Source organism: Ranitomeya imitator, chromosome 9, assembly GCF_032444005.1.
Source record: "Ranitomeya imitator isolate aRanImi1 chromosome 9, aRanImi1.pri, whole genome shotgun sequence".
NCBI classification, from domain to species: Eukaryota; Metazoa; Chordata; class Amphibia; order Anura; family Dendrobatidae; genus Ranitomeya; species Ranitomeya imitator.
This window is the reverse complement of record NC_091290.1, coordinates 36,099,685-36,171,773: the sequence shown is the minus strand read 5'-3', so window position 1 is coordinate 36,171,773 and position 72,089 is coordinate 36,099,685. Positions and strand designations below refer to the sequence as shown.

Sequence of the window (72,089 nt, the reverse complement as noted above, 5' to 3'; positions counted from 1 at the left end):
GTAAATGAGAGCACTGCTGTTACAGAGCCACCACTGGGGGATAAAACATAATGGCAATAAACTGGTTAACAAATGAAACATTTACATTATTTCTTCATGGCCTAACAAACCATTTTCAATTATGTCACCATCAGATTCTTCATGAAGCCTTCCGTAAATTACAGCTGGGCTTTATGATATTATCTACTCCAAATCTGATAATGGGATTGTGGATTAGAATTATGCAATCAATGCAGGGATTTCTGTAGGAAATAACATCTATAGGGTGTTTCGTGCAGAACATACAACGTATGTGATACATTAGCTGACCTGGATGTAGCATGACATAGGATTCGCTCCCTAATTCTCCCCCTCCTTCCTATCCCCACCGTCCTCGGTTTCTGAATGCCCAGCCTAGCCCTGTGTGAGCATATTCACTCATTCAGCCACTTCTCACCATCCTCCTCCTTCCTCCAGTCTCTCCTCCCCCATTTCCCTTTGTTGCAGGGTGTGAGTGTTTGGTGAAGCTGCAGTGAAGGAGCTTTTTTTTTCTCAGCATCCTGTATCTCTCCATCACCTAAACAGAACAGGTAGGTACCAATTACAGCAACCTTTATATGATGATGGTAAACAGATGACGTATATGTAACCAGCCTTGCGGACCCCCGTACCATCAGTCTTATTTATATGGACATCCCCTGATGCCCCACCTTAATAAGACATTCACCATCAAATAGAGAAATATAGAAACTCATATGTCCATGTATATAAAACCATAAAGCAGTATCACTGACAGCATGTATTCTTATTGTATCACATTATTTAGTCATAGCGATACAATAATGTAGCAGATAAAACCCTAAATATACAAATAAACTATTTGCCTTCTCCACCGCCAAATGAGTGAGGAGTAGATATGTAGCTATATGAAGTAGATGCCCATTTTTTTATTCTTTACATTATTTAATAAATTCCTTTCATGTAAAAGCAGGCAGCGGCCTAAAACAAAGGCAGGATGTGTAGGATTCGAGCAATGTACGGAATGGAACACGGAACCGTAAGAGCTCATTTCCCCATCGGCTATGGTGTCCATATTTCCGTACCATTCTTCTTGTTACCAAAAATTGGATTGGTTCACAACAGGAGAACGAAGGAAGATCTTAGCTTTGGACAAGGTTTTCCTTCTTCCTACGCAGGGATCTGTTTTGGAATTAGATTATAAAAATACAGATGGAAATCCAGACATTAATCACGATTGTGCAAGATTTAATTTGGGTAAGCGCGTTACCCAGACGTTACCAGCCAAATATGGCTGAATCCGAGGAAGCAAGAGAAAATGCAATGAAAGCAAGAACTGATACCTTCTATGGAAAACCACAATTGGTGTATTCACAATTTGGTCCCTTGATATTTACTTATCTGTATGAAAAAAATATATAAAACTAAATCCTATTGGAGTATTCGCAATTTGGTTCCTTCGTGTTTATTTATTTAAAGAATGTAAAACAAACAAAATTTATATATCCTATTAATATTCATAGAAAAATAAATATACTTTATACATTACAAAGACGGCGGTTTTTGCTTTGCCTTTGAACTGACATTGTGGATGTAACTATGGTCTACTGCTTTTTGTTTAATGTAATCTGGTACAAAAATATATAGATCCAAATATTGACACAACTTTTATGTACTTTGTATCTGGAATATTTTTTTTTCTTTTTACTAGGGCGGCTTTGCACCCACTTAAGGCTATGTTCACACGTTGAGTTTTTGCAGATTTTTTTTTTTGCAGGCAAAACCTGCTCTTTTGTTTACAAACTAATGCCACGTTCACACTAGCAGTATTTGACATCAGTATTTGTAAGCCAAAACCAGGAGTAGAACAATAAGAGGAAGAGTATAATAGAAACATATGCACCACTTCTGTATTTATCACCCACTCTGGTTCCAAATTAGGGTCCCCACTGATTGCAAGAATGAACCATGCTTTTTTTTAATCTCAACATGGTGCTTTGTGAGAGCAGCGCTCCTCAGCCTCCAGGGAGGTAATCCAATTCTGATGACTGACAGTTTGGGCCATGGCATAGTTGAGCTACAGACACGAACTGCTGCTCCATGTTGCAAGCAGAGGCAGGTTTACCTCTACAACATCGAAAAATTTTAGGGGTATTGAAACTGGTCAGAATTAGCGTAAGGCCGGGATCACACATGCGAGAAACACGCCCGTGTCTCGCATGTGAAATCCAAGCTCTGGCGCCGGCACTTGGGAGCGGAGCGTGCGGCTCCATGTGTTTTGCTATGCGGCCACACGCTCCGCTCCACAGTGCCGGCGCCAGAGCTTGGATTTCACATGCGAGACACGGACGTGTTTCTCGCATGTGTAATCCCGGCCTTATCCTTTAAATTTAAGCTCTTTTATTTTTTTATACTCTTTGGTACTTGGTTTTTATAAAGCTTTATAGATACAGTCATGTGAAGATTACATGCAAAAAATATGCAGCTTGGTCTAAGGAAAAAAAATTCAGAGATGTGCGTGGACCCATACACTATCATTAATGTTTTGTCAGATCGCACTCGAACCTAAAATACGGTCGTGTGCAAAATCCCTGATAAGTAGGAATGGGAAGCACTGGAACCTGATCCTAGTGATTGGTGGTGGATCCTCTGTGATCAATCAATAAATGTCCATTGTAGAGAAGTCCCCTTCAAGACTTCTTCATACGTCCGTGCAAATCGGTCCAAGCATGGACAGCAGTGCAAGGAATGGCCGCCGGTCTCCCGTCTGGAGCATGACCGCTTCATATATTAATATTATTTATTATTATAGCGCCATTTATTCCATGGCGCTTTATATGTCTAGAAGGCTGTGAGCCTTGAGTTGGGATAGCCAAAGCCAGTCCGTGCATTGCAGCCCCCGCTCGGACCAGTTTGTATGGATGTCTGAAGCAGCCTTAAAGGAGGTTACACATCTTTTTTTTAACCATTTTCGGTTGCTTTTGTTGAGCTTTACATGGCCAAATGTTATTTTAAAGCTTTTTAATGCATTAATTGCATTAGATCCAAAGTAGGTTTTGTGTATTGTTGACAGGCACGCTCTAGGTATAGTGGTTTCTCTATAGGGCTAGAAAACAACATTATAAATTCACATTTATATTCCAGGCCCTATGACCCCATTATTCCAAACCCCAGAATTGCCCACTGGAATAGGAGTTAAGAGACTCATGGTATGTACATTTAGCCATAAAATTAGACTCCAACATGTCTTCTCAAAATCACTTACCCTAACTCAGGGGTCCCCAACTCCAGGCCTCGAGGGCCGCCAACAGTGCAGGTTTTCAGGATTTCTTTAGTATTGCATCGGTGGTAATGTGATCATCTGCACAGGTGATGATTCCAACCCCTGTGCAATACTAAGGAAATCCTGAAAACCTGCACTGTTGGCGGCCCTCGAGGCCTGGAGTTGGGGACCACTGCCCTAACTGATCTAAAAAAAATCTTTATCCGGACAGATCTTTACATTGTTCTCCTATCTATAGTTGCAATCTTTCATTTCTTCTTTCCAGCTGGTCACAATGCTCAGATATGACCTATCTTCGAATCGCTCCTGCTTTGAGAAGACATGCGGACTAACATAATTTCTCAAATTTGCACAATTCTGTCCTCTCTTTTTGATGAGACCTTACTGTGGTTTATCAGAGAGAGGAAAATTTGTTGTGTCATCTCCGAGGAACAGTGCAATAAATCCTTTTCAGGTACCCGTAGAATTTCACTAACTTCTAAGCACAAGAAAAAGAACTATAAAACTTTCTCCAGATGGTATAAATGTCCAGCTGATCTACACAAGATAAATCCTTTGATTTCCAGTCTATGTTGGAGTTGTGGAAATTCAGAGGGTACCATGTTGCGTATTTGGTGGGAATGTTCAGTAATTCTACAATTATGAAATACATTTTTACAGGTATTTGAACATATCTCGGGAGATGACATACCCAATACTCCTCAGATTGGACTCTTGTCCATGATTCCAGGCTCCTATAAGAACGTCTAATGAGGAATTTTGCAGACACTGTCTAACTGCTACTCGTTCCATTATTCCGAGAAGATGGCGATCTAAGACAGCCCCATGTATTCTAGACCGGGCATCAGAAATGGACTCCATCTGCAGAATGGAGAGGCTCCCAACACAATAGAATTCTGACAATTTCTGTAGAACCTGCTAAAGTTGGATTATGTATAGAGAATCTGACGATTTTTCAGAGTTTCTCTGGAACCGACTATCCAACGAGTGATATTTTTATTTTAGTATGTTGATGAATTTTATGCTTAAATTTGCCGATTGGCTCTAATTTTCAAGATCCAGAGGAGGTTGTAAATACTTTTGACACTTTTCATGCAGGCTTATAGAAAAATAGCATCTTTTATTATTTCATCATCTTTATTGCATGTTTAGTAGCTCGTCTATTACATCATTTATTTAGTGTATTGAGCCTTCAGTATTCTATCATCTTAGGACGATCAACTCGACAATGTAATCCAAATAACAGTTGCATCACCTACTTTTATAAATGCTCTCTGTGTAAGGTATACAGTTTTAGGATTTCTTGGCTTAGTTTCTTAGCAAATTGACATGTTTCTATATATTTTTTCAGATATGCCTCATTCTTGCATTAACAAATCGGATAGTTTTTGCTACATATGCGGAGAAGTCGTTTTTGTGTCACAAAGGCGAAACTTGACCACCATGATAAGGAAAGCCTATAACCTGTATTTTGGCTGCAGAATAGGGAATCAGGACAAGAGTTGGGCTCCACACATATGCTGCAATACATGTGCATCACATCTTACCCAGTGGTTGCATGGGAAGAGGCAATCTATGCCTTTTGCAATCCCAATGATCTGGAGAGAGCCAACAGATCACATTACCGATTGTTATTTCTGCATGGTGCCCCCCATTAGGAAAGGAGTCTCAAGGAAGAAGAAGTGGACTTTACAGTATCCAAACCTTCCATCTGCAATACGCCCAATACCACATACAGAAAAACTGCCGGTTCCAAAAGCACCAGAAACATTTTCAGTCGAGTCAAGTGAAGACGAAGAGAGCACTTGGTGTCATGGAGCATCTTCCTCTCATGACCCAGACTTTCTGTCCGCAACCTCAATTGAACCACATCTTATAACACGAAGTGAACTGAAGGATCTTGTTAGAGATTTGGATCTGACCAAGAGCAAGGCTGAGATCTTAGGTTGCCGACTACAGCAGTGGAATCTCCTAGCGGACGATGTTCAGATTTCTTTGTTCCGCAACCGCGATTAAAATCTTGTCCTATACTTCCTCATGGAGGGTATAATGGAAGCCCTGAAGATAAGTTATAATCTAGAGGCTTGAAGGCTTATCGATTCATCCAAAACAAGCCTAAAAGAAGTCTTACTGCAGAATGGCAACGCGCTACCTTCAATTCGAGTTGATTATGCTGTCCAAATGAAACAAACCTATGAGAACATCTAACCTTTGTTGAGGTGTGTGAACTATGACCAACATTTGTGGCCCCTCTGTGGTGACTTGAAGGTGGTTGCCTTCTGACTTGGTCTCCAGGGTGGATATACAAAGTACTGCTGCTTTCTGTTAGAGTGGGATAGTCGCGCAAGAGAATATCACTACAATAAAAGAGACTGGCTTCTCAGACATTCACTTCAGCCATGGAGTAAAAATGTCCAACATCCAGCACTTGTTGACTAACATAAGATATTGTTTCCACCATTGCATATCAAGTTGGGCCTAATGAAGAACTTTGTAAAAGGCAATGGATAAAAATGCAAAAGCATTCAAGTATCTCATTGATAAATTTCCAAGGTTGAGTGAAGCAAAGATAAAGGAAGGAGTCCCTCAGATTTGTAAGCTTCTTCAAGATGAGGAATTCCTCGGTTTGTTGCAGGGCAAGGAAAAGGCTTCATGGGTCGCATTCAGCATTCGCATTAAAGGAAACCTGTCACCCCGAAAATCGAAGGTGAGCTAAGCCCACCAGCATCAGGGGCGTATCTACAGCATTCTGTAATGCTGTAGATAAGCCCCCGATGTATCCTGAAAGATGAGAAAAAGGTTAGATTATACTCACCCAGGGGCGGTCCGATCCAGGGCCTCCCATCTTCTTACGATGACGTTCTCTTCTTGTAGTCACGCTGCGGCTCCGGCATACTTTGTCTGCCCTGTTGAGAGCAGAGCAAAGTACTGTAGTGCGCAGGCGCCGGGAAAGGTCAGAGGCCTGGCGCCTGCAGTACTTTGCTCTGCCCTCAACAAGGCAGACAAAGTACGCCTGCGCCGGAGCGTAAATACAAGAGGACGTCATCGTAAGAAGATGGGAGACCCCGGACTGGACTGCGACGCCCACCGCAGCGGGACCGCCCCTGGGTGAGTATAATCTAACCTCTTTTTCTCATCTTTTAGGATACATCGGGGGCTTATCTACAGCATTACAGAATGCTGTAGATAAGCCCCTGATGCTGATGGGCTTAGCTCACCTTCGATTTTGGGGGTGATAGGTTCCCTTTAACGGTAACTTCTGAACTATGAAGAGTTGGTGGAAAATCTCAAAACATATAAGGATCTTGACTGTAACATGCCCTTAAAGATTAATTTCTTACATTCGCATCTAGACTTTTTTCCACCAAACTGAGAAGCAGCGAGTGCCGAGCACAGTGAGAAATTTCACGAAGATATTGCGGCTATGGAGGAAAGATGTCAAGGAAAATGTAATCCATTAACGCTTGCAGGTTACTGTTGGACAATTGTAATAGATGATCCAATGTAGGAGTACAAGAGACAAGCAAAAAAAGAGTTGCCACTGAATGAGGAGCAAATGTTGTAGTGTAATTTCTGTAATCGTTTACAATTCTCAATTGTGTTAAGTAACATATGTCTGATTTTAAATGTTGATAAGTTTCCTCTAAATTAAATATTCTGCATCTTTATATTTGCAAAAATAATGTTTCAAAGTACTGAAACTTTTATGCATTAACTATACACCGACGAGCAAAAGGGTAACAATGTTTTGAACGTTTGTCTTTCAGGCTCCATATCTCACCATCCACTACTGCATCAAACGTGAGACTACCATCATTTTTATAGAAAATCGTCTTGGCTATCTCATGCATAAATGTGACTTGCAACTACGGTATTTTGCATATGATTAGTTATGCAGATTCTTTTCAAGTCACTGCATTGTTACGGTTTTGCTCCTTGTAGTGGAAAAATCATTTTCTTACTGAATACGAAAAAATACAACTTTTCTAACATTCCCTAATAGCTCAATGTATTATTAGGTCGATTCCGTTATAAAGGGTCACTGGTTCGAATCGAGGACCAGTCATGAAGATTTCCCAAGAGAAGAGAAACCGCATCATACTTCTCATCGATAGTCACCTCTTGGCCAAGAAAATTAGAATTGTCAAACTGCATCATGTGAACACCATAACAGGTAGAAGAATACGAAATGAAGTCCGTCTGTCCGTCCATTCAGAAGCCAAGTGGTGGACGTCCAGGCAAAATATCAGAGTCAACATGTCGGCTCATCCCAAGGTCTAGCAGTTCTGGTGGGACAAACACGGCAGTGGAGGTGGCTCATATGCTTCGAAATAGTGAGATCACAGACGTCCATGTAAGCAGTGTGACACACATGGAATGTTGGCTCGAAAAAAGGTGAAGAAACCTTGAGTTCAATATCGTAATAAGAATCATCGGTGTGAGTTTTCAAAAAAGTATGATAAGTGGGCAGTAGAAGATTGGACACAGGTTATTTGGAACGATGAGACGTTAGTCAACGGCCTACGCTCTGATGGGTGCAAATGCATCTGGAGGAAACAAGAGGCTAACGGATCGAGAAATTGAAGGAACTGTTAAGTTCGATGGAGGAAGCCTGATGATATGGGGTTAACAGCCAAAAGCATTGGATACTTGGCCAGGATTGATGGTGGTCTCAATGCTGAGCTATATGTGAGTATCCTACAAGACGAGTTACTTCGTACACTCGAGTACTCTAGGTATGAAAAGGGCGACAGTGTTCCAACAGGACAACGACCCAAAGCATAAGTCAATATTAGCGTAGAAATGGTTCAATGACAATGAAGTAGAGGTGCTGGAATGGACTCCACAGTCCCCAGACCTCAACCCAACCCAACCCTTGAGGGGAGAGGTGAAGAAAAAACTTTTTACATACCCAAGTGAGGCGACCAGAATGCACCAACTTTGGGGACGTGTAGAAGAAACCTGAGATCAGATTTCGGTTTAGACATGTTTGAATCTGACCGACAGCAGCCCAGAAGGGTTCAGGCAGTATTGAAAGCCAAAGGTGGATTTACAAAATCTTAAATCCAGATTTTTAGGAGCAAAACAGTAACAATGCAGTGACATAACAAAATCTGCATAAGTAATCATATGCTAAATAGATGCAAGTCAAATTTATGTCTGAGATATCCAAAATGACTGTCTATAAGATGATGGTAGAGTCATGTTCCCAACAGTAGTGGATGATGAGATACGGAGCCTGCAAGTCAAATGTTCAAAACATTGTTAACCCTTTTACTACAAATCGATCTGAGAAGGGTAATTTTGCTGGTGGATTATCTTTGCAGAGATGTATTATCACCAGGGCTGAGCACGTCTTCTGTGCTAATGGATGTCGGCATGTTAAGTGCACCTCATTCCCATTTACTTGTCCAGAAGCCATTGTGCAATCATATCCAGAAAACATGAAATGGTAAAGAGTTACTGCATCTATGTGCGGATGGTATAAGACAATATATAAGCTGAGCTAAGAAATGCAGGCATAGTGCACATGCGTATAGGTAACTTCAAGGTCTACTACATCAAGGGCCTAACACTTAAGGTACATTTCCCCACACACGTCACCACTGCAGCCAGTGATTGGCTGCATCAGTAACGTGTCTGTATCGGATGCATTTGTACTGGACCTCCTCTTTAGGGCCCTATTCACAGATTACAAATTTAGTTAGTACTTTGCATCAGTATTTGTTACCCCCAAACCAGGACTGAATTGGTAAAAGTTTTATACAATTCTTGTATCCACTGGGTTTGTTGTTTTTATTCAGCTTCAAAATACTAAATTTTAAAGAGTAATTTGGACATTATTGATCATCTAGCCATGGGATAGCTTGTCAATGTCAAATTGATGGGTGTCTGGCACCCAGCACCCCAACGGATCAGCTGCGGCGATGGCCAGATTTAGCCGCTGAACAACGCATTTCGGTCCAATGTGTAGTTGTCACTTCCGAGAGCTGCAGATCAGCTTCTATTGAAGAGAAGAGGAGCCGTTTTGTGTCTCTCAGCATTAACCACGACACATTGGACGGAGCGGTGCTGTTCAGCTACATCCAATCCTTGCATCCAGCCTGTCAAGAAACTAATCAAAGTTGGTCAGTGGGGATGCCAGTTGTTGGACCCCCCAAGCCAATCTGATACTGAAGAGCTATCCAATGATAGGTCATCAATATTATATCCCTGGACACCCCTTTATTCTGCAACGTGTGCAAGAAGCAGGACAGATTATAATATATTCAGTGTAAATTCACAGATCATCGTAAGTCGCAAATGTGGGGGATTTTTTTGCAACTCATATGAGATTTTTCTTTTTTCTAGGCACCATGAAAGGAGACACCCCTGTGAATAGCACACTGAGCATCGGACAGGCCAGGAAGCTAGTGGAGCAGCTGAAGATTGAAGCCTCCATGTGTCGCATTAAAGTATGTAAATGCCTGAAGGCACCATGGTACAATCGGACCCCCTACTAAAACATTTAGAGATAATCTATCAGTAGGTTTTTTTTTATGTAATCTGAGAGCAGCATGGTGTAGGGGCAGAGACCCGGATTCCAGTGATGTGTCACATACTGGTCTGTGTTTAGCTGTTTTCATAAAATCAGCGTTTTATTAGGAGATTATCATTATAGGACTAGGCGTCTCATGACTCCTGGTCCAACCACACACCCACTACTGATTGGCTGCTTTGTGTGTGTACACTGTGCATAGGCAGAAAGGTGGCAGTGGTGTGGGAGGGGTTATGCACAGCTCAGCTTTCAGAGCTCTGCAAGTTCTTCAGCAGAGAAAACTGCTTCACCCAATAAACTAAGTGATACATCGCTAGAATCAGTGTCTCTGTCCCTACATCATTCTGCTGTCAGATTCCCTTTAACGGCTGCAGCAACCAAGAATGGCCACTAAACTGTGCTCTGGTATCCCGGCACCATACACAGTTTATTTCAGTTTTATTCTGGCTATAACAGGACCTGCACCATCTGATTGGAGGTGATGGACTCCAAAATCAAGGTTGTCAGTGTCTAAGTCCTGGACAACCCCTTATAATGAGGTTTTCTGTAATAATCTTCCTTATGCCTAAGGGATTGTGCAAGGTAAAAATAATAAAAGTCAGCGCTATTCACCTATGGAGGATGAGTGATGCTAATTTTATCATTTTTATAAAAGTACAAGCCTATGGGAATAAGAACCTTTAAAACAGGAAACACTTTTATGACCATGTTCAGGCTTGACGGATTTTTGTTTTCAGTGCCAATTATGCATCCGAAAACCATGACTAGAGTATGCAAACGAATGTGAATGGGGTTTTACAAAACAGGTGGCAGGAAAAATAAAAAAATAAATAAAATAAAATACATTTTTAACAAATGGTGCCGATTATTAAATTCATACTATCCTTTATTTGTTGCACATTTGTACCGGAATTTTGCTCACGGTTTAATCTTTTGTAATGTAAAATGCACAATTCATCCTAAACCTATGTGATCACTACAGTCTGATCAGTGTCTATAACTCATAACTGAGGCCTCACATCCAACCGTGTGTTTCTATACAGGTCTCAAAGGCCGCATCAGACCTGATGGCTTTCTGTGACGCTCACGCGTGCGAGGATCCACTGATCACACCAGTGCCCACATCCGAAAACCCATTCCGAGAGAAGAAATTCTTCTGCGCCCTTCTCTGATCCATCCGGCTTATGAAGGAAAAAAAAAAAAACCCTAACTACACCCTCTCTGGCGATCCCGGCCAGACCACCCTTACTCCTCATCTTCTAGAGTCCTCCACCGACATCTCTTCACCATTTCAGTGGTTTTAATGTTCACCCTCTTCTTCCTCCGAATGAAGAATTACTGGATCCCAATAGGGACTTGAGAAACTTTTTATTTTTCATTTGTTGGGAGATTTGGGTTTGCACAAGCAGTATTTATCTGTAAATTATACCAACAGTAATTAATAAATATTACACACGTGGCTATATTGGTTTGTCACCTCAATATGTGTATTGTTCAAAGGCAAAAAAAAAATAGAAACGGTCAATGCAAAAGATCATTAGATGAATGGTACAGATACTGGAGTACAGAAAATGTGCCCTTTTCTCCAGCATAAACAGTCTGTAGCAGGGGCTGCATGTGGCTCCTGAGGTTCTGCTGTGCAGCTCTCGGGACCCTGAGATCACAGGGTCCAGCCATGAGCCCACCGACATCAGCACTGCTTTTCGACTGAATGTGCGTCCTCCCACACATTCTATTGAAATGTACTGCGGCGCAGAGAACGGATCGCTACACAGCGATACCGATACCAGCCACGGATGTCGGCATCCTGACGCGGCCACATATGATGTCATTGCAAAGCGCCTTGGCTATGGAAGAGGACACTGTTCGCTGAGGGCGCGAGGTCTGGTGAGATTTTGTTTTTTTATAGGTGTATGTAAATAGTAACAAAAAATGGGGGATACTGTTACAAGATGGGGACATGGATGGGGACACTGTTACAATAAGGGGACATCATTTCAGGATGGGGTACCAGAATGACTATATGGGGAGCTAATTGTAAAACTATATTACTGTATAGGGCCAAAAATAATAATCGACATTAAAAATAAAAAATGATCAAATAGTCATATAGAACAACAATGGCATAACTGAAACCGTATTCTTCTCCCGCAAAGAACGCAGCCCGTCATATTCACATTTTTTCTCTGTGCGTCCCACTTACCCGGCTGAGTTTGAGATCTGATCTATAGTAATGGATTGTTCCGTGTGCGTTGTACGTGCGGTCGGCCTGTCTAAGTGGGCTTTAATTGATTGATGATCGGCAAACAACATCCTTTTTAATCCCTCGTCCCAAAAAATTACTATGCCCCCCAAATCTGACTTGTGAAACATTTCTTTCAATTTATGGGAGATTTGGGTTTGCACAAGCAGGATTTAGCTGTATATTATACCAACAGTAATCAATAAATTATTCAACATGTGTCTTGTTCAATTGCAAAAGCTGAAAACGGTGATACACAAGAGCATTAGATGAATGGTACGGGTCAGTACTAGACTGAATATCAGCCATCTAACCGAATCCTCATGGCACAAATTCAAGAGACTGGAGGAAACTTCCAAAGGATGGATAGCAAATGCTGCAATGTTCTACTGGACTTTCAGTGAATTCTGTGGGCAAAAGAGAAAAAAAATCCTTTATTAAGACTGATAGGAGAGTAGGTAGAACATATAAAAACACGTTATATCGCCTATCCCCCCCCCCACCCCCCCAGATATCACCTATCCACTGGGTAATGATAGCTGTAATATAAGTGTGTGTCCCACCACTTGGACCCCAATTAATTGCCAAATATGGGGGACCTGTGTCTCCGGTATGATATCGGCCAGAAGTTGAATGTGGTAGGTTGCAAATGTTCTGAGCTGCTCTACTCATATCAGTGATAGGCCACGTTCACATATTCAGTTTTTTACATCAGTATTTGTAGCCAAAACCAGGAGTGGGAGATAAATACAGAACTGGTGACATGCCTCTATTATACTTTTCGTCCGATTGTTCCACTCTTGGTTTTAAGTATATAAATGAATATAGTAAATTAGCAACCCCCCACCCAAAGAAGGAACCAGTCTTCTCTTTCTGGTTGCTCTTTGTGTTGTCTGCACATGCCGCTGCACACCCTCTGCACATGCCGCTGCACACCCTCTGCACCATTTTCCCACAGAAGTACAATGTGGATTCAGATGCTAGTTTAAAAAATATAGCAGCAGTAGAGGGAATACAGGAGCCTCTGATTGCAGAAGACCTAACTTCTGACACATCCCTGTACTGCCATCCAAAGTTAGCAGAAAGGGAATCCAGGAGCCAGAGCCAGGACAGAAGCCCAAGCAGCTATCAGAAGGTGGCGATAATTTTGTGAGACCATGTTGAAAAAGCAGTTCTGACACTGACTATAAAATGACACTTAATCAAGTTTTTACCCCACTGATAATGGACTGTAAAGACCACCTATGAAGAATATGGGGAGGGGGAGGTAATTTTATGCCAAATGACTATCATATCCGTGTGAGGCCGGTTTCACACGTCAGTGGCTCCGGTACGTGAGGTAACAGTTTCCTCACGTACCGGAGACACTGACTCACGTAGACACATTGAAATCAATGTGTCTCTGCACATGTCAGCGTGTTTTCACGGACCGTGTGTCCGTGTGCAAAACACGGAGACATGTCAGTGTTCGTGGGAGCGCACGGATTACACGGACCCATTAAAGTCAATGGGTCCGTGTAAAACACGTACCGCACACGGACGCTGTCCGTGTGCCGTGCAGGAGACAGCGCTACAGTAAGCGCTGTCCCCCCACGTGGTGCTGAAGCCGCCATTCATATCTTCTCTCCAGCAGCGTTCGCTGGATAGAAGACATGAAAAATCCTTTTTATTTTTTTCGTGTTTAAAATAAAGATCCCTGTCCCCACCCCCTGTGCGCCCCCCCGCTGTTACTAAAATACTCACCCGCCTCCCTCACAGCGTCCTGTCCTCGCCGCAGCTTCTCCTGTATGCGGTCACGTGGTGCCGCCCATTACAGTCATGAATATGCGGCTCCACCTCCCATAGGTTAAGTGCTCGTGTGAGGTAGTGGCCCTTGGTTCACTTGTAAGGGGGGTCATTACGTGTATCGTGCTGCAAGAAACCGAATACAGCTGGCACCCACATCTCACATGTACTCCAGCTCAAAGGCCCAACATCAAGCCAGTAACTGTTTTATCTGCTTATACTTTTTTGTACTACTACCTGTATTTGCATATCTGATCATTATATGTATAACCACAGCGTAAGGAGATTAAATATACAATTTAACTTTGGGCTGCTCTTTTATCTTGACCCACACGTCCGTTTTCTTGATTTGACGTCACATGCTCCCGGGGCTGATTTCTGGACCGATATAATCCGTTAATTGGTAGCAGTCCTTCCGGGTTGGCAAGGCTGTTTCACTGGTGCTAGTGAAAAGGATCTCACCCCATTAGGGTTGTGAACGAGTGTTGTGCCATGCTAGCGGCTGCGTGGACCACCTTTTCTCACTCCCTGTGCCGACAGGGAGTGTCTACGTAAAACTGTGCCAAGATGACCTCACATATCCCCAAGGGGAGTGTAACATCACGTTGGTGAAAGTGGGGAGACAGCAATGCGCGATCCCTCAACGTTTTAGTGATGTCAGGTGGGGCTGTGAGTTGCAGTCCTTCCCAACGCCCAGTTGTCAATGTATTACCGTATATACTTGTGTATAAGCAGAGTTTTTCTGAACATTTTATGTGCTGAAAATGCCCCCCTCAGCTTATACACGAGTCATTGTCCCAGAAGAAGGCAGGGGAGGGGGAGCAGCAGATCACAGGAGGCAGGAGCCAGCTGCTGCGGCTAAAGCCTGTGCCCACTGCTAAAGAGAAATGAATATTCACTGCACTGGCAATGAATATTCATTTCTCTTATAGTGCGCATAGTTACAGCCACAGCTGCCGGCTTCCAGCAGCTGCCGGGCTCTCACGGGTACCCGCTTATTAAGGTAATGAATATTCACCTTTCTCCACTCCCATAGCCCTGGAGAGAAGTGAAAATTTATTACCTTAATGAGTGAGGACACGTGATCAATCGGCCGCAGGAGCTGCTGGCACCAGAACGAGATGCAGCGAGGGCGCACAGGGAATGTAAGTAGGATGTTTTTTTTTTTTATAGGAATGAGGAGCCATGCAGACAAGGACGGGGAGCCATGCAGACAAGGACGGGGAGCCATGCAGACAAGGACGGGGAGCCATGCAGACAAGGACGGGGAGCCATGCAGACAAGGACGGGGAGCCATGCAGACAAGGACGGGGAGCCATGCAGACAAGGACGGGGAGCCAAGCAGACAAGGACGGGGAGCCAAGCAGACAAGGACGGGGAGCCATGCAGACAAGGACGGGGAGCCATGCAGACAAGGACGGGGAGCCATGCAGACAAGGACGGGGATGAGGGGACAATGCATACCCGGCTTACACTCGAGTCAATATGTTTTCCCAGTTTTTCGTTCCAAAATTAGGTGCCTCAGCTTATACTTGGGTCGGCTTATACACGAGTGTATAATTAATTTACATACTGGGTTCCAAAAACAATTGGATCAATAGTAAAGAAATGGGAACACATTCAGGAAAAGAAAAAAAATTAACCTGAACTCAAGTCGAAATTAAAACAGTATTCCTATCTTTAAGATCCTATGCCAGTATGTAGTAGGTGTAATAATATATTATCGAATACCTCCAATTAGAAATGTAGTGTAGTTTTTCTGATTCACTCTGTCTCTTTCCTCATGTGCAGGCATTGCAGAACCTTAGGTATCCATGGTTACAACTGGTATAGTGACAGTGAAGCTAATTGCTAGTGGTTTAATCATGGATAGCTAAGATCCTGCAATGCTTGCACATGTGGAAAGAGAGCGAATCAGAAAAACTATACTACATTTCTAATTGGAGGTATCGTCTAATGTTATACGTACTACATATTGAGATATGGTCTTGGAGATGGGAATACTCCTTTATGTTATTCTGACAGATTTATAGACACAAAGAAGTAAATACATATAGTAGCAATCTTTCCATCATGATGGGGTTGACGGAGGCATGGGTGCAACGTGTTACGGTCAAATAATGCAGCAGAAGTGTGAACGTGCGACCACATCTCTGCTCATACTCCTCCTCACTGAGGTTGTATAGAGAGGGAGAACAGAGGCCTGGGCAGGACCAGTTTAGCGACCAGAAGGACCTCGGCGATCATAGACTTATCACCTATCCTTGGTGGAAAAAAGTTTCTAATAAGCGGATTGTTATGGTTGAATATATTCTTGAAACTGACCAATTTTCCTTTGGACGGCACAATAAGTAACGTGACATACCAACATCCTCTCCAACTCTTCTATGTCTTCTTTATCCATCAGTATCCTGCAATAAAAGACAATAAACTGGATGTGAATAAGAGCCCACGGCAACAATGGAGGGGTGGGTCGTCCAAGATTCAGAAAAACATAGCTACTTTCATTCGGAAACATCACCACCCCTGACAAATGGCTGCATCTGGTATTGCAACTAAGATCCAACGACATGAATGGGACAGAGCTGCAATAACATGCACAACCCTTAGAGAAGGAAAGAAAACCGCCATGTTTTTCTAATCCTAGAGAATTGTTTGGCCTTGTCCAAATTTATGTGGATTTTAATTCTCACTATGTATGGGGCTAAATCGCAAATTGTAGTGAAATTGTGGTGGTGATTTTCTTCAAAATCTCGAGCATCGAGGGTTTACATACAACCGACATATGAACAGACACATAAGCAATGGGCAGGGTGCACCAAAATGTATGATGCAACTTGTCTGGAAGATTAAATGCACACCAAAACAGAAAAAAGCCAGTACGTATAGAGAGTGCACACCAGGAATAATGTAAAATATATAACAACTTTATCAAAGCACCAAGAGATACAGCAAGGACATAAAAAAAAAAACATCTAAAAAAAAAAAAGTGTATAGCTGAACAATAATATATCCTACACCCCTGATTAATGGGAAGGAGGCAACATTAGGGAGCACAAATAAAAAATCAATGTGATTTATGCATGGACACAAAGGGACTAGCCCATATAATGCTTCGAACAGAAAAATGTGGCGCATGTGCATATGTAGGAAGATGTAAAATACATATTGACCAGAGGTAAGTCACCTAAGAGGGCAATACATGGTGAACCTCCTGGGGAAAATGTCCTGAGAAATGTCACAAAGAAAAACACAACAGTGTGAGGAATACTCGCTGCTAGTCCTGCAATAAACTGCAAGTAATGCTAAACCCCAGACACAAATATGCTCCAAGTAAAAGGACAGAGCCATAATAGGTTGTTGCCCCAAGAAGCAGGGGTGTGGGGAAGAATCCCACGCGTTTCGCTGTACCTCACAGCTTCTTCAGGGGAAATATGTCACTAGATACAAAAGCGAAGATGAAGTATCTACCGGCGTGTCACATCCATGATGGATGTCAGTGATGAGAGTGGGGCGGACAACAGACGTATGCACCGGAGACAGAGTGGCGAAGATATGTCACATCCGGAAATGACCGCTTTCCTCAGTGCGCATGGCAGAGCGTGAACGAGCAGGCCTAGTAGGTTTGATGGTCGAGTGAGGGCAGAAAACTTTTCCCATATACCGCAGAGTAACCCTGCGCAGTAAGGATAAATCAGCCTAGGAAAGCACTACGCTGCAATGATAGGATAAGTCATCAAGGCAAGAGCTGGCAAATTTTGCCAATATAATGAGGGTATTGATATCAAAAGGCGATAAATGGCCACCGGTTTTATATCCACACAATATGAGCAACCATAACTGTGTCCGCAGTCATGTGTCCAATACAGTGCAGGTCAAAAAGCACCACAAACTGAACCAGCCATGTTGCCCTCTTTTGTGACAGCCACTATAGGTGGGCCAGCTTTTAAGAGGGTGGATGCCTGGGTGTAGATGTTTGTCACTGTGACATCTGTAGTTCCTGAAAGGCAGCCGCCATAAGCGGTGCTCTCAGTGAAGTCCTAGCTACCCCATAACAGTGCAATAACAACAGAGAATGCTTAGACTTGTAGTGCGAATCGTTAGGCATTAGTAGATCCTTGATGTAACCAGAACAGCTCATACAGTAATCACCTTTCCAGGTTGGTGTTGACATTTTGCAGATTGGCAGATATCGCCCTTGTCACTGCGGTCAGCTTCCTCAGCGCCTCGCACAGGACCTGGGTCTCACCTCCCTGAGCTGGGGTCGCGTTCACCAGAAGACCGGAGCTCCTGCGCATAGAGACTGACTTCCGTGCCCCATCCATCCGAGCGCCAGCTGTAAGAAATGAAAGGAGCTAAATCCCATATGCTACTACAAAGCATCCCACTGTTCCCCATGTGCCCCCAGTGGATCCACACATGCATCCTACATTGCACCAGTGCACCCCCCACACCGCTACCCTGCATCCCACAAATGTGTCCTATATACCACCAGTGCACCCCCACGCTGCTACCCTGCATCCCACAAATGTGTCCTATATACCACCAGTGCACCCCCACACTGCTACCCTGCATCCCACAAATGTGTCCTATATACCACCAGTGCACCCCCACACTGCATCCCACAAATGTGTCCTATATACCACCAGTGCACCCCCACACTGCTACCCTGCATCCCACAAATGTGTCCTATATACCACCAGTGCACCCCCACACTGCTACCCTGCATCCCACAAATGTGTCCTATATACCACCAGTGCACCCCCCACACTGCATCCCACAAATGTGTCCTATATACCACCAGTGTACCCCCCACACCGCTACCCTGCATGCCACAAATGTATCCTATATACCACCAGTGCACCCCCACACTGCATCCCACAAATGTGTCCTATATACCACCAGTGCACCCCCACACTGCTACCCTGCATCCCACAAATGTGTCCTATATACCACCAGTGTACCCCCACACTGCATGCCACAAATGTGTCCTATATACCACCAGTGCACCCCCACACTGCATCCCACAAATGTGTCCTATATACCACCAGTGTACCCCCAAACTGCATGCCACAAATGTGTCCTATATACCACCAGTGCACCCCCACACTGCATGCCACAAATGTGTCCTATATACCACCAGTGCACCCCCACACTGCATCCCACAAATGTGTCCTATATACCACCAGTGTACCCCCCACACCGCTACCCTGCATGCCACAAATGTGTCCCATATACCACCAGTGTTACCCCCCACACTGCTACCCTGCATCCCACAAATGTGTCCTATATACCACCAGTGTACCCCCCACACCGCTACCCTGCATCCCACAAATGTGTCCTATATACCACCAGTGTACCCCCCACACCGCTACCCTGCATCCCACAAATGTGTCCTATATACCACCAGTGAACCCCCCACACCGCTACCCTGCATCCCACAAATGTGTCCTATATACCACCAGTGAACCCCCCACACCGCTACCCTGCATCCCACAAATGTGTCCTATATACCACCAGTGTACCCCCCACACCGCTACCCTGCATCCCACAAATGTATCCTATATACCACCAGTGTACCCCCACACCGCTACCCTGCATCCCACAAATATAGCCTATATACCAACAGTGTACCCCCCACACCGCTACCCTGCATCCCACAAATGTATCCTATATACCACCAGTGTACCCCCCACACTGCTACCCTGCATCCCACAAATGTGTCCTATATACCACCAGTGTACCCCCCACACTGCATCCCACAAATGTGTCCTATATACCACCAGTGTACCCCCCACACCGCTACCCTGCATGCCACAAATGTATCCTATATACCACCAGTGCACCCCCACACTGCATCCCACAAATGTGTCCTATATACCACCAGTGCACCCCCACACTGCATGCCACAAATGTGTCCTATATACCACCAGTGTACCCCCACACTGCATGCCACAAATGTGTCCTATATACCACCAGTGCACCCCCACACTGCATCCCACAAATGTGTCCTATATACCACCAGTGTACCCCCACACTGCATGCCACAAATGTGTCCTATATACCACCAGTGCACCCCCACACTGCATCCCACAAATGTGTCCTATATACCACCAGTGTACCCCCCACACCGCTACCCTGCATCCCACAAATGTGTCCTATATACCACCAGTGTACCCCCCACACCGCTACCCTGCATCCCACAAATGTGTCCTATATACCACCAGTGTACCCCCCACACCGCTACCCTGCATCCCACAAATGTGTCCCATATACCACCAGTGTTACCCCCCACACTGCTACCCTGCATCCCACAAATGTGTCCTATATACCACCAGTGTACCCCCCACACCGCTACCCTGCATCCCACAAATGTGTCCTATATACCACCAGTGTACCCCCCACACCGCTACCCTGCATCCCACAAATGTGTCCTATATACCACCAGTGTACCCCCCACACCGCTACCCTGCATGCCACAAATGTGTCCCATATACCACCAGTGTTACCCCCCACACTGCTACCCTGCATCCCACAAATGTGTCCTATATACCACCAGTGTACCCCCCACACCGCTACCCTGCATCCCACAAATGTGTCCTATATACCACCAGTGTACCCCCCACACCGCTACCCTGCATCCCACAAATGTGTCCTATATACCACCAGTGAACCCCCCACACCGCTACCCTGCATCCCACAAATGTGTCCTATATACCACCAGTGAACCCCCCACACCGCTACCCTGCATCCCACAAATGTGTCCTATATACCACCAGTGTACCCCCCACACCGCTACCCTGCATCCCACAAATGTATCCTATATACCACCAGTGTACCCCCACACCGCTACCCTGCATCCCACAAATATAGCCTATATACCAACAGTGTACCCCCCACACCGCTACCCTGCATCCCACAAATGTATCCTATATACCACCAGTGTACCCCCCACACTGCTACCCTGCATCCCACAAATGTGTCCTATATACCACCAGTGTACCCCCCACACTGCATCCCACAAATGTGTCCTAAATACCACCAGTGTACCCCCCACACTGCATCCCACAAATGTGTCCTATATACCACCAGTGTACCCCCCACACCGCTACCCTGCATGCCACAAATGTATCCTATATACCACCAGTGCACCCCCACACTGCATCCCACAAATGTGTCCTATATACCACCAGTGCACCCCCACACTGCATGCCACAAATGTGTCCTATATACCACCAGTGTACCCCCACACTGCATGCCACAAATGTGTCCTATATACCACCAGTGTACCCCCACACTGCATGCCACAAATGTGTCCTATATACCACCAGTGCACCCCCACACTGCATCCCACAAATGTGTCCTATATACCACCAGTGTACCCCCACACTGCATGCCACAAATGTGTCCTATATACCACCAGTGCACCCCCACACTGCATCCCACAAATGTGTCCTATATACCACCAGTGTACCCCCCACACCGCTACCCTGCATCCCACAAATGTGTCCTATATACCACCAGTGTACCCCCCACACCGCTACCCTGCATCCCACAAATGTGTCCTATATACCACCAGTGTACCCCCCACACCGCTACCCTGCATCCCACAAATGTGTCCTATATACCACCAGTGTACCCCCCACACCGCTACCCTGCATCCCACAAATGTGTCCTATATACCACCAGTGTACCCCCCACACCGCTACCCTGCATCCCACAAATGTGTCCTATATACCACCAGTGTACCCCCCACACGCTACCCTGCATCCCACAAATATATCCTATATACCACCAGTGTACCCCCACACTGCTACCCTGCATCCCACAAATATAGCCTATATACCACCAGTGTACCCCCACACTGCATGCCACAAATGTGTCCTATATACCACCAGTGTACCCCCACACTGCATGCCACAAATGTGTCCTATATACCACCAGTGCACCCCCACACTGCTACCCTGCATCCCACAACTGTGTCCTATATACCACCAGTGTACCCACACACTGCATGCCACAAATGTATCCTATATACCACCAGTGCACCCCCACACTGCATGCCACAAATGTGTCCTATATACCACCAGTGTACCCCCACACTGCTACCCTGATGCATCCCACCATTCCCCAGTACCCCCAAGCTCATTCTCTACATCAGCAGCGCACCCCCACACTGCATGCCACAAATGTATCCTATATACCACCAGTGTACCCCCACACTGCATGCCACAAATGTGTCCTATATACCACCAGTGTACCCCCACACTGCTACCCTGCATCCCACAAATGTGCCCCATATACCACCAGTGTTACCCCCACACTGCTACCCTGCATCCCACAAATGTATCCTATACCACCAGTGTACCCCCCACACTGCATGCCACAAATGTATCCTATATACCACCAGTGCACCCCCACACTGCATGCCACAAATGTATCCTATATACCACCAGTGCACCCCTACACTGCATGCCACAAATGTGTCATATATACCACCAGTGCACCCACACACTGCATGCCACAAATGTATCCTATATACCACCAGTGTACCCCCACAGTGCATGCCACAAATGTGTCCTATATACCACCAGTGCACCCCCACACTGCATGCCACAAATGTGTCATATATATCACCAGTGCACCCACACACTGCATGCCACAAATGTATCCTATATACCACCAGTGCACCCCCACAGTGCATGCCACAAATGTACCCTTTATACCACCAGTGCACTCTCACACTGCTACCCTGATGCATCCCACCATTCCCCAGTACCCCCAAGCTCATTCTCTACATCAGCAGCGCAACCCCACACTGCATGCCACAAATGTATCCTATACCACCAGTGTACCCCCCACACTGCATGCCACAAATGTATCCTATATACCACCAGTGCACCCCCACACTGCATGCCACAAATGTATCCTATATACCACCAGTGTACCCCCACACTGCATGCCACAAATGTATCCTATATACCACCAGTGTACCCCCACACTGCATGCCACAAATGTATCCTATATACCACCAGTGTACCCCCACACTGCATGCCACAAATGTGTCCTATATACCACCAGTGCACCCCCACACTGCATGCCACAAATGTGTCCCATATACCACCAGTGCACCCCCACACTGCATGCCACAAATGTGTCCCATATACCACCAGTGCACCCCCACACTGCATGCCACAAATGTGTCCCATATACCACCAGTGCACCCCCACACTGCATGCCACAAATGTGTCCCATATACCACCAGTGCACCCCCACACTGCATGCCACAAATGTGTCCTATATACCACCAGTGTACCCCCACACTGCATGCCACAAATGTGTCCTATATACCACCAGTGCACCCCCACACTGCATCCCACAAATGTGTCCTATATACCACCAGTGCACCCCCACACTGCATCCCACAAATGTGTCCTATATACCACCAGTGTACCCCCACACTGCATCCCACAAATGTGTCCCATATACCACCAGTGTACCCCCACACTGCATGCCACAAATGTGTCCCATATACCACCAGTGTACCCCCACACTGCATCCCACAAATGTGTCCTATATACCACCAGTGCACCCCCACACTGCATCCCACAAATGTGTCCTATATACCACCAGTGCACCCCCACACTGCATGCCACAAATGTATCCTATATACCACCAGTGCACCCCCACACTGCATGCCACAAATGTGTCCTATATACCACCAGTGCACCCCCACACTGCATCCCACAAATGTGTCCTATATACCACCAGTGCACCCCCACACTGCATCCCACAAATGTGTCCTATATACCACCAGTGTACCCCCACACTGCATCCCACAAATGTGTCCTATATACCACCAGTGCACCCCCACACTGCATCCCACAAATGTGTCCTATATACCACCAGTGTACCCCCACACTGCATCCCACAAATGTGTCCTATATACCACCAGTGCACCCCCACACTGCATCCCACAAATGTGTCCTATATACCACCAGTGCACCCCCACACTGCATGCCACAAATGTGTCCTATATACCACCAGTGCACCCCCACACTGCATGCCACAAATGTGTCCTATATACCACCAGTGCACCCCCACACTGCATGCCACAAATGTGTCCTATATACCACCAGTGTACCCCCACACTGCTACCCTGATGCATCCCACCATTCCCCAGTACCCCCAAGCTCATTCTCTACATCAGCAGCGCACCCCCACACTGCATGCCACAAATGTATCCTATATACCACCAGTGTACCCCCACACTGCATGCCACAAATGTGTCCTATATACCACCAGTGTACCCCCACACTGCTACCCTGCATCCCACAAATGTGCCCCATATACCACCAGTGTTACCCCCACACTGCTACCCTGCATCCCACAAATGTATCCTATACCACCAGTGTACCCCCCACACTGCATGCCACAAATGTATCCTATATACCACCAGTGCACCCCCACACTGCATGCCACAAATGTATCCTATATACCACCAGTGCACCCCTACACTGCATGCCACAAATGTGTCATATATACCACCAGTGCACCCACACACTGCATGCCACAAATGTATCCTATATACCACCAGTGTACCCCCACAGTGCATGCCACAAATGTGTCCTATATACCACCAGTGCACCCCCACACTGCATGCCACAAATGTGTCATATATACCACCAGTGCACCCACACACTGCATGCCACAAATGTATCCTATATACCACCAGTGCACCCCCACAGTGCATGCCACAAATGTACCCTTTATACCACCAGTGCACTCTCACACTGCTACCCTGATGCATCCCACCATTCCCCAGTACCCCCAAGCTCATTCTCTACATCAGCAGCGCAACCCCACACTGCATGCCACAAATGTATCCTATACCACCAGTGTACCCCCCACACTGCATGCCACAAATGTATCCTATATACCACCAGTGCACCCCCACACTGCATGCCACAAATGTATCCTATATACCACCAGTGTACCCCCACACTGCATGCCACAAATGTATCCTATATACCACCAGTGTACCCCCACACTGCATGCCACAAATGTATCCTATATACCACCAGTGTACCCCCACACTGCATGCCACAAATGTATCCTATATACCACCAGTGTACCCCCACACTGCATGCCACAAATGTGTCCTATATACCACCAGTGCACCCCCACACTGCATGCCACAAATGTGTCCCATATACCACCAGTGCACCCCCACACTGCATGCCACAAATGTGTCCCATATACCACCAGTGCACCCCCACACTGCATGCCACAAATGTGTCCCATATACCACCAGTGCACCCCCACACTGCATGCCACAAATGTGTCCCATATACCACCAGTGCACCCCCACACTGCATGCCACAAATGTGTCCCATATACCACCAGTGCACCCCCACACTGCATGCCACAAATGTGTCCCATATACCACCAGTGCACCCCCACACTGCATGCCACAAATGTGTCCTATATACCACCAGTGTACCCCCACACTGCATGCCACAAATGTGTCCTATATACCACCAGTGCACCCCCACACTGCATCCCACAAATGTGTCCTATATACCACCAGTGCACCCCCACACTGCATCCCACAAATGTGTCCTATATACCACCAGTGTACCCCCACACTGCATCCCACAAATGTGTCCTATATACCACCAGTGCACCCCCACACTGCATCCCACAAATGTGTCCTATATACCACCAGTGCACCCCCACACTGCATCCCACAAATGTGTCCTATATACCACCAGTGTACCCCCACACTGCATCCCACAAATGTATCCTATATACCACCAGTGCACCCCCACACTGCATGCCACAAATGTATCCTATATACCACCAGTGCACCCCCACACTGCATGCCACAAATGTGTCCTATATACCACCAGTGCACCCCCACACTGCATCCCACAAATGTGTCCTATATACCACCAGTGTACCCCCACACTGCATCCCACAAATGTGTCCTATATACCACCAGTGCACCCCCACACTGCATGCCACAAATGTGTCCTATATACCACCAGTGTACCCCCCACACTGCATGCCACAAATGTGTCCTATATACCACCAGTGCACCCCCACACTGCATGCCACAAATGTGTCCTATATACCACCAGTGTACCCCCACACTGCTACCCTGCGTCCCACCATTCCCCAGTAACCCCCCAAGCTCATTCTCTACATCACCAGTGCACCCCCTACACTGTTACCATACAACCCACAAATGCATGTACCCACACTGCTGGCACACACCCTACACCCCCATGTTCCGCGTGTTCCTACCGGTCAGCTCAGTCCCGCCATAGCCTCTGCACAGACCTTCCTGTCACTTACCGCCTCCTCCTCCTCGGCTCCTCTGCACTGAACGCAGCCCGCGCCCGCAGCCACAGTCACGTGACCTCCGGGGGCGGCAGGTCTTGGCCTTTAGCCTCTAAAGTTAAATACTCAAATTTGGCAGAAGAGATATCTCGCCGGCTGCAAGGACCTGCTACGTCACACGGTCACGTGATAGTCTCAAGTCCTGGTGAAAACAAAGGGCGGGAAAAGCTGAAGTGGCTGCTGTAGGGGAGTTGGGGGAGGTCTGAGCACAGGAGGCACACGGGGATTATAGGGAAGAAGGGTACTAGGGTGGGGGGCACTGGGGATACGTGAAATGCGGGTGTGGGGGAGTGAGGATGCGCTGAAATGGGGGCACAGGATATGCATGGGGAACCTCTGATGCTCGTGGGGGCACAGGATATGCATTGGGAGCCTCTGATGCTTGTGTGTGTAGAGGGGAAGGATATGCATGGGGAACCTCTGATGCTTAAGGGGGCCACAGGATATGCATGGGGAACCACTGATGCATGTGGGGGGCACAGGATATGCATGGGGAACCTCTGGTGCTTGAGGGGGGCACAGGATGTGCATGGGAAACCTCTGATGCGTTTGGGGGCACAGGATATGCATGGGGAACCTCTGATGCTCGTGGGGGCACAGGATATGCATGGGGAACCTCTGATGCTCGTGGGGGCACAGGATATCCATGGGGAACCACTGATGCATGTGGGGGGCACAGGATGTGCATGGGGAACCTCTGGTGCTTGAGGGGGGCACAGGATATGCATGGGGAACCTCTGATGCTCGTGGGGGCACAGGATATGCATGGGGAACCTCTGATGCTCGTGGGGGCACAGGATATGCATGGGGAACCTGATGCTTGTGTGTTTGTGGAGGGGAAGGATATGCATGGGGAACCTCTGATGCTTGTGTGTGTAGAGGGGAAGGATATGCATGGGGAACCTCTGGTGCTTGAGGGGGGCACAGGATATGCATGGGGAACCTCTGATGCTCGTGGGGGCACAGGATATGCATGGGGAACCTGATGCTTGTGTGTTTGTGGAGGGGAAGGATATGCATTGGGAGCCTCTGATGCTTGTGTGTTTGTGGGGGGGAAGGATATGCATGGGGAACCTCTGATGCTTGTGTGTGTAGAGGGGAAGGATATGCATGGGGAACCTCTGGTGCTTGAGGGGGCCACAGGATATGCAAGGGGAACCTCTGGTGCTTGAGGGGGCCACAGGATATACATCGGGAACCTCTGATGCTTGTGGGGGCACAGGATATGCATGGGAAATCTCTGATGCTTGTGGGGGCACAGGATATGCATGGGAAACCTCTGATGGTTGTGGGGGCACAGGATGTGCATGGGAAACTTTTAATGCTTGTGGGGGCACAGGATATGCAGCAAAACCTCTGATGCTTGTGGGGGCACAGGATATGCATGGGGAACCTGATGCTTTTGGGGGGGGCACAGGATATACACGGGGAACCTGATACTTTTGGGGGGCACAGGATATGCATGGGGAACCTCTAATGCTTGAGGGGTGCACAGGATATGCATGGGGAACCTCTGATGCGTGTGGGGGGGCACAGGATATGCATGGGGAACCTCTGGTGCTGGGGGGAGGGGGGGGCACAGGATATCCATGGGGAACCACTGATGCATGTGGGGGGCACAGGATGTGCATGGGGAACCTCTGGTGCTTGAGGGGGGCACAGGATATGCACGGGAAACCTCTGATGCGTTTGGGGGCACAGGATATGCATGGGGAACCTCTGATGCTCGTGGGGGCACAGGATATGCATGGGGAACCTGATGCTTGTGTGTTTGTGGAGGGGAAGGATATGCATTGGGAGCCTCTGATGCTTGTGTGTTTGTGGAGGGGAAGGATATGCATGGGGAACCTCTGATGCTTCAGGGCACAGGATATGCATGGGGAACCTCTGATGCGTGTGGGGGGACACAGGATATGCATGGGGAACCTCTAATGCTTGAGGGGTGCACAGGATATGCATGGGGAACCTCTGGTGCTGGGGGGGGGGGGCACAGGATATCCATGGGGAACCACTGATGCATGTGGGGGGCACAGGATGTGCATGGGGAACCTCTGGTGCTTGAGGGGGGCACAGGATATGCATGGGAAACCTCTGATGCGTTTGGGGGCACAGGATATGCATGGGGAACCTCTGATGCTCGTGGGGGCACAGGATATGCATGGGGAACCTCTGATGCTTGTGTGTTTGTGGAGGGGAAGGATATGCATTGGGAGCCTCTGATGCTTGTGTGTTTGTGGAGGGGAAGGATATGCATGGGGAACCTCTGATGCTTGTGTGTGTAGAGGGGAAGGATATGCATGGGGAACCTCTGATGCTTAAGGGGGCCACAGGATATGCAAGGGGAACCTCTGGTGCTTGAGGGGGCCACAGGATATACATCGGGAACCTCTGATGCTTGTGGGGGCACAGGATATGCATGGGAAATCTCTGATGGTTGTGGGGGCACAGGATATGCATGGGAAACCTGATGGTTGTGGGGGCACAGGATATGCATGGGAAACTTTTAATGCTTGTGGGGGCACAGGATATGCAGCAAAACCTCTGATGCTTGTGGGGGCACAGGATATGCATGGGGAACCTGATGCTTTTGGGGGGGCACAGGATATACACGGGGAACCTGATACTTTTGGGGGGCACAGGATATGCACGGGAAACCTCTGATGCTTCAGGGCACAGGATATGCATGGGGAACCTCTGATGCGTGTGGGGGGGCACAGGATATGCATGGGGAACCTCTAATGCTTGAGGGGTGCACAGGATATGCATGGGGAACCTCTGGTGCTGGGGGGGGGGCACAGGATATCCATGGGGAACCACTGATGCATGTGGGGGGCACAAGATGTGCATGGGGAACCTCTGGTGCTTGAGGGGGGCACAGGATATGCATGGGAAACCTCTGATGCGTTTGGGGGCACAGGATATGCATGGGGAACCTCTGATGCTCGTGGGGGCACAGGATATGCATGGGGAACCTCTGATGCTTGTGTGTTTGTGGAGGGGAAGGATATGCATTGGGAGCCTCTGATGCTTGTGTGTTTGTGGAGGGGAAGGATATGCATGGGGAACCTCTGATGCTTAAGGGGGCCACAGGATATGCAAGGGGAACCTCTGGTGCTTGAGGGGGCCACAGGATATACATCGGGAACCTCTGATGCTTGTGGGGCACAGGATATGCATGGAAACCCTCTGATGAGTGTGGGGGGCACAGAATATGCATGGGAACCTCAAATGCTTGAGGGGCGCACAGGATATGCATGGGGAACCTCTGGTGCTTGAGTGGGGCACAGGATATGCATGGGAAATCTCTGATGGTTGTGGGGGCACAGGATGTGCATGGGAAACTTCTAATGCTTGTGGGGGCACAGGATATGCAGCAAAACCTCTGATGCTTGTGGGGGCACAGGATATGCATGGGAAACCTCTGATGCTTGTGGGGGCACAGGATATGCACGGGGAACCTGATGCTTTTGGGGGGGGGCACAGGATATACACGGGGAACCTGATACTTTTGGGGGGCACAGGATATGCATGGGAAACCTCTGATGCTTGGGGGCACAGGATATGCATGGGGAACCTCTGATGCGTGTGGGGGGGCACAGGATATGCATGGGGAACCTCTAATGCTTGAGGGGTGCACAGGATATGCATGGGGAACCTCTGGTGCTGGGGGGGGGGGCACAGGATATCCATGGGGAACCACTGATGCATGTGGGGGGCACAGGATGTGCATGGGGAACCTCTGGTGCTTGAGGGGGGCACAGGATATGCATGGGAAACCTCTGATGCGTTTGGGGGCACAGGATATGCATGGGGAACCTCTGATGCGTGTGAGGGCACGGGATATGCATGGGGAATCTCTGATGCTTGAGGGGGCCACAGGATATGCATGGGGAGCCTCTGGTACTGGGGGGGGGTCACAGGATATGCATGGGGAAGCTCTAATGTTTGAGGGGCGCACATGATATGCATGGGGAACCTCTGGTGCTTGAGGGGGCACAGGATATGCATGGGGATCCTCTGATGCGTGTGGGGGGCACAGGATATGCATGGGGAACCTCTGATGCGTGTGGGGGGCACAGGATATGCATGGGGAATCTCTGATGCTTGAGGGGGCCACAGGATATGCATGGGGAGCCTCTGGTGCTTGAGGGGGCACAGGATATGCATGGAGAACATCTGATGCTTGAGGGGGCACAGGATATGCATGGGGAACCTCTGGTGCTTGAGGGGGCACAGGATATACATGGGGAGCCTCTGGTGCTTGTGGGGGCACAGAATATGCACGGGGAACCTCTGATGCTTGTGGGGGGCACAGGATATGCACGGGGTACCTCTGATGCTTGTGGGGGCACAGGATATGCAGGGGGAACCTGTGCTTGCGGGGGGCACAGGATATACACGGGGAACCTACATCAGAGACAGTTTTGATCAACAACCCCCAGAGCCCTTCCTCCCGACTTCCCAGCCCTCCACCTCCAAAACCAACTTCTCCACCATTACAGAAGATCGACTCTCCACTCTACTCTCAAGATCACATCTCACACCTTTGCACTTGTCCCGATCCCATCCCACTTCATCCCAAAACTCACCACAGTCTTCATCCCAACCCTAACCCATCTCTTCAACCTATCACTAACAACTGGTGTTTTCTCCTCAAGCTTTAAACATATGCCTCCATCACACCTATCCTCAAAAAGCCCTCTCTTGACCCATCCTCTGTATCTAGCTATCGCCCTATATCACTTCTTCCCTATGCCTCCAAACTTCTGGAACAACACGTCTACCTTGAACTGTCCTCCCATCTCTCTTCTTGCTCCCTCTTTGACCGCTCACAATCTGGCTTCCGGTCACACCATTCCACTGAAACTGCCCTAACTAAGGTCACCGATGACCTCTTAACCGCCAAGAGCAAGCAACACTACTCTGTCCTCCTCCTCCTGGACCTGTCGGCTGCCTTTGACACAGTGGACCATTCCCTATTATTACAGACCCACTCATCCCTTGGCATCACAGACTTGGCCCTATCCTGGATCTCATCATACCTAACTGACCGGACATTCAGCGTCTCCCACTCACACACCACCTCCTCACCTCGCCCCCTATCTGTCAGAGTCCCGCAAGGTTCAGTCCTTGGGCCCCTGCTCTTCTCCATTTACACCTTTGGCCTGGGACAGCTCATAGAATCTCATGGCTTTCAGTATCACCTCTATGCTGATGACACACAGATCTACATCTCTGGACCAGATATCACCTCCCTACTAACCAGAATCCCTCAATGTCTGTCCACTATTTCATCCTTCTCTGCTAGATTTCTGAAACTTAACATGGACAAAACAGAATTCATCATCTTTCCCCCATCTCACGTGACCCCCCAACTAATCTATCCATTACCGTAAATGGCTGCCCACTCTCCCCAGTCCCACAAGCTCGCTGCCTCGGGGTAATCCTTGACGCTGATCTCTCCTAGTTCAAACCACATATCCAAGCCCTTTCCACTTCCTGCCGACTTCAACTCAAAAATATTTCACGAATCCGTTCATTCCTCAACCTAGAATCTGCAAAAACCCTAGTCCATGCCCTCATCTCCCGCCTCGACGATTGTAACCTCCTGCTCTGTGGCCTCCCCTCTAACACTCTCGCACCCCTCCAATCTATTCTAAATGCTGCTGCCCGACTAATCCACCTGTCCCCCGCTATTCCCCGGCCTCCCCCCTCTGTCAATCCCTTCACTGGCTCCCCATTACCCAAAGACTCCAGTACAAAAGCCTAACCATGACATACAAAGCCATCCACAACCTGTCTCCTCCATACATCTGTGACCTCGTCTCCCGGTACTTTCCTGCACGCAACCTCCGATCCTCACAAGATCTCCTTCTCTACTCCCTTCTTATCTCCTCTTCCCACAATCACATACAAGATTTCTCTCGCGTATCCCCCCTACTCTGGAACCCTCTACCACAACACATCAGACTCTCACCTACCATCGAAACCTTCAAAAAGAACCTGAAGACCCACCTCTTCCGACAAGCCTACAACCTGCAGTAACCACCGATCGACCAAACCACTGCACGACCAGCTCTACCCTCACCTACTGTATCCTCACCCATCCCTTGTAGATTGTGAGCCCTCGCGGGCAGGGTCCTCTCTCCTGTACCAGTTATGACTTGTATTGTTTAAGCCTATTGTACCTGTTTTTATTATGTATACCCCTCCTCACATGTAAAGCGCCATGGAATAAATGGTGCTATAACAATAAATATAATAATCACCTGATGCTTTGGGGGGGGGGGGGGGCACAGGATATGCATGGGGAACCTCATGCTTGTGGGGGCACAGGATATGCACGGGGATCCTCATGCTTGTGGGGGCACAGGATATGCACGGGGAACCTCTGCTTGCGGGGGGCACAGGGTTATACACGGGGAACCTGATGCTTTGGGGGGGGGGGGGACACAGGATATGCACAGGGAACCTCTGATGCTTGGGGGCACAGGATATGCATGGGAAACCTCTGATGCTTGTGGGGGCACAGGATATATACGGGGAACCTCTGATGCTTGTGGGGGCACAGGATATATACGGGGAACCTCTGATGCTTGCGGGGGGAACAGGATATGCACGGGGAACCTCTGATGCTTGTGGAGGCCCAGGATATGCATGGGAAACCTGATGCTTGTGTGGGGCACAAGAAATGCATGGGGAACCTCTGATGCTTGTGTGTGTGGAGGGGAAGAATATGTATGGGGAACCTCTGATGCTTGTGTGTGTGGAGGGGAAGAATATGTATGGGAAACCTCTGATGCTTTGTGTGTGTAGGGGAAGAATATGTATGGGGAACCTCTGATGCTTGGTGGGGTGAGCACAGCATGAGTTATATGGGGACCAGGAGTGTTCCAATATATGAGACCTTGGAAGGTAAAGTAATACTTAAAACCGCCATAATAGAACATAATAAATTTAAAAAAAACGTAAACTCTTGTTCTATGCAGATGGTACTCGGTCATGCAGTAAGACACATGCCATAAATCTCACAATCCACATATAAGGCCTCCTTCCCACTCCCTGATTTTACCAGGGCTGCGTGTCCGTGTGGCATACTTTTGGTACATGTGCGCAATCCGTGTGACCAGCAAAGATAAAGCTGACAGCTGCAGCCTTATAGTATCAGGTTAGGAAGGTCCCTGGTTATCTTGCTCTTCCCAGCCCACAACTGCTCCTGAAGTGGCGCTTCACATTAGCTGCGCCAATTCTGGTGCTTTGACCAGCTCTTCTCCAGTGCCCTGCTGGGGTGGCGATGGGGGTAATGGTAGTTGGGGTTGATGTCAACTGTGATTTATCAAAAATCACAGCTTGCATCAAACTTGGGCATTAGTAATGGAGAAGGGTCTATCACCAGCGACTGTGATTAGCAGTAACGTTACCGAGCACAGCGTGAGCCAGATTCTGGAAACATCGTGAGAAACGCTAGATTACCTCAGAGCTGCCTGGGAACTTTTTTTTTTTTCTAATTGGCGAACAAGGGACCGTGTCTTGTTTTTTGAACCAGGAAAAGAGATTGGGAGTGTTTTTTTTTTAAATAAAGTTTTTTTTGTGTTTTTTTTCTCATTTTTTTTTTACTACTGAGTTAGTAATGGGGGTGTCTATATTACTAATACCAGGGCTTGATGTCAGCTGTGTTTTTGGACAATTCACAGCTGACATCAACCCCAAGACCCATTACACTGATTGCGAAGGCACCAGAGCAGTCGTGAAGAGACGAGGCAAAATGCCATAATTGGCGCATTTAATGTGATGTGCCATTTCTGGGGTGGCTGCGGGCTGGCAGTTTTAGGCTGGGAAGGTGCCAATAACCAGGGACTGATAATATCAGCTGTCTGCTTTACTCTTCCTGGTTTCCAAAAATGGCACCTCATGTCATTATTTTCATTTATTAGGTTAATCAACGTCCAGTAATAATATGCCCATCAGAAATGAAGTAGTAGTCTAGAAGAACATTACCTTTGAATGGTGGCAAATACCCCGACGTGCATTTCACGTATAAATTTCTCCAGGGGAGAGGTAATGTGCCTCTAGACTCATTATGTACTTATCTACAAGCTGGCTTATTCAATTTATATATACTCTATGAGCTAGGACATTAATATATGCATACAACTTTGATTACATCTTTTGCCCTTCTAGTTCATTTTTCATGGGCATATTATGCTCGCTCATATTTATGTTTTGACTTTGCCAGTTTTTTAAGAGCACACACTCTGCTTTTAAATGCTATTTTAATTCATGAATTGTTCATATTGTATTTATCTACTTGCCCCATATTACTAATATAGGAATTTAATTGCTAACTCCTGACTTACTTCCTTATGTAGGGGGCATTTTTGTTACATTATTGGTGCTTTACCTTTAAAGTGTGGCTTATCTTTGCACAGTTTTCCCACTTTTGAACTCTCCCTATGTTTTTTTGTTTTTTTTTTGCGTCAAAAATTTGTAATTTTACTGCATACAAATTTTCCTTTCTTCTCATTGGATTTAATTTAAAAAATAGAGGTGAGCTCCGGGTCACAAAGATTAAGGGTATGTGCCCACGATCAGTAATGGTGGCGGATTGGACGCTGTGTACTTGTGCAGCGTCAAACGCATAGCGTCCAGATGTTACATCATAGTGGGTGGGATTTCAAGAAATCCCATGCCCACTATGCGTGCAACGACGCCCGCGGATTACCTGCAGAGACGGACATGCGGCGCGTCTTTCCAGACCACGGCAGGTCCATTTATATGATTTTCACCAGTACAATGTATCCGACACTGAATCCGCACGGTTCAATGAACATATGCGGAATCGCCTGCGTTCAATAGCCGGCAGCGCTTTGGACGCAGCGAACATGCTCTGCCAGTTCCGGATCGTGGGCACATACCCTTATAATCTGAGAAGATAAAAGTGAGATCCCTGATCACATGAGCTTACAATCCACTTTGTGTCATCTGCAGAGCAGCTGATTGACTGACGCCCCTAGCAAATGGCGTAACATATGTCCGGGTGAGGGGGGATGTTACTGCTGTGCCTTATCCATATATACCTAGGTAATAACTCAATAATGTACTGCACTGGTTAATTCATCAGCAGAGAGGGCGTCCTATTAAGTTCATGGCCACTGGTCTGCTTGACTGACAGCTGCCTGGCTTGATTACAGTGTGGATGGGAGGGGACTGCCTCCATGGATCCCACTCAGAGCACTTAAGCCTCATTTGCATATTAATTAAACTAGTGATTATTCATTCAGGGAGCAACAGATTGCATTATGAAAGATGTGGATGACATTTCTCTTTCAGAGAGTAACGTGACCAAAGAAACAGTTTGGGAGGGATATGGGTGCTTGGATCATCCTAAAAGACTCTCTTTAAGAAACAAAATTCTTGGAATTAAATCTGCCCTTTAATGGAGATGCTGGTGTCACGTCTATCTCTACGCTGGTCCATTGATGCTGACAATGCACTCTAGTCTTAACTCCTATTGATGTATCGTTGGTGATCCGTGCTGTTTCAAACGGCTCTTGGGACCCCCTAGACTAGAGAATTGACCATACCACTGGTTCCACGACCACATCAATATAACTCTGTACTGTAATGCACGATAGCCGGACCCCTCTAGTCTTTATTCTAGGTACACGAACAGCTCGATGTTGGAATGATTTGATGGCGGAACCAGTGATACAGCCAAATCCTCCAGGGTATCACAAGAGGCATTTTCAACACAACAATGCCAGGCAGCATGTTACTTGTACTACTGTGAGCATCATGCGTGGCCTAAACGTTCTCACATGGCTGCAGCATCTCCAGACTTGTCTTCTGACGTCATTGGTCGATGATCACACGGGAGCTGCCAGCAGTGGATCTTGATGATTTGCCCAAGTGCATTCAGCGCAGCAGACCATTCCTCAGACAACCAGTGATAACCTCAGTGATAGCAGCCAAGGTGCGGGGATTTCCGAACACGATGCTCCTACTCTAAATAAAAGATTGAATATCTTGTTTCCATCATTTGTAGATCAGTAACCCGTCTCCATTCTGTGAATTCCAGAACTTTTTATTCTTAGCGTTGCAATTTAAATGTTGAGAAGTACTGTTTATAACAACTTTGAATGGTCTCCGGTTTGAAGATGCTATTAGTTGTTTCTTCCAGAACAAGTATCTGCTCATGGATTATTCTATATGTGGAAACCCAACTCCCGTCATTGCCCAATGTGTTTAATAGATGAGGCAATAGGAAAAAAATGTGATTAAATTTCCTCTCCTGACTAGAGACCACAACATGTCGCCAATTCATCAATGTTTGTCGCCAGAAATCTGGAGTAAAAACCCTTCAGTAAGTTGCCAAAATTTTGCAACTTTTGCCATTTCCACACCCGTTCAGCTAATGAGGGTAGAGCTGGGATAGCGGCATGATGAGTTATGCCGTGCTTTATAGTCAGATTTGTGGTGAGGGGCATGCCATTTAATAAATCAGGTACATCTGACTGTTGTTCACTTTCATCTTGATGAGTAGGGGCCCATATGTGTTTAAAGGGAACCTGTCACCCCGTTTTTTTAAATGAGCTAAAAATAGCATTCAATAGGGCCTGAGCTGTGCTTTACAATCGTGCCTTTATTATCCCGATTCCCCACCTTTGCTGCCAAAATACCTTAGGAAACCCGCCGTTTTCAGCTGTCAATCACCCCGGTCCGGTGGGCATTGCCAAATCGGTCTTCCTCCCCCCCCCCAGCGTGTCAGACGTAACTCGATCTATAAATAGCACAGATCGCGCTCATTTTTTGTGGTTGTGCCGTGTATTAGGCTCTAGCGCATGCGCAGTATGAATGTAAGTCCGCAAGGACAGGGTTCCTCTCCCCTCTGTACCAGTCTGTCACCGTAAACCTGCTTACTGTAATTGATATCTATAACCCTGTGTGTAACCCCTTCTCATGTACAGCACCATGGAATTAATGGTGCTATATAAATAATATTGCCCAACTGTTGGCAAAGTATACATCATTGCGCATGTTTTCACTGTAACCTGTGCCCCGGAAGTCTGGATATGCAAATTGTATTGTCCTGGACACCGGTAAACTTTTCCAGGGCACAGGTTACAGTGAAAACCCGCACATGCGCAATGATGTGCTGTATGCTATGTCTACAGTTGGGCAAAGCATAATGCGCAGGCGCGAGATGACGCTTTAATGCGCAGGCGCAAAATACAACGTCGGGAAGAAGTTTCTTAGTGAAAAGCCAGAGGTGGGGAGAATCGGAGATTAGCCCACGCCCATCGGACTGGGGTGATTGACAGCCGAAAACGGCAAGTTTACTAAGATATTTTGGCAGCAAAGGTGGGGAATCAGGAGATAATAAAGGCACTATTGTAAAGCACTGCTCAGGCCCTATTGAACGCTATTTTTAGCTCATACTGAAAAAACAGGGTGACCGGTTCCCTTTAAGAGATAAGTGAGGGACATTATCCTAGGGCCTGGCTGTTACCAAACTATTTAAGGTCCCTCCCTAACTTGAAGGGGTTATCTTGTCCACGGTTGTGAATCCTCAGTGTGTACGGTCAGGAATCCCTGGGACAGGCAATCATGTATCAGCAAGTTTATGATTTCCACAATTGCAGCCATATTCCGACTAGACTTGTTCAGCCTTGCAGAATTTACTTGTATTGAACAAGACCACTCACGTCTAGTCGGCATGTATGCAAATCACACTCATACCGGCTTTCTGGATAAAACTGATTTTTAATATGCTCTTATGAACCTTGTTTAAACGGGCTGTCAGGGATTTTAACGTTGGTGGCTAATAATTAGGGTGCGACTCAATCAAAACACCTGCTGATCAGCTGTTCTCGGTGTAGACTGTGACTGGAACTGCTCGAGTGACAGAATAGTGGCTGCAGCCAGATAGTCAGATCGATAAGGGGTGGATGTGCTTTATGTAGCAGATGTGCAGAGCCCAGATGCGGCCATTACTCAGTCAACAAAGCGGTGCAGCTCGGTATATGAGCAGATTCGGCTGACACCAGAACCCCTGATCAGTGGGGGTGCTGGGTGTCATACCCTCACCAATCAGAAACTGATGACTTATCCTAAGGACAGGTCATCAATAAAGTCCCCAGACATCCCCTAAAAAAAAATAAATAAGTATATAGCCACATTCACAGGTAGTCGGCGGCAGTAAGCTAAAGATATCTTTACAAGTGAATGCAGCTGTGTTACACCCAACTCCAGTACGGTTACACACTGGAGGGAATGTAGTGGACTGCAGCAGCCAAAATCCACATCACCCACAGCCTACAACACTCCCATGTGCATCATTTTCTCCTAATCAATGTTAATGAAGGGAACATAAACACGTGCAGAAATGGGAATGTAGAAGAAATCTTGAATCCATGAGGAATTTATACATAAAGTATAAACCTCGTGACTGCAATGTCAGTATTTACAGCTACATAAGACAAGACGTAGCAAAAAGGTTGTTTTTTTTAGCTGCAACTTTGGAAGACTACTGTTTAAAGCCTCTATGAGGTGCCAGTCACATTTTAAAGGTTGAAGGTAGACACCAACATACGTTCAATTTATAACCGAACACATTGATCCAGGGGAAGGCAAAAATACCCCGTGAAGGAGATGCAAATTGCCCCATAGTAAGGTGGTCAGGCGGCCGCATCACTCAGATGGGGATCACAAGGCAATGCTTGGACTGGCCGGCGGCTCAACCAGAGATTGACAGCTGCATAGAAATACATGCTGTCATATGCTCGGGTCGGGAGAGCAGACAGCCAGTCCGTGCACAGTACTATGATCCCCATCAAAGCTATACGGCCGTCTGACTCTGGATCAACAGCCCATTACAGACTTTAGTACCTACAATATGTAAAATGGAAATAAAATTATATTATAAATTATATATATATATATATATATATATATTTTCTTTTTTTTTTCGTTTAAGTACAGCATCCAGGCCTTCTTGTACTTTAGTGACTTTTCTTCACCAAAAAGCATAGTTCTAATACCTACTGCTGAAAGTCAGTAAGAGCCATGTGTATGAAGCCCAAATCTTTAGGAAACCAGATTTTTTTTAATTTTAGCCTCATTCTCCTCTGCATCCTTTGGCTGGAGATTTAGGACAGAAGTCCCATCCCTCCCCCCTATATACATTAAAGGTGTTGTCAGGTGAATAATTGTCATCACGCATCTCCAAAGGACAAGTGATAACCTATAGATCAATAGGGGGGCCTGACCGCTTGGCATCCCCCTCTACAAGTGCCAGAACAGTGCACGTTTATCCCAGTTACACATGAGCAGCAGTTTGCAGTCCTGACGGTCACTTCGTTCATTTTATATGACAGACCAAGGCGCAAAATGCTCAGCAGTGGCATAGCGCGTGAAAGACGCAGCCATCAAATATGTGCACTGCAACTCCAGTCTAGGCATCCCTTTCTGGAGGGGGTCCCAGCGGTCGGACCCTTACAGATCTACAAAATAGAACTTTCTCCTGTGGATAGGCAATTATTCTATTAACCAGACAACTCCTTTAAAATGGAAGAAATTGCAAGACTTTTTTTTTGGAAGGAAAGTCGGTTGAGCAGGAGCGTTAAGGCCTCATGCACACAACTGTATGTAAAATACCGTAAAAAATAACAAGTGCTGCAACAGGCGTGTGCATGAGGGCATCGTACCAGATATAAAGAGCGTAAGCTGTGAAGCACGGTGCTGAAAGATTAGTGCAGAAACCGGAGCAAGTACGCGCTGCAGCGTCCCAAAGCAAGGACGGGGGAAGAACAAGTTATATCAAAGCTGACTCCAAGGGGGCACACAGACAATGTTTAACAAATTATGGTGGGTTTATTTTTCTAGTTATTCTACATTAATAACATTGAAGCCAGAGCAGGGTAAAAAAAAAAAAAAGAAAAAACCCAAGTGGTGGGCAGCACATACAGATAGTGGGCAGCCCCTTCCCTCCCCCCCACAACAAATTTAAGCAGAAATGACATCACACAAATTTTATTTCTTAAAAATGTTTCTTGGCATAAAAATTAAAAAGATTACAGGGTTATAATGAGACGGAAGTAAAAATTACTGCATATTACTCCCAGCTAAGCAGGAGGATGCAGGGCAGGACGGAGCCCTCTGGTGGGACATTCACACAGGTGTCTGCTGTGACGTCCCCGGGGGACACTTCTGCAATACACCTCTCACAAGGTTTCCTAAAGATTGACAAAAAACACACACACGTTTAAAGGAGATCAAGTCCATGACCCTTTACATGCGCTGAAACTTTCTTCACAAAAGGATTTTTGCTTTTTGTTTTAATGTAGAAAAAAAGAAAACAAAAAAAAAAAAAAAAAGAAAGAAAAAAAAAAAAAGAAATATACAATCCAAGCCCCCCGTGCTGCCTTTCCCTGCATTATGACTTCTTTCACCGATATCCACGGTAGCCATAATAATCCCAATATTGTGATCGGTCATTGTAGTTCTGCCACTGCTGAGAAAACACAAGAGAGAACATATATTAAATATAATGAAGGAGGAATCATACAGCGTCTGTGAATCAAAACCATGTATTCCTCAGCAATCCCATCTAAATGGTTCGACCAAGACCGTGCAGGGTCCGCGTGTTGTGGACGTAGTACAGACCTCAAATGTTGCCGTATCGCTGCCATTGGAACAGGGCTGGCTCTATAGGATGTGCCATTGTGTTCAACCGTAGAACACGATGCACACGTCCATTTCCATCCGCCATGACAGTGGTCAACATATTTTAGATTGCGCAGAGCTTCTCTTTTTTAGCGGCGACACTTCTAGCAAAGTATACAGATAAGAGGCCTGCCAAGAACTCAATTTTTGGGGGGCATTTATTAAAGGCACTGTTCCACCACAGCAAATCACCTGCCTATTGGAATAATTCCATGGCTGTACATGCACACCAGTCCATTCGTCATCTATAGGTCTGCTGGAGATGGTAGACTACATCACTCTGCTATCCCAGCGTTGTGCAATTGGGACAAAGCATCCATAGGAAATGGGGATAGTGGTGGAATCCCCAGCAATTAAGTGATCACCTATTTTGTGGGATCAGGTGACAAAATTGAGGAGTAGAGGATTACTCCAACTCTGCTTTCTTCCGTATCAGGTGGTGAGCACGGCCGGTGGAAACACGTTTATGAGATTTGATAGCTGGCAATTGTGCACGGGGTCCTCTACCCAGCCAAATCAAGCACACATCCTAGCCATCAGGAAAGGTGATGTGGCCTCATACCTCCCTATAATTGAGAAGAATCAGGATCACCCTTTAAGAGAGATTTCCTAAGGCCATGTTCACATATTCAGCATTTTACATAAATATTTGTCACCCAAAATCAGGAGTGGAAAAATAAGAGGAAAAGTATAGTAGAAACATGTGACATCTTCTGCATTTATCATCCACTCCTGGTTTTGGCTACAAATACTGATGGAGAATACCGACCAAATACTGAATGTGGCCTGACACTATAGGTCATTACTTTTGTACTGTACTTTAAAAGAAGTTTTCCCTCCAACTCTCACTCATCAGGGAGCAGCACTACTAAAATGGCCTCAACATTTTAACATTTCACATGCCCCTGAGCCATTAGATAGAAAAAGGAAGGGTGCACGAGACACAGCAAGCAGCCATCGATTCACCATAATGAAGTAAGAGGCACTGGATGACCCTTTTAACTTGCGATTGCAATCTCCCATTCAAACACTAAAATTAGTATAAAAAAATGGCACCACTCTTTACAATGGGTCTTTTTTTTTTACCGAGCTGCAAAGCTAGCTACGACTCATGGACAACAGTGGAGTGGTCCAAAACACTGACACTAGTGATGAGAGAGTATACTCGTTACTCGGGTTTCTTTGAGCATGCTTGGGTGGTCTCCAAGTATTTTGGCATGCTCAGAAATTTAGTTTGTCGCTGCACAATTTGCAGCTGCTAGACAGCCTGAATACATGTGGGAATTCCCTAAAAAAACAGACAATCCCTGCATGTATTCAGGCTGTCTAGCAGCCTCAAATCATGCAGCTGCGGCGATGAAAACTAAATCTGAGCACGCCAAAATACTCGGAGATCACCCGAATGCAATGCAATCTCAGATCACGAGAAGGAACAAGTGAAACACTTAAATGTACATTAAAGAGACTGTCAGCCAGAATAACTGTTCAAACCAAGCAAAGGCGCCAAACCGTTCAATGCATTTTCCAACCAACCTGTTTTCCCTTTATCTCCACCCCCCCGCCCTTCCTTGGTTGACAGCTCTGGCTTCATAGAGTCAGGGAAGGACAGAGATAGATGGAACGGTGCACTTAAGTGTTTGGCCACACCAAGGAGCAACGAGTGCCTGTGTGTCGGTGGAACAGTCATTCTGTGCCAACAAAGTCCCTACAAGGGTGAATAGCAAAGAAATTCTTATACCAAACTTACCCCTCCCCTGTTCTGTGGTCTGTAGTTCTGCTGCCCTCCGTAGTATCTATTTTGCTGGTCAGAATAACGATCATAGAAATTCTGGTAACCCTGGAGAGTAAAAACAATAGAAATACACAGACGTCACATGTAGCCAGTACAACTTAATGATATTTACTCTAAAGCTTGACATACGTCTCATGCACCAATTACTTACCCCTCTTTGGGGTGCCCAGTATTGCCGTGGTGGCTGCTGATGATATGGTTGCGGCCTGGAGTGATGCATGTACATACGATTGTTAAAGTTCCTCTGTTGCTGGAAGTTTCCTGAGAAGGAAAGCAAGTGACCCATCAAACAACGCTGTGGAGTAGTGTATCGCCCCAGGTGTGAGATTTAGGACTTACCGCCCCCTCGTCCTCGGTCTGTGCGAGCCCGCTTCTGCATGCGATTTCCCCTCTTCTCAGTGGTGGGTAGCTTCTGGCGCGCTTCCTTCTTGGCCTCACCCACCAAAGAATCAGCTTCTTCCTGGTCAAGCTCCGCATAAATCACATCTTCTAGAAACTCATTCTTTGTAGGGATCACAAAGTTGGCTAACAAGATGAAAAAAAAAAAAAAAAAAAAAAACTTAAGATTAAGAACTGGTGCAACTTATAAAGCGGCCACAGCCGTCACTAACAGTGATCAGCTACCTTTCATTTCCAGGAGCACATAGTCTGGAACGATCTCCTCCTCTTTCTCCTTGCGAGACTCCAACCTTTTCTTCCATTCATCATCCTTGAGGACCAGCACGACGGCTTTGCGCTGAAACCCTTTAAAGCAGTGCATCTTCCTGCGCTGAGCCGAACCGTAGACTGTGCACTGCGCGACGAAAGTCAAAGCGATAGGACAAAAGCCACAAGGCGAAAGCCCCCCATTAATCTGAAGTCACGCGCTACCATCTTCTCACCTGATCAATAATGTAATTCCCCATCCTGCGGGCAGCCACCGGTACCAGTCTGATGAGACATTTGGTTGCCAACTGGACAAGGTTATCTTTTGCTTTCTGGTCCAGTTCTGGGGCATCCGGACCAGCGGTCTGAAAAATGGGGAAAAGAAAAGCCAGACTTGCCGATTACTTTGAAATCTAGGCAAAAACCTCCTTTTATGAAGATATTGCTTATAATGGAGTTGCCCATCAAAAGATCAGAGACCATAGCGACTGCAAGGATCCTTGCAATGCCAGTTAAGCATGTTTAATCCACTGGATTTTTTGTTACAAGTCGACCAGTCATGCCTAATATGAAAAGGAATCTACAAATCGGCTGCATGTTCTGGAAGCTTTTAATTCATGCTTTACCCAATCTCCTATCGTACCTTTAGCTGTGGGATTAATGCTTCTGTAGACAGATGATGGAATCGTTTTTCTGGGTTGTCTTTGCTGTATTTTTGGGCCCAAGTGGTTTTGCCAGTGCCTGGGAGACCAATCATCAGTAAAACCTGGAAATATAAAAAACACGCAAGTTAGAAGAGCCATCAGGTTGTCATTCTAAGGGTTTCTCAGCTTTTGCACGTTGCCTCCTTATTAGGGTGCAGTCAGATGTCCGTGCAAATCCGTCTGCAGTGCATGGACCGGCCGTGGGTCTATTGGACGAACAAAATAGCTTCATAGAAATGCACAAAGCAGTCACGCTCGGGTCAGGAAACCCACAGCATGCATTGTGGTCCGATCTATGACCAATTTGCACGGGCGTCTGAATGCACCCTGAGAAGGATCGGATTCCCTGTTGGGCTCCATCAGTAATACAATTTGCAGCACTAAACTAAATGACCCATTGCTCTGGCATCAGTACCGACCTCACACTCTTCTGCACCGCTGGGTGGAAGGGGTGTCCTCTTAAGGTCCTCAGATTGGATGTCTTTCACAAATGAGAAGCCGTCTGGTGGTGGATGCCAGGGTTCCTCCTTTTGTCCAAAGTTAACCTGGAAAGTGCATCCTTTGCACAAAATATGGGGCAGCAGCACTTCCTCTCCCAAAGTACTTTTTTCCACAACAAAAGCCTGACCCAAGTCCGTGCCATTTTTAGAGAAGGATATCTCCACTGGGTCAGCATCTAGATTCTGCATGGATAAGAAAACAAGAGACCGCACACAAGTAAATGTTAGTCTATAGTAGCATTTGGCTCCAACACCTTTCTGACATTGGAAATAACAGTACGCCCATGTTGGACTCCCTCCTTTTGATGTGGGCTCCGGTGGTGAGCCCACATCTTTTCTGGCACATGTCAGCTGTTCAAAACAGCTAACATGTGCCTGCAACAGCAGCGGGCAGAATCATGTTCCACAAGCAGCTGTTAACCTGTTAAATGCCACTGTCAAACTGACAGCGGCGTTTAACATGCACTTCCGGAAAGAACGCCAGAAAACCCGCCTTTCGCCACCTGTGTCACTTGACAATGGGCTGTCATGACAACCAGAGGTCTTAAGCAGACCTCTATAGTTGTCAATGCTGGTTTGCCATGAGTGCCGTCCGGTGGTCGGCGCTCATAGCAAGTGAGGAATTCTGCTACATACAAGCGATCTGATCATCGCCTTTGTATAGCAGAGCTGATCGGGTTATGGCAGCTTCTAGTCTCCCATTGAGACTATTAAAGCTAGCCAAAAGTAAAGAAAAAAAAGGTTTTAAAAAATACAAAAAAAAAATTTAAGTTCAAATAACCCCCTTTTGCCCCAAAGTAAAAATCAAAAAAACCCACACATTTGGTATTGCTGGGTTCAGAATCGCCCGATCAAAAAAACAAAAAAAATTAACCCGATCACTAAATGGTGTAACAAAAAAAAAAAAAAATAAAGTCAAAGTGCCAGAATAATTATTTTTTGGTCGCCACAGCATTGCATTAAAATGCATTAACGGGCAATCAAAAGATTGTATCTGCACCAAAATAGTATCAAAAAAAAAAAAAAAAAAAATCAGCTCAGCGCTAGTGATGAGCGAGTACACATTGCGCGGGTTTTCCCAAGCACGCTTGGGTGGTCTCCGAGTATTTGTTGGTGTTCGGAGATTTAAGTTTTCATCACGGCAGCTGGATGATTTGCTGATACTAGACCGCTTGATTACATGTGGGGATTCCCTAGCAAACAGGCAACCCCCACATGTACTTATACTGGCTAACAGATGTAAATTATTCAGCGGCGGCGAAGAAAAGTCTGAGCAATAAAAAAATACTCGGAGACCACCCGAGCGTGCTCGGGAAAACCCGCGAAATGAGTACACTCGCTCATCACTACTCACTTTTTTTTGCAATTTCACCACACTTGGAAAACAGATAATGATTTCCAGTACACGACATGGTAAAATCAATGGTGCCGTTCAAAAGTATAACTCGTCCAGTACAACAAAACACCAAGTCCTCAATTGGCCATTTTGACCAAAAAACAAAAAGTTATGGCTCTGGGAAGAAGAGCAAAACAAAACAAAAACACCTCCGGGTGTTATCCTGCAGATATTGGGTTAATATGCAGGTTATTAGCGTTATGCAAGTGTCTGAAAAAAGCAGCAGCTGGGAGAAAATTGACAATTTCCCCAGGGAGCCGTCGGCTTTCAGTCATACAGTCGTGCCAGGAGCAATTAGTCGCAGCAGATATTGTAACCACACATCAGCATTGACTGAAAGCCGCCTCTATACTGATGCACTGCAGACCGGCTGGCAGCGCTGCGGTGTGCTTAGATCCCAGTGTGACCAATTGCTCCAGGCAAAGCTGCATGACTGAAAGCCGGCGGCTCCCAGTAGATCAAGTTAATCTTTTCCCAGGTGCCGCACTTTCAGTATTGCAGACAGACACCTTTATAAACATTATTAATCCTATAATCTGCAGGGTAATTGCATTACTGGACCAGACCAATTACTTTAATACCCAGATGTAAGGTATATTTACACTGAAATCCAGTGGTCATTTAATAGTCTGTTTACAGAGGCAGTTGATGCTGAAGATTTCCACCGAACGACCTGTAATAGTCCAGCGCCAATCCAGTTTACACAGCGCTGCCGAGAACAATGATCTTTTCATCTGACAAATGTGTAATCGCAGAGCGATAGGCAGTCCTTGTAGACTACGATTATGGGGAAACAACGATCCAATACAATTATTGTGAAGTGTAAACACCTTTAAAATCTGTTCCCAATAATTTTAGTGTAAAGTAGGATTTTAAGAAATCCTAACACATTAGGACAAATGTACATTTAAACCAAAGTAATTAAAAGAGGCGCTTTGAAAATTAAACAAAAAAAAAAAATACTGTTTTTTTTAAAGTTCCAAAAAACCTTCAATTTGCAAAACTGGCTTGTTAAAATGCAGCTGCCTTGTTAGAATGACAAACAGAAGTCAGAACAACTGCACGAGAGCCCCAGGACTATAGTGCCGACACCACGGGAGGAGTGTATAAGCGTTAATATTGGCGCCAAACAGTTGTCTTATTAATGGACAACCCCTTTAGTGGTCGCCTGTAAACATCATAAGGTTTTTAGGTAAAGCAGTAACTTACAGCCAGACAACCAATCACATCATTGACTTCATAGGATTCCCCATAGGTTTCGAATTTTCCACTGGTGACCTTGAGCCCACGGCCGTCGTATGCAAAGGACAAGTCGTCCTCACCTATGAGAGACGGGAGGTGTAAGAGGTGGGCAGCTCAGCGTTGGGCCGAGATCACACATCAGTAACAGAGGTAGGGCAGAGTAAAGAGTGCAGCCATTACCCAGCTGAGGAGCAGAGCCGCTCACGGACCAGCCCACGCGGAGTAACGGAGTCTCTGTAACGCCCTCCTTCACAGGAAGATTCTCAGTCACCTACAAAACAAGGAGAGGATCACGTTGGGTTATCAGCCTCAGCGAGCGATGAGCATGGGAGGGGGAAGGAGATCAGAAACTGGTCAACCTCCCCTGCAGAGAGCAAAAAAAGTCACATTTAAATTGATATTGTCTCATTTCAAAGACCCCTTTTGTACTAAAGGGGTCATCCGAGACGTTACCTATTTTTCCTGTGGGGCCAAGAACATAGATGAAATCTATGCCAGCTCATAGTGGTCACGGACCACTCCAGTCTGAAATTTTTCGGTTCTTTTGACCTCACATTAACAGAGCATCCCTTCCTTGTCTGCTCTGCTGTCAACTTGGCGTCACTGCCGTCATGCTGATTGACAGCTGGCTCCCTGCTGCCCATCAGCATGGACGCCCTATCAACAGAGCAGAAAAGGGAGAGAAGCAGCTCTGTCAACATGTTACCAGAAGCTTAAGAATCGCTGCAAGGAATTGACCGTGACCAATGAGCCAGAGATCATGTAGTCTGGTAGTAAACCATAACTTGCCTGTACGTTCCTAGTCCCATAGGGAAAAATAAGTAAAGTTGCCAGATGATCCTTTAACCATACAATTGAGTTAATGGCAGTAACAACGTTTTAGAAGAAGCGTCATTCATTCTAGTTAAGAGCTTTCTTCACCCTAGCTATGAGTTGTGGCTCATTAGCACATGGTCATGGAAATAATCGAATATACAGATCAGATCTCGAGAAGGGGCTCTGCAGCAGTCTTGAATGGAGTGGTCTATACGAGTATAGTGATCGGCTTTCTCCAGCATGTCAGACAACACACTGAACAAAAGCCGAGCATGAACACCTCCACTTCTAAATCAGTGCGCTCATACAGATCCAGCGGCTGGAAAGAACATTTGGTTTTTTGTGGGAACAACATTTTCATAAGTGTAAGCGCCCCCTTAAGCAAGGAAGAGACAGTATAACCAAAAATCTCACCTTGACCTCAAAGTAGACCTTCCCCTTTGTGGCTCCATGTGTAGCGCGGGATCCTGACCACAGTGAAGGGAATTTATCAGAAAACAGCGGACGTCCACCGAAGCGATCCTTATCCATTTTAAACTGCAGATCACAGGTAGCTGCAACCAGAAAAGAAGACTGAGAAATCAAAGCAAATATTTCCCATTCTGAAGACGCGGCTATCAAAAGTGGAGATGGAAAAATATTTAGAATCGAGAGTCCTCAGTGGTTGATTCTCAATTCTATATATTTTTCTATCTATCATTTATCTTTTCTGCATCAAAAGTGAAGAGGGAAATGTAACACTACACTTGAAATATATGGATGGCTAATAAAAATAATAATCTCAATATTACAAATGACGTCCTGGAGGCGGCAGATCAGAGAATGCAGACTATGCATGAAGGCAAGTAGCAGAAAAGTAGGAAGTTGTACAGAAGTACTTACATTTATCAAGACATAGTACACCTTCTTCCACTTCATCGCCAGCTTCCTCCGGGGGTACAGGGGACTTGGACCTGGAATTAAAAATAAATATGAGAATAAAACATACATTTGCATAATTGTTGTATAATTAGTGATTGGAACAAGTTAAAGTGACATGTGTCCCAATACTACGACAAAGTGCGGTTTCACCAGAAATGTGTCACATTTTTACTGTGTGGAGTTTTAACGGACTTAAAATAAAATGGATTTTTTTCTTCCAATAATTATCAGACGGATGTGTTGAATACTTTCCTCTTTTTTTCCCTTAACTTAGCAGGACTCCCCCCCCCCCCCTCTATGAGCAAGAGAGACCACTCGTCTGAACGGACACCATTTAATACTACACTTGCCCTGTAGTGGGCACTGCAGGGCAATCCTGTGCTTCAGTAAGGAGTCAAAATGGTGGAAATTAAGGACGGCATCAGAATTCAACCTATTGTTTAAAGTCAGGCTTGTCTATTTGTAAATATTTATAGTTTTCATACAATGAAAGCAAAAATATATATTTTACACTGCCAACATCTCTAAGACCCCTACTGTCATACATGCATTGGACGATTCCAGGGGGGCTAGCAATGGAGGGGATTCATGTTCGCTAGAGTCTGTACACAAGTCTGGCAGCTCCTTTATTGCAAAGGAAGGTCTGGCACACTGCAGATACAGCGGGACTGACCGAGCGATGGAAGATGCGATGGTGGCCGTGTTAGTGGCCACGTTCAGCGACCATCGATACATTGTTCTATGAGTAATCCAATCCACAACTGAAGAGGTCAGATGTGCGAAATGCCTCAAGACAGATTTCTGCGGCCGCTCCTGGGCGCACTGTCAGGATTCCCAGTGATCAGGTGACAAGCAGGTCATGTGCAGATGGAATCTCATCACTCACTACAGAACCTAGTGAGAATACAGTCAGCACATGAGCGCCCTGGAAACGAGAGGGGAGTCCTGACAGTGTGCACAGTGCCACAAGGCCAGACACCTGCAGAGCACAGGATTGTGCCTACACTACCAGAGCGGAGAGAAGCGCTGGACTCACCGGCTGTAATAGCCTTCCTCCTTGTATTCGTGATACGTGCGTCCACGCTGCTCCTCCTCTCGCACCCGCTTCACCCCTTGCCGGGGGGCTCCGGGGTTCCTGCCCTGTTTATCCCTTTTCTCCCTCTTCCCATCTATAAACACATAAACAAGTTAAGAAGGGAAAAAAAAAATGGAGACATCCAGTGTTTATCACTCTGCAGTCAGGGCCAGTGTTAGGGGCAGGCAGACCAGGCAGCTGCCTAGGGCCCTCCAGCGCTGTTTGCAGCAGTGCAGTCCATCGATCTTCACTCCCGGCCATCAGAGGCCCCCAGGCTGAGGAGAACACCGGCTCGGCTCTAGTCCGTACCCTGCAGTGGCGGAGATGGTAATCTGAGCATGGAGCCCCCCTCACACACACACACTGTAGAACTACAACCCCCAGAATGCCCCCGGCAGCTCCATGCTCAGATTCCCGCCCCGCCCCCTGGCGGCCACTGACCAGAGCGCAGCCGTCCGGTGCCACCAGCAGAGCAGAGCAGGCCGCGCCGGCCGCCATCTTCCCGCCGCTCACCTCCCGCCTTCCCCTCCTCTTTCTGCGCCGCTCCATTCAGGTTGCCCGCGCCGTCCCCGGCAGGTGGAGCCTCGTCCGTCGGCTCCGCAGCGCCCTCTGCAGGCGGAGAGGCCGCATCCTCCCGGGCGGCGGCGGTGGCGGCGGGCTCCGCCGCGGTCTCGTCGTCCTCTTCCTCCAGCGGATTGTCGGCCGCGTCGTCCTCCTCCTCCCCCTCGCCGAGCGCGAGGGCCCGCTCTTCCTCCGTCTCCTCCTCCATGCTGCCCGCCGCTCTCTCCTCGTCGCCTCCTCCCAGCATCTCGGAGTCCAGCGCCTCCTGCAGCCGATCGCTCAGCTCGGCCTTCAGCCCCCGGCCGTCCAGCCCCCTCCGCTGCAGCTCAGCTCGCAGCTCCGTCACTTTCATCCTGCGCGGGTCCAGGCCGCTCATGATGCCGCTGATCACAGATAAAGACACAGGGCGGATGTGCTCTAAACGCGCAGGAAGTGGACGAGGCTCCCGAGACCACACCCCGGAAGTGGGCGGTAAACCTGGCGGAAGTGGGCCTTGTCTTTACTACACACACGCCGACATTTCTTATTGGGGGCGTTCCCTTAACGTTTTGTCATCCGATTGGTTAAACCAAGCGGTTTATGCAAATTCACTGAACGTTTGGTCCTATAATAAGTCAGCTGTAGAAATGTCACGCCCCCCAGACAGCATAAACCCCGCCTCCTGGAGTGCCAGTCAACTTGCGCACGTTCATTGGCTATTTCTTTTCACGTGACTTATTCTCGTGTTCCCGCCTGTTTTTTGATTGACAGCTTATGTGCGCTGACGTGGCAGCCTCTCATTGGTCGGGCTTATATTTGTTGGGGGGGTGTCTGAATTACAGCATGTTTTAATACATTCGGTCATTTTTTATTCATTTTTTTTAAATCTGAAATTATTAAGCAGCACGAGGTGGTGAAATATGTGACACCAGTGCTGGCGAGTACGGAAAGGGGCGGCACGCCACGCCTAAAGCTAACCGCTCCGAAATGGATGATGTGTGGGGAGGGGAAAGCTAAAGATGGAGTATGTTCTGTCATAATGTAGACCTAATGCGGCCTGCAGGCCGAGCCCGCGTCTTATTATTGCTGCGCGTTCAAGACAGTGTCTGTGAGCTATGAATAAAGTTATTTAAATAGGGGGAAGATATATATCACGTGACCAGCTCCCGGCTTAGGGCAGAGAACGGTGCGGGCGGGCGCAGCATGGGAGCAGGATGGCTGAGCAGGTAGCGTCCTCACAAACTCACCCGACCGCGCAGCAGGCGCCAGATAAAGAGCCCAACCAATCACAGCGCAGCTTTCATTCCATACTCTGCGCTTGGAAAATTAAAGCTGCACTGTGATTGGTTGCTATATGCAACAACTAGTTTTTTTTTTGATTGGACAGAGCCTTGTTTCCAGCGGTTTTCCTCAGGAGATGCTTCATGCGTTTTTCAGAGTGAGGGGAAGGAAGATGGCTGTAACCAGCAGAGTGGTGTTACAATGGAAGTGATTAGGAAGAGTCTTTCGGGCTACGTTCACATTAGCGGTTTGCGGGGCTGCATCGGGCGCAGTTGCGGTGACGCATGCGCCACGCGCCCCTATATTTAACATGGGGGGGGGCGCATGGACATGTGTTGTCTTGCGTTTTGTGACGCATGCGTTTTTTGGCGCAACAGAAAAAGCTGCATGATGCAGTTTTTTCTGCACCAAAAGTCATGAAAAAATGAACGCATGCGTCACAAAAAGCTGCGTTTTGCATGCGTTGTGCGTTGCGTCGCCGACGCAGCACCGCAAAACGCTAATGTGAACGTTGCCTTTGTTGTTCTTTTTAAATGGACACATGGTCCACAGTGTCTTTCCTGGGCCATGAATTTTCTAGAGGAAAACCACTTTAGGAAATGCTCTGCTTTTAGGGCCTGTTCACACATTGCAGATTTGTCACGTGTTTTTTTTTTTCCTAATGCCCAGCAATTCTAATGAGATTCCTGACCTCTCATGCACTCGTTGCTTATTTTTTTCTTGCAGATTTAAACCTGCAGTATGTCGATTCTTTGGCCATGTTCACACAGTGCGTTTTTTACTGCGGAACCGCAGCGTTTTTGCCGCTGCGGTTCCGCAGCTGTTTTCCATGCAGGGTACAGTACAATGTACCCTATGGAAAACAGGAACCGCTGTGCACATGATCCTGAATTTAAAAAAAAAAGCCGCGCTGAATAGCTGCGGGAAAAAAGAAGGAGCATGTCACTTCTTTTTTCGGAGCCGCAGCGGTTCTGCACCCATAGACCTCCATTGTGAGGTCAAACCCGCAGTAAAACCCGCAGATCAAAAATATATCTGCGGGTTGTATTGCGGTTTGTGGTGCCGAACTGCTGCAGCAGGAAGTGCGGGGAAGCGGGTGGAAGTGCGTGGGCGGAGTGTGGCTGCCCCGATCCCACCCCCCCATGCTCCGATGCCCCACCCCCGTGCTCCGATGCCCCTCCCCGTGCGCCGATGCCCCCGCCCCCCGTGCTCCGATGCCCCCCCCCGTGTCCTAATCTCCCCCCCTTATACTTACCCGGCCTCCCGGTGTCCGTCCGGCCGTCTTCTCCCTGGGCGCCGCCATCTTGCAAAATGGCGGGCGCATGCGCAGTGCGCACGCCGAATCTGCCGGCCGGCAGATTCGTTCCAAAGTGCATTTTGATCACTGAGATATAACCTATCTCAGTGATCAAAATAAAAAAAAATAGTAAATGACACCCCCCCCCTTGTCACCCCCATAGGTAGGGACAATAAAAAAAATTAAGAATTTTTTTTTTTTTTTCCACTAAGGTTAGAATAGGGGTAGGGGTAGGGTTAGGGTATTTTCAGCCATTTTAACCCTAAAAAACTTCCTAGAAAACACACAGACTCTGCATAGAAAACTGCATAAAAAAAAGGATCAAAAAACGCACAAAAAAAGGACCAAAAAAAGGACCTGCGTTTTCTGCCAAGAGCTGCGGTTTCAGTCCTGAAAAAAAAAAGGATGGAAATCAGGAACGTGTGAACATACCCTTTCAGTGTTTTTGCTGCAGATTTCACCTGTATGTAATAAGCGGGGAAAATCTGTAAAAAACAAACAAAACAAAAACCTAGTAAAAAAAAAAAAGCGCCTCTTTTAAGCTGCGGTTTTCTCTGCACCAAATCCCAAACCTTGGAGAAGTTTTTCTTTTTCTGTCTCAGTTTTGAATAGCTTTTCAAGCATTTTAGAGACGTGCACATGTGGGTGTCTTTTTTTTTTTTTTTTTTTTCATGAAGACATTTCAGGAAATACTGATTTATTTATTTTTATTTCTGCCCCTTTTGAAGCACTTCTTTTGTTGTTGCTTTCTGAACACTTTGTGTTTGTCTGTTATTTTTGTTTGTTTGTTTTTTTTTTAACCAGTATTTTTGTAATGTCTCTTTTTAGGATGTGTGCACACACATTCTTTTTCAAGCAGACTCCACATAGAATCGCCCTGAAATATTTCCCACTATCACAATGACCTTGCCGTGCACTTGCTCTGTCTTCGGTCCCTTCTTTAAACCGCTTCAGGGTTTAAAAAAAAAAAGTAACTAAAGACTGAACTCTGTGCACAGAAGTGTTTTTTTTATGCATATGCAGGGCCGGTTTTAGACAAAGTGGGGCCCTAGGCAAAAATTTAAAATGGGGCCCCAAATGCTAAAATTGTAAGATCACACAAACCATTTAAGTTACAGTACATGAGCAGGATGCGGATACAGTTGGTGGAGGGGCCTGGAGCCAGTGCTCACACTGTGGCCCCCATATTTAGGTGCCTTATATCGGCCAACAGGTCTGCCACTATTAGCTGTATGCAGGGGTGTTGCTAGGGTCAGAAAAGATTGGGGGCCCAAGCCCCAAGACAAAGAGTTACCCCCAACCCCCTCTTAATTGATAACTCTCTGAGTACAGATAATTTAGTATATATCACATGCAGTCCTATGTAACACCACAGATAGTCTTACTCTGAAACGCTATGTATATGTTCACATGCAGCATTTTTTTCAGTAGCCAAAACCTTTTCTATTAGCAGTAAAAATGTTGCGTTCAAAACACCTGTTTTTCAGCTTGTTCTGTGGTGTTCTTCACACTTTTTTCAGCTTTTTTTTTTTGGAGTGAGGATGTTTGCTTTGTCTACAGTATGTTTAAGACCACATTCATATGATCAGTATTTGGTCAGTATTGGGTCAGTATTTCACATCAGCATATGTAAGCCAAAACCAGGAGGGTGATAAATACAGAAGTGGTGACGTGTTTCTCAGGGTACGTGCACACGCTGCGGATTTTGCTGCGGATCTGCAGCAGTTTTCTATGCGTTGTACAGCACCATGTAAACATATGGAAAACAAAATCCGCCATACACATGTTGCGGAAAATACCACGCAGAAACGCTGCGCTGTATTTTCTGCAGCATGTCAATTCTTTGTGCGGATTCCGCAACGTTTTACACCTGTTCCATAATAGGAATCCACAGGTGTAAAAACGCTGTTGAAAACCGCACAAAAAAACGCAGTAATTCCACCGTAAAACGCAGGGCGTTTTACCTGCAGATTTTTAGGAAACTGTGGAAAAATCCGTGGCAGATTCCGCAACGTGTGCACATAGCCTCATTGTTCCACTGCTGTTTCTGCATTACAAATACTGATGTGAAATACTGAACATGTGAACGAGACCTAATTGTTTAATTCATCAAAACCACTTAAATTGCAGTGAGAAATGCCGTTGCAATATCCGCAGCTTTTTTATTCTTTCATTGCTTTCTACAGGTGAAAACACACTGAAAGAAGTGACACGCTACAGCTTAAATAGCGCTACAGTTCTGAAATCCAGTCAGAAAACAAACAAGCGCCTGCAGGAGATTTTGGAAATCTCCTATGTGTTGCTAGCACTTTGAAAAGCAGCTTTTGGCCATGTTCATATGCAGAATTTTTGCAGCTTTTTCTTCTGCAAATAAGAAGTTTACAGCATTTTACAGCACAAGCAAAAACTGAGATTTTCAGGAATCTCCTGCACACCCTTTTATTTTCCCCTGACTGAATTTCACACCTGCAGCCTTTTTAAAATCTGCAGCATGTCACTTTCAGCAATTTGTTTCACCCGTAGAAAGCAATAAAAAGATTAAAAAATGCTGCAAACGTTGCAGTGTTGTTTTTCGCTGCGTTTTTTGTGAATAACACTAACTTTATTGAACATGTACTGTAGACAAAATGCATACTGTAAAAAAACAAACAGCAAAAGCTCTAAGGGTGTGTGCCCACAATCGGCAAACGCTGCGGGTCGGCTGCTGTGTACTTGTGCAGCGTCCAACCCGCAGCGGCCACATGTTACAGTATAGTGGAGGGGATTTCAAGAAATTCCATCTATACTATGCGTGCACTGACACCCGCACCTCACCTGCGGAGACGGACATGGGGCGCGTCTCTCCAGACTGCAGCATGCCAATTTATATGGCGTAGACGCGAGTCTCCACCAGAGAAATCTCACCCCTGCAATATATAGGACACGGTGATTCTGCACGGTTCAATGAACACACGCGGAATCACCTGTGTTCAATACATGGCAGCACTTTGGATGCAGCATGATGTCCACTGCGTACAGAGGTTGCCATTTCCGGATACTCTGCACATACCCTAAATAAAGGGTGCTTTGAAAGCAGTGTTTTTACTGTCAAGAGAGCAGGCTTTGGCTGCAAAAAAAATGCACCAAAAACGCTGATTCCTATGCACACCTGTACTATATGTGTATAGTTTACCCTTATTATTTCACGTGAGAATTTATTTCTATATAATAAATACCCTGATTCAGCAGACAATATTCCTGTCTTGTGTCATCCAGGCAGTAGTGACAGGAGGTCGCCCTGTCAGATTACAAGCAATGATTTAGTGACTGGTCAGAGCCCATGCTGATCCCTGCTGTATGTGACTGTGAAAGCTGATCCTACAGCAATCAGCACATAGCTCCAGGACCACATGAGTAAATCACAGCACTGAGGGAGTCTCAAGGGGGGTTTGGGAGACACGCTCTGGGACTACAGAACAATGCACAGCATTATTCACTGCTGAAAACCCTCTGGGCACTTCATACAGGGTTGCAGATGCAGGGGGCCCCCTTGTAGGTGGGGGCCCCAGGCATCTGCCTGGTTTGCCTGTGCCAAACGCAGGCCCTGTATATACGTACATTCTTTTGAACAATTTTCATTAGGTCGGGGGGGGGGGGGGGGGTGTTCTGCGGTAGCTGCCCAATAAAGGTAGCCAGCAAAAAAAAAAAAGACCCCGATTCATTGTTGTTCACACTTGACTTGGTGGAGTCAGATGTTCCCAATTCCTGAAGAAGTGCAAAACTTTTTGACAGTTAGGCTGCCGTCACACTAGCAGTGTTTGGTCGGTATTTTACATCAGTATTTGTAGCCAAAACCAGGAGTGGGTGATAAATACAGAAGTGGTGCATATGTTTCTATTATACTTTTCCTCTATTTGTTCCACTCCTGGTTTTGGCTTACAAATACTGATGTAAAATACTGACCAAATACTGCTAGTGTGACGGCAGCCTTATAGTGATCAATGAGTGGAACAGGCAGCCAGGAGAGCTGGTGAGTTCTCCTTCAATGGAAGTCTTCAAACAGAGGCTGGACAGACATCTGTCTGGGATGATTTAGATACAGGAAAGAAATATATCTTGGTACCGTGTTAGCCAGTAGATAGAAAAATATTTAGAATTGAGAGTCCTCAGTGGTTGATACCTTTTAATGGCTGACTGAAAAGATGGTAACAAATTGCAAGCTTTCAAGACTACACAGGTCTCTTCATCAGGCAAAGACTAAAAGAAATTCTGAAGAATCACATATTTATGCACAACATGGCATAGAGAAAAAAAAAGAGGGAAAAACCATGGATAAGACAGGTGACATGAAGCAGAATTACCATGAGTGATAAACAGTAATATCCATAAATGTTGGGCCAATTCTTAGATAAGGATTGTTTTATTGGGGTCTGGTTCTGTTGTGATGACCCCTCATAGTCTGAGGGGCAAGTTCCTTAGTTGATGTAAACTAAGTTGATGTTACATCAACTAACGAACTTGCTCCTCAGACTATGAGGGGTCATCACAACAGAACCAGACCCCAATAAAACAATCCTTATCTAAGAACTGGCCCAATATTTATGGATATTATTGTTTATCACTCATGGTAATTCTGCTTCATGTCACCTGTCTTATCCATGGTTTTTCCCTTTTTTTTTTTTCTATGCTATGTTGTGCATAAATATGTAAGGCTACGTTCACATTAGCGTTGTGCGCCGCTGCGTCGGCGACGCAACGCACAACGTACACTAACACGCACCAAAACGCATGCAAAAACGCTGCGTTTTGCGACGCATGCGTCGCTTTTTGCCGAAATTTGCAACTTGTTGCGTTTTCTTGGTCCGACGCTTGCGGCAAAAAAGACGCATGCGTCGCACAACGCAGCACAAAAAGACGCATGCGTCCCCCATGTTAAATATAGGGGCACATGACGCATGCGTCGCCGCTGCGTCGCCCGACGCAAACACGACGCAAAACGGGAAACGCTAGTGTGAACGTAGCCTTATTCTTCAGAATTTGTTTTAGTCTTTGCCTGATGAAGAGACCTGTGTAGTCTCGAAAGCTTGCAATTTGTTACCATCTTTTCAGTTAGCCATTAAAAGGTATCAACTACTGAGGACTCTCAATTCTAAATATTTTTGGGATGATTTAGTGACTCCTGCTTTGAGCAGGGGGTTGGACCAGATGACCCAGGAGGTCCCTTCCAACTCTATCATTCTATGATTCTGTGAAATTTCAGCGTCTGTCGAGTGGCTCTGCACCAGAAATCTCACTCTGGTGATGAATCGTCACAGGTCGTCCTGCAATGGACAAGCTGCGGCATCGCGCCATTTTGAGGCTGGAGCTGGGAGTAACTGATGTGAACAGTTTCAAATTTTAGTAGCATCTAAATTATGTTGCTTTTATATCAAATTTTTGGCATGAAGGCTTTGATGAATCTGTCCTTCGGTGTGCACATAGCCTGATCCATTTAGACTGGAGTTCTGCAGACCAGTTTTGGAGAGTCCTTTGGAGTAATATGCGCCAAATTCATTAATGGACGCCTGTGGTGCATCTCTCCGCTTATTTACCCCAGCATAAGAAATGTCCCCCAGTCAGAGTATTGGAGCACATTTATGTTGCACTTTATGCCTCCTTTGCGGCGTATGATATGATGACTATGTCAGTTGTGTTCGGCAGCTCCCTATTCTTGCAAAGCTTTGCCCACATTTCCAAAATTTGGCACTGCCCCTTAGAAAAGCCTCCGTCTCAGAAGTTTCCTAGTTGATTTTGGAGGGAAACGGAAGAGTCTTGTAAGGACTATTTAAGTGTTGTTTTTATTCCTTGTGACTTATATTTACTGGTGATATTCTCTTGTGTTGTGTGTGATCAGTATTTCCATTCCCTTTTCATCTTTTCTTCCTAGGATGTATCTGTAGAACAGCGCCTCTCACAAGCAGGTTTATACAAGTCTCAGGGCAACACGTGCTACTCCGAGCATCGCGTTCGAGAGGCTGTGAGTCTGTATCATCGTGCCCTCCTCCAACTCCGTAGCGTAGATCCTCATTTAATAAATCCTTTGACTGGACTCGGCCCTTCTTCTGTGGAGCTCACGCCTCAGCAATTGCAGACACTGAAAAATCTTCAAGCAGACTGTCATAACAACTTAGCAGGTACTGTATCAAACTAAGAAAAAAGCAAAAACTGGCAATCGCCAAAAATGCAAAATTCCCCTTTCTCATGGCATATTCACACTGCGTCTTTTACGCAAACCCCTAAAAAAAATCACTTCTTTTCTCATGAGTTTTGTAAACCTAAAGCATCTTCCTTCTTAGGAGGTTTTTTTTTGTAGTTTTCCAATTACTTTTAAAGGTTTTTGTTTTTTCTTGTTTTTTTTTTTAGCATCTTTTTACTGCCGTTTTCCAGACTTTTTTTTTTTTTAAATCCATTAAACAATGAAGAAAACTTTAGCTCAAAAAGAACTTCCCTTCTAAAGTACTGAACGTCTTATTAGTAGAAGACGCTTGAAGAATGGCGTTTAAAAGACGTTCAAAATATTGAGTGTATGGGCGGCGCATCATTTTCCCATACAAATTAATAGAACTGTTCTTTTGATCGTTTTGTACTTGCTTGTTCCGCCATTTTTTTTTTTTAGTCGATTGGCTTAAAAGAAAAAAATAAAACACGGCGGAAAAAGACTGTCAAAAACATACCCTTAACCATTCCTCCTGTTTTTTGTTTTTTTTAGCATGTCTCCTGCAGAATCAGCCTCCAAAATATGAACGTGTTTATGAGTGTAGTCTACAGACACTAAAAATCCAGCCACATAATGTAAAGGCATTATACCGCGCTGGTGTCTCCAGCTATCACCTGCAAGACTACACAACCGCTCACAGTTACTTATCCAAAGCTGCTTCACATCAACCCAAAGGTGAGATCTATCCGCAGCATTTTCTTTTTATATTGGCAATCTTCTATGTTTGTCACAATCATTGGCCGGTTTCACACGTCAGTGCCTCAGGTACGTGTAGTGACATTTTTCTCACGTACCGGAGACACTGACACACGTAGACCCATTCAAATGAATGGGTCTATGCAGATGTCGGCGTGTTTTCACGGACCGTGTGTCCGTGTGCAAAACACGCAGACATGTCCGTTTTTATCTGCGCACGGACGGCCACGGGGGAAGCGGTGCTACTGTAAAAGCCACTGTTCCCCTGCTTGTGGTGCTGAACCTGGCTCCCACCTCCCCATAATATATAATGTAGCCCCCTATAGTGTATAACACAGCTTCCCCATAGAATACAATGTACTCCCCATAGTATATAGCACAGCTACATAGTATATAACACAGCCTCCCCCATAGACTATAATATACCCCCAATAGTATGTAACACAGCCACATAGTATATAACACAGCTTCCCCCATAGAATATAACGTACCCCCATAGTATATAACACAGCCTCCATCATAGAATATAATGCACTCCCCAAATATATAATACAGACACATAGTATATAACACAGCGTCCCCCATAGAATATAATATACACCCCATAGTATATAACACAGCCTCCCCCATAGAATATAATATACCCCCATATTATATAGCACAGCCCATGTAGTATTTAGCAGAGCCCGCATAGTATTTAGCAGAGCCCGCGTAGTATATAACACAGCTCGCATCTCTACCCCCCACCTCCCCCGAGAATGGCCCCACAGTCCAATAAAAAAAAAAAAAAAACTCCTCACCTCTCCTCGTGCCAGCGCTGCTCCCTGCTTCTGTCTTACCAGCTTGAGAATAGCAGCCCGCGCCTGTGAGTTTTGTCACTGAAATAGGCAAATGAGATGTTAAGATCCTATTTTATTTTTTTATACTCCTACATCCTCAGTTTGGCCTCCAACAGCCTCTTTCATTCCACCGCTTTGCCACATGCTTAGAAACAAAGTAAGGCTATGTTCACACAGAGCATCTTTTTTTTTCTTCAGAAAAGAAGCTGCATTTTACAGTGCCAGAAAGAACTGAGATTTCAGAAATCTACACTTGCTTGCTATATTTTTTCCTTTTTTTTTTTTTTCCTTTTTTTCCTGGCTGAATGTGAGAACTATAGCGTTTTATAAATCTGCAGAATGTCAATTTTTTTCAGCATTTTTTCACCCATTTAAAGCAATATGAGAGCATTTGCTGCTTATTTGGTGAATAAAACAAATTTTATTAAACATGGACTGTAAACTAATCACACGTGTAATCGTCACCAAATAAAACTATGCAGCAAGAATGTCTCAATACCTTATTTTTGAGCGCAGCTACAACTTATATTAATATATCATTTTATTTTTGCAGATGCAAACATCAGGCATTATGTACAACTGGTAGACTCCGCCATCACTTCTTCCCGGGAAAAGGAGAAGCAGCTGTATCAGGGCATGTTTGATTAGTGTTTTTGCAAATTTGAACTTGTGGATCGTCTTTCTAAGGAAAATTAAATAAATATACAAAATTTTGTACATCAGCTGACCGTTTATTATTCCAGCGTTTCACGTATGAAGTATTTATTTCACTCCTGCTAATTGTCTCCGTTTTTGTCTCCGGATATTTTTATTAAGAATAACATTGCATTTTACATATTATAGTGTTTTAAATACAAAATTTTGCCAGTATCACAACCCCAATATTCCCAACTTATCCCTCCCCACCCCAATAAGACAAGTGTCTGCTTGTGTAACGTGCATATTCTCGCCTTCACCCCGCACAGACTGGTATACTCTGGCATGGAGAGGAGATGAATGAGTCAGCGTAGCACAATGCCATTGTGAGATTGTTTCATCTGTGCGTCACACTGAATGAAGACAACGGATAATTAATTCACAGCAGGACATAGAACAGATCACAAGTTGGACAGTTTTCCATTTCATTTGAACAGCTTATGGTAACTCATTTAGAAATTGATGGCAGAAACGCGTCTCTAAACAAGTTGTCAGACTTAGGTCATGTTCACACTAGCAGTATTTGGTCAGTATTTTACATCAGTATTTGTAAGCCAAAACCAGGAGTTTAACAATCAGAAGAAAAGTATAATAGAAACACATCACCACTTCTACATTTTTCACCCACTCCTGGTTTTGGCTTACAAATATTGAACATGGCCTTAAAATAAGTACAATAATCCTACAAGGCAAAAACCAGCCAGGCAGTGTGTCGCAAGGCTTAATAAAGGAAGATAAAGCAACAGCAAATTAATACATGCCAGACACAAGTATAAATAAATATTTAAAGGGAACCTGTCAGCAGTTTTGGCCGATACAAGATGTGGCCACTGCCTTTCAGGGCTGATATACAGCATTCTATAATGCTGTAGAGAAGCCCCGATTCGACCTGAAAGATAAGAAAAATAAGTTTTATTATACTCACCCGTGGGGCGGTCTGGTCCGATGGGGGTCCCGGACCTGCGACACCCATCTTCTTGTGATACCGCCCTCCTGTTGCTTCATCGCTCCCCGCCACTGCGCTCCTGCGCAGGCGTACTTATGAGCCCTGTTGAGGGCAGACCAAAGTACTTCAGTGCGCAGGCACTGGGAAGGGTCAGAGAGGCCCGGCACCTTTGCACTACAGTACTTTACTCTGTCCTCAACAGGGCAAATAAGTACGCATGCGCAGGAGCGCGGTGCCGGGGAGCGATGAAGCAACAGGAGGGCGGTATCACAAGCAGATGGGAGGACACTGACCATCCCCCTAGGGGAGTATAATAAAATTTATTTTTCTTATCTTTCAGGTCTGATTGGGGGCTTATATACAGCATTACAGAATGCTGTATATCAGCCCTGAAAGGCGGTGGCCACATCTTATGTCGGCCAAACCTGGTGACAGGTTTGCTTTAAGCATTATTAGTGATTATTAATAACTTGAAAAAAAATAAAAATAGGGGAAAAGAAAACAGACATGACTGACATAAGAGTATCATAAGTACATACATGTGCTTCTCATAAAATTAGAATATCATCAAAAAGTAAATTTATTTCAATTCTTAAATACAAAAATTGAAACTCATTATATAGAGTCATTACACACAGAGTGATCTATTTCAGGTGTTTATTTCTGTTAATGTTGATGATTAACCCAAAAGTCACTATCTCAGTAAATTAGAATACTTCATAACATCAGCTTGAAAAAAAAATGATTTTAAAATCTGAAATGTTGGCCTACTGAAATGTATGTCCAGTAAATGCAGTCAATACTTGGTCGGGGCTACTTTTGCATCAACTACTGCATCAATGTGGCGTGGCATGGAGGCGATCAGCCTGTGGCATTGCTGAGGGGTTATGGAAGCCCAGGTTGCTTTGATAGCAGCCTTCAGCTCGTCTGAATTGTTGGATCTGGTGTCTCTTATCTTCCTCTTGACAATACTCCATAGATTCTCTGTGGGGTTAAGGTCAGACGAGTTTGCTGGCCAATCAAGCAAAGTGATACTGTTGTTTGTAAACCAGGTATTGGTACTTTTGGCAGTGTGGACAGGTGCCAATTCCTGCTGGAGAAGGAAATTTCCATCTCCAAAAAGCTTGTCGGCAGAGGGAAGCATGAAGTGCTCTAATATTTCCTGGTAGACGGCTACTCTAACTTTGGTCTTGATAAAACACAGTGGACCTACACCAGCAGGTGACACGGCTCCCCAAACCATCACTGATTGTGGAAATTTCACATTAGACCTCAAGCAGCTTGGATTGTGACCTCTCCACCCTTCCTCCAGACTCTGGGACATGTATTCCAAATGAAATGCAAAATTTACTTCCATCTGAAAACACCTTGGACCACTGACAACAGTCCGCTTCTTTTTCTCCTTGACCCAGGTAAGAGGCTTCTGGCGTTGTCTATTGGTCATAAGTGGCTTGACACAATGTGACACTTGTAGCCCATGTCCTGGATACGTCTGTGTGTGGTGGCTCTTGGAGCAATGACGCCAGCAGCAGTCCACTCCTTGTGAATCTACACCAAATTTTTGAATGGCCTTTTCTTAACAATCATTTCAAGGCTGCGGTTATCCCGGGTGTTTGTGCTCCTTTTTCTACCACACTTTTTTCCTTCCACTTGACTTTCCATTAATTTGCTTGGATACAGCACTGTGAACAGACAGCTTCTTTAGCAATGACATTCTGTGGCTTACCCTCCTTGTGGAGTGTGTCAGTGACTGCCTTCTGGACATCTGTCAAGTCAGCAGTCTTCCCCATGATTGTGGAACTACTGAAACAGCCTAAGGGACCTTTATAAACGCTTAAGAAGCCTTAGCAGGTGTTTTTGTTAATAATTCTAGTTTACTGAGACTTTTGGGTTTTCATTGGCTGTAAGCCATATTCGGTAACATTAACAGAAATAAACACGTGAAATAGAACACTCTGTAATGACTCTATATAATACGAGTTTCACTTTGTGTATTGAAGAACTGAAATTAACTTTTTGATGATATTCTAACTTTGTGAGAAGCACCTGTATGTATAGAAAGTGGCCATTACATTATAGAGGTAATACCTGGGTTGTTTAGTTACAATCATATCATGACTGAAATATACTCTAAGGCCGGGGTCACACTAGCGTATTGTATCCGATGTGAGATCATCGGATGCAATATGCTAATGACCCTCGGCTCCTGCTCGCAGTCATGCGTCTGTGCTCCAATTCTCTCGCACAGGGAGAATCAGCACAGCTGCGGAGGAGGCGGAGAAATGAATTTCTCCATCTCCATTGCTGGGGTCCGCTTATAACGCACATCACTCGGATGATATCCGAGTGGTGTGTGCTGTCTCACTCGCACCCATAGGTTTATATGGGTGCGAGTGAGCCGCGAGCTTTCCTCGGTCTGAGACACTCGCAGCATGCTGAGAGTGTCTCGGACCGAGGAAAACGGCAGAGAAAGTCGGCTGGTGGGAGCTGCCCCATATGGTAATACTGGTCCGAGTGCAATGCGATTTTTTTTTTTTTTTTTTTTTTTATCGCATTGCACTCGGCCGTATTACGGTCTAGTGTGACCCCGGCCTTACTAATTTAGTGGGCTCTAGTAAGAACATACACCCAGGTAAAATGCACAGGCCATCCAGCAATAAGAATATATACACATCTGTAGGGAGACCCACCGACGCACTTTTTTGCTAAGGCGTGGTCTGGGACCCAGGTAACATAAGGCTGGAAAAGTACCTGAGTGATACGAATTAACAGCTGGAGGGTCCCATATCCAATGAAGTCACAAGACTGTGTACAAAAAGCATATTCGAGAGGCAGAGTCTTTCAGAAGCAAGGATGGTCATCCATTAGAGCAAGTCGGATTCCCGTTATTAGGGTGCAGTCAGATGGCTGTATTAATAGCGTGAGAATCAGATTGTAATCCTAGGACTGGTCGGCGGCTCTTATGACCTGAGCGTGACTGCTGCATCTTAATATATACTTACCTTGTAATGTCTTCTCATCCTGTTCCGTCCAGATCCCAGAATTCCAAGTGGCGGAAGTTCACCGACCGCCAAATTGGGACACCCAAGTGATGGGAGTCTCAATATGGAAACTACTGGTGGTACCAGCCTCTGGCGCGATACCACCAGCGGAACACCATCACACACACTGTATACGCTATACGAACCACACACAAACACACTGTATATGCCATACGCACCACACACACACACTATACGCCGTACGCAGCCTCTTGCTCGGTACCCCGCGCGAACACGCCTCCACCGGGATCAGCTGAATGATTCACTGACTGCCGCCATCTTTGTACAGGAGAAACGCATGCACAGTTTTAGTGTGACCGTCGCTATCTGCTTGCACAAAGATGGTGGCGGTCTGATTTACTGCGCCTGCGCAAATTCCTCACAAGTGCAGTGAATCACAAGTGCAGTGCATTCGGCTGATCCCGGTGGCAGATGCGCGACGTGTATACAGGCAGAGGAAGCCGGTCACATTAAAGGGGTTTTCAACATTGTGTCTGACCGTGTACGGAGCATATCACATCTCCTGGGCAGGGGAGGAAGCAAAAGACAATACTGACATTACAGCGGGGGATCACAGAGGATTCCTTTTATCAGGTAAAATATTTCACTGACTGTTTTTAAACAATATTTTACCTCACAAAATGAATCCTCTGTGATCCCCTGCTGTAATGTCAGTATTGTCTTTTGCTTCCTCCCCTGCCCAGGAACTGTGGTATGTTCTGTACACGGTCAGACACAGACAATTTTTAAAATGAACTTTCGTTTGTGGGAAAACCCCTTTAAAAAGCAAATATCAACGCTAACATGGCTCCTCCTAAAAAGTACACCAATGACAATGAAAGGAAAGCAGCAAAGGCACAACGTCAAAGACAACAACGGGCAAATGAGACTCTTGAAGAGCAACAGCAAAAACAATGCATATAGCACATGGGGTAGACAGGTCAAAGAAGAGAGCACAGATGGGAGAAGTCAGCACATGGGGAGATATAATGAAAAAGAACCTAGCACTCAACTTGATGCTTTAGTGCAAATTTTATTGTAGTAGTACCCAATAAACGTTTCGGTCCTACATACGGACCTTCGTCAGTAACTACATGTGAAAAACAAAAAACCAAATATAAACAAAAGAACCATACAAAATAAAGTATATACAAAGAATATTGGAGAAAGACAATAGCATCGATACAAAATTCTGGTCAAATGAATACATGAAGCATACGCTGGGGAGAAGAACCCAGAGTATCTAGGCTTAATATGTTCCACTTTAGCCGGATAGAAGATGACAAAACAGAAAATGATAGTGTAAGGTGAGGTACATACCGTACTAAAGAATAGTGAATGGGACCATAGGGTCATAAGGCACTAAGGAGCAGCGTCTGTAGGTGTAAAAATGTCCCGTGAGAGACTCCTATGGGCCAGTGAAAAGTGGTATGAGGGGATATGAGGTAACGCATACCTTATATGTGAAACTGATGGGAGCGGTACTGTGGGTAAAATGAATAAAGATTACATACCGGATAACTAACGGCAGGGTAACACATGCGCTAGTGCTGGGATTTACCTGAGGAGACCGGGATAGATGATGGCGCTGTCAGACGCGGTGTCCACCGCTGGTCTGATCCGAAGTGAGTGAGGCCGCCATCTCATAGGAGGGGGGACAAAAAATTGCCCGAAAGCCAATCAGCGGCAGGGCAGCTAACCGGAAGTGACGTCGCGCGAGGAATGCCTCAGTGTACGGCTATGTGAAGGGCTCCTGTGGTGTGTTAGCCGGAAGTGATGTTGCGTTGTCATAGAGACGAAGCGAAGCAATATCGCGGTTAGGAGATGGAACAGATACTAGCGCTAGGGAAGAGGTCTAATAGAAAATCCTGAAGAGGAGTGTAGAAAGTCACAAGGCAGGTTAAAGACTAAGTGACGTGGAGCTGAAATGCCTATACGGAGATTCTGTAATAGGTGAACGATCTCCATGGTGATGGTGCTCCTATGATTTATCATTCAGCCGTGTGACACGATCGGCGAGGTGTGGATAACAGACTGGTCCAGTGAGACGTACGGGTGGTACAAAGAGACCTCAGTAGAGACGACTCTAATGGTAGAAGAAAGAGAGAGTTAGCTAACGGATAATGTACATGCATAAGATATATTGACAAATAACAATAAGATTGCTGGAGTCCGTAAAACCTGTGGGAAAAAAAGATACATAATGCCAAAATGCTAGTAGTACCACCTGATAACGTAATACAATCTTAGAGAAAAGAGGCTAGATCATAGTCTCTATTGAGTCCCAAGGGATGGAGGGTCTCCAATGTATGAATCCAAAAGGCCTCCCTCCGCTTAAGACGGGCCATCCGGTCGCCACCCCGCCGGATACGGGGGATGTGTTCTATAACCTGGAACTGTAACTGTGAGACATTGTGGCCCTGGTTGTGGAAGTGGAGGGGGATGGGTAACAACAGGTTCTTACAGCGGACCGTAGACTTATGTTTGGAAACCCGATCACGTATAGATTGCGTGGTTTCCCCTATGTATAGGAGTCCACAGGGACATTTGATTAAGTATATAACCCATGATGACGCGCATGTGAAATACTCTGGGATGCGAAATGACTTTCCAGAGCGAGGGTGGTGAAAAAAGGAGCCTTTAAGAACATTATGGCATTGAGAACAGTTAAGACATGGGAAAGTCCCTGTACGTGGACTCTGTAGGAACCGTTGGCGAGAAGATGAAACACCTGATCCCAGGTCCGCCCTAACTAAAGAGTCCTTGAGGTTGGGTGGGCGTTTGAAACAGGGGAGGAAAGGGTTCTGGAATTCAGCTACGTTGGGATATCCCTTAGACAGCAGATGCCAGTTCCGGCGTATTGACCTATGTAAAATGTACGCAAACGGGTGATACGAATGAACAAACGGTATCCGATTGGAGGCTCTATTGGGTCGTGGGGTTGAAGGGGCAGCAGCTTTTTCCAGTATAGACGGTGGGTAACCCCGTTCAGTAAACTTGGAGGCCATTTCTTGGAGGCGGACCGGTCTAAGCTCCGTGTCAGACACAATCTTAGAGACCCGATGGAATTGGGACTTGGGTACCGAATTTTTGATAGCAGGAGGGTGGAAACTGGTGAAGTGTAATAAACTGTTACGGTCGGTACTTTTTGTGTAGAGGTCGGTAGCAATGAAGCCATCAGGTTGGAGAATGACCATGGTGTCCAAGAAATTAATCTGTGTGGTATTATGAGACATAGTAAAAGAAATACCTGGCCAAGCCGTATTGAGCCAATCGAAAAAAGACGCGAGGGCTTCCAACGAGTCTCCCCATATGCAGAAGACATCATCGATGTAACGTTTCCATACGATGACGTTGGCATGAAATAGTGGGTGAGGGTATATCTGACTCTCCTCAAAATCGGCCATGTAGCAATTAGCATACGGGGGTGCTACGTTGGAGCCCATCGCGGTGCCACGGATTTGTAAATAGAAGTCATCCTGAAATAAAAAATAATTACGGGTGAGAATGATGGTTAGCAGTTCAATACACAAATGGATTTGATCAGGTAGAAGGCCAGACTGGGTCAGAAGTTTATGGACCGAATTAATGCAGTGCATTCGGCTGATCCCGGTGGCAGATGCGCGACGTGTATACAGGCAGAGGAAGCCAGTCACATTAAAGGGGTTTTCAACATTGTGTCTGACCGTGTACGGAGCATATCACATCTCCTGGGCAGGGGAGGAAGCAAAAGACAATACTGACATTACAGCGGGGGATCACAGAGGATTCCTTTTATCAGGTAAAATATTTCACTGACTGTTTTTAAACAATATTTTACCTCACAAAATGAATCCTCTGTGATCCCCTGCTGTAATGTCAGTATTGTCTTTTGCTTCCTCCCCTGCCCAGGAACTGTGGTATGTTCTGTACACGGTCAGACACAGACAATTTTTAAAATGAACTTTCGTTTGTGGGAAAACCCCTTTAAAAAGCAAATATCAACGCTAACATGGCTCCTCCTAAAAAGTACACCAATGACAATGAAAGGAAAGCAGCAAAGGCACAACGTCAAAGACAACAACGGGCAAATGAGACTCTTGAAGAGCAACAGCAAAAACAATGCATATAGCACATGGGGTAGACAGGTCAAAGAAGAGAGCACAGATGGGAGAAGTCAGCACATGGGGAGAGAGACAGTGGATAGGTGGGTGAGCACATGGGGGGGGATTCTCAACGCTGCAAAGCCAGCCCCCATCGTGACATTACCGCCCTCCCGCGGTGATAGCATCGGGCCTCCATCTATAAAAATATAAGCTGCCATGTTCAGGTCAGGAGACCCTGTGGCCAGTCTGAGGATATCAATGTGATCCTCAGGCGAGTAATACGGCCATCTGACTGCGCCCTAAGGGGAATGAGTAGCAAGATGAATTGTCAACTGTATAAAGATATATATTCTCCTTAGATTAACCCCTTCATGCATTAGGATGTGAATAAACATCATGAAAAGTCGTTAGCATGTGTGGAGAGAAGAGGTCAGGAGCTGAGCGTCTTCGATTCGGAGTAGATGGCGGCTTTATTATATATCTGGCATCAGTTTCTAACTGCGGCTGAAGCGGAGCTCTGGACACCACCGATAACCATTTAGATGCCGCTTTCAGTATCTGACAGACATTTAAATGGCTTGGGTGATCATGTGCACCCACTCCAATTGGCCTTCTGCGATCCCGTGGTCCTGCTGCAGGCCACCTTGGTACTTCTGTGCGGTTTAGCCACAGGCTGAATTTCATAGGCGACCATGATCTTTCCTTTATTCTGTAATATAGCGGTAATGCATTTTGTAGTACCAGGGCTCAAATGCCCTAAGAGGTTCCACAAAATAATGTAAAAAGTAAAAGAAAAAAAAAAATTCAAATCAGCCCAATTTTCCCTGTTTGATAAATAAATGTTTGCTTTTTAATTAAGTTCGATTGACTAAAACAAAAAATATAATTCTGTGGTAAATGCAAAAACTATTTTTTGGGGGTTAACAAACTTCCCTAAATATAATAAGAAATCAAAGCATTGTGTGCAACACAAATTGGTATTAATAAAAATCAGCTCACCGTGCAAAAAAACAAGCCTTCAGAGACCTAAGCATGGAAAAATAAGTGTTGGATCTTGAAACAAGGTAGTGCAAAATTACTGTTTGTTTGTTTTTTTATTTAATTTATAAAATTACGATTTTTTTTTTAAAATTTATATAGAAAACAATCAATGCAAGTTTAGCATCGTCACAATCTCACGGAGCTAGAGAATAATTTTCCAGTCTTTTTATTGCACAATGAATGCTGTAATGAGCGTGTGCACAGGTGATTGTGAAGGCAGGGTCAGCTGTGATTTGCAAATCTTGCGTTATCAATTGTTTACCGAGGTGTTACCTGTCATTGTCAGCATGACTCTGCTGATAAGGAGCTTGCTGAAAAGTCTTCCTGAATAACCTGTAAGTTTGAAATCGCCCCAGTGGCCAATGTGAAAATTCCAACAGTGTGGGTGTTTTTTTTTTTTTTTTTTAAATAATGAAAAAAAAAAAAAAAGGAATACAAAAACCTATTTAAAAGGAAAAATGTCACTCAATTCACGATACCCAAACTAAAGGCAGCAGAAATCAGCTTTGCTGCACAATCACAGTCAGGTATGGGGTTTTTTGTTTTTTTTACACCCCCCAAAAAGTGTTCCAGCACTGTCCCCATTGACAGATATCTCATGTGTGTACATAAGGAAAGATCTGTCACGTCACCTGGAACTGTGCAGGGAGAAGCTGACTGGTGGCCGTCCCCGACTAGTCACATTTCTCCATATGTTCCACGGACCAGTCACTAATCATTATTTTCTTTGAAACAAAGGAGCATTTTGGAGGAAAAAAACAAAACAAAAAAAACATACCTGGTGCAATTGTGCAGGCAGACTGACTCCTGCTACAGTACCTGCAAATTGAAATCGAAGCAATGAAATAATACAGGACACATCCACTTGTTACATCACAATGTATTTAGTGGAGGAAGCAGGAGCGTGAACAGGCAAGAAACCTTTGTTTTCCTTGTCTCAACTGTCTTCAGTTTCCCTTTTGCTTTGGTCAATGGGGCTTATTTTTATTTTAAGTATCGATACTTGTCATTCACACCAGCCTCGGCCTGTTAGCAATAATGACCTGTTAACACTCATCTCCTTTGGCTGCTGTGCTTCTATCTAGGAGTCAGGAGTAATATTCTCTAATTGTACACAATATACATTTTTTTTTTTTTTTAACCAAAACATGGCATTCCCATACATATAACATTACGGTACCTCAAATTCGAACATCCACAATACGAACCCCCCAACATTACAACTGAGCAATGGAATTGTGATGCCCAAGAGACCGGGGTACCCAGCACCGGACCAATGGGGTCTGTCTCTTGAGGGGGTGTCACGGGTGGCTTGACCCGGTGCTGT

General features: G+C 45.8%; 3 protein-coding genes across 4 annotated transcripts; 2 read left to right on the top strand and 1 right to left on the bottom strand.

Moving 5' to 3' along the window:
- Positions 1 to 416: 416 nt before the first annotated feature.
- Positions 417 to 11,283, top strand: GNG3 (G protein subunit gamma 3). The gene is made up of 3 exons (XM_069739277.1): positions 417 to 569; positions 9,632 to 9,735; positions 10,862 to 11,283. Exons 2-3 carry the CDS (start codon positions 9,637 to 9,639, stop codon positions 10,988 to 10,990), a joined length of 228 nt encoding a protein of 75 aa, XP_069595378.1. The 5' UTR covers positions 417 to 569; positions 9,632 to 9,636; the 3' UTR covers positions 10,991 to 11,283.
- A 28,982-nt stretch (positions 11,284 to 40,265) lies between these two features.
- Positions 40,266 to 51,074, bottom strand: HNRNPUL2 (heterogeneous nuclear ribonucleoprotein U like 2). Of its 2 annotated transcripts, none has more exons than XM_069740007.1 (14): positions 50,579 to 51,074; positions 50,027 to 50,159; positions 48,952 to 49,022; positions 48,484 to 48,623; positions 47,434 to 47,524; positions 47,221 to 47,333; positions 44,535 to 44,798; positions 44,055 to 44,177; positions 43,648 to 43,776; positions 43,391 to 43,559; positions 43,106 to 43,291; positions 42,918 to 43,027; positions 42,722 to 42,811; positions 40,266 to 40,762 (listed from the first exon to the last, which is right to left on the bottom strand). In XM_069740007.1, exons 1-14 carry the CDS (start codon positions 51,000 to 51,002, stop codon positions 40,697 to 40,699), a joined length of 2,109 nt encoding a protein of 702 aa, XP_069596108.1. In that variant the 5' UTR covers positions 51,003 to 51,074; the 3' UTR covers positions 40,266 to 40,696. The 2 variants fall into 2 exon arrangements, with proteins under 2 accessions (XP_069596108.1, XP_069596110.1); XM_069740009.1 differs by having other exon boundaries at positions 40,596 to 40,759.
- A 632-nt stretch (positions 51,075 to 51,706) lies between these two features.
- TTC9C (tetratricopeptide repeat domain 9C) lies at positions 51,707 to 61,675 on the top strand. The gene is made up of 4 exons (XM_069738878.1): positions 51,707 to 51,831; positions 59,089 to 59,335; positions 59,911 to 60,093; positions 61,507 to 61,675. Exons 1-4 carry the CDS (start codon positions 51,820 to 51,822, stop codon positions 61,599 to 61,601), a joined length of 537 nt encoding a protein of 178 aa, XP_069594979.1. The 5' UTR covers positions 51,707 to 51,819; the 3' UTR covers positions 61,602 to 61,675.
- Positions 61,676 to 72,089: the final 10,414 nt, after the last annotated feature.

Bases quoted from the DNA above. Each gene is read 5' to 3' on its own strand.
- GNG3 (XM_069739277.1), top strand. From the start codon at position 9,637: ATGAAAGGAGACACCCCTGTGAATAGCACACTGAGCATCGGACAGGCC. The intron at 9,736-10,861 runs GTATGTAAATGC...GTTTCTATACAG, and splicing joins CCTCCATGTGTCGCATTAAA to GTCTCAAAGGCCGCATCAGA.
- HNRNPUL2 (XM_069740007.1), bottom strand. From the start codon at position 51,002: ATGAGCGGCCTGGACCCGCGCAGGATGAAAGTGACGGAGCTGCGAGCT. The intron at 49,023-50,026 runs GTGAGTCCAGCG...TTTTAATTCCAG, and splicing joins GAGGAAGGCTATTACAGCCG to GTCCAAGTCCCCTGTACCCC. The intron at 40,763-42,721 runs GTAAGTTTGGTA...GTGTTTTCTCAG, and splicing joins GACCACAGAACAGGGGAGGG to CAGTGGCAGAACTACAATGA.
- TTC9C (XM_069738878.1), top strand. The intron at 59,336-59,910 runs GTACTGTATCAA...TGTTTTTTTTAG, and splicing joins CTGTCATAACAACTTAGCAG to CATGTCTCCTGCAGAATCAG. The intron at 60,094-61,506 runs GTGAGATCTATC...TTATTTTTGCAG, and splicing joins TGCTTCACATCAACCCAAAG to ATGCAAACATCAGGCATTAT.